This window comes from Triticum aestivum, chromosome 7D (assembly GCF_018294505.1).
Source record: "Triticum aestivum cultivar Chinese Spring chromosome 7D, IWGSC CS RefSeq v2.1, whole genome shotgun sequence".
In the NCBI taxonomy this organism is placed as follows: domain Eukaryota; kingdom Viridiplantae; phylum Streptophyta; class Magnoliopsida; order Poales; family Poaceae; genus Triticum; species Triticum aestivum.
In genome coordinates, this window is record NC_057814.1 from 326,230,722 (window position 1) to 326,302,810 (window position 72,089).

The 72,089-nt window shown below is 48.0% G+C and overlaps 1 long non-coding RNA gene across 6 annotated transcripts; it reads right to left on the reverse strand.

Annotated features, from left to right (window-relative positions):
* Positions 1–11,880: 11,880 nt before the first annotated feature.
* Positions 11,881–45,340, reverse strand: LOC123168563 (uncharacterized). 6 transcript variants are annotated; one of them, XR_006484407.1, is made up of 7 exons: positions 44,941–45,337; positions 44,737–44,770; positions 43,545–43,705; positions 43,355–43,447; positions 43,045–43,257; positions 42,772–42,949; positions 11,881–12,155 (listed from the first exon to the last, which is right to left on the reverse strand). It is a non-coding gene; the product is annotated as an uncharacterized lncRNA (long non-coding RNA). The 6 variants fall into 6 exon arrangements; XR_006484406.1 differs by lacking the exon at positions 11,881–12,155 and adding an exon at positions 13,335–13,433; XR_006484405.1 differs by lacking the exon at positions 11,881–12,155 and having other exon boundaries at positions 42,673–42,949; positions 43,045–43,230; positions 43,359–43,447; positions 44,941–45,340.
* Between the last annotated feature and the right edge of the window lie 26,749 nt (positions 45,341–72,089).

The window sequence follows — 72,089 nt, forward strand, 5'->3', positions numbered from 1 at the left end:
TACAACATGGAATCACAACAAAACTCTACAACTCAAAGTATTTATTCGTTAGGCTCCGAGGAGCCAAGTATTACAAACATGGGTCTCATGACCCAACATACAGAGCATACAAGCAACAAGTGGAAGCATAACATGTCTGAGTACAGACACCTACAAATGAAAAAGGCCGAGAAGCCTGACTATCTACAAGACCCTGCCGAGGGCACAAGATCGTAGCTGAGGTAACCAGCTAAACGTTAAAGTCCACGCGGAACTACTAGCAAGACTGAAGTCTCTCTGCAAAAACATAAATTAAGCAAATGTGAGTACAAATGTACCCATCAAGACTTACATCAGAACAAACTACATATGCATCGGTATCAACAACGGGGGTGGTGGAGTTTAACTGCAGCAAGCCAGCTTTGACTCGGTGGCTATCCTAAACTACGACTGCAAGTAACTCTTTTGAGGTGGCGCACACGAGTCCACATATTCACCATATCAATACACCACTATGGATCCGCTCCTGTCTCCCTACGAGAATGCCATCCATAGCACTCACGCTTATCTTGCGCATTTTAGAGTATCCACTTTCACTTGTCTATGAACTGTATAGGCAACCCAGAGGTCCTTTACCGCGGACGCGGCTATTCGAATAGATGATGTTAACCCTGCAGGGGTGTACTTCTTCACACATGCTCTCACCACTTATCGCCGTTTACACGACATGTACTCGGCAACCTTCAAGCGGAAGCCCAGCGAGGGTGTCGGCCACGACTTGACTAACCACACAAGTCCCTAGTCCAGGTTTATCGCCTATTCAGGTTACATCCGTAGGGAGTCCGGCCGAGGTTTCCACATACGGCCCCGAACGATGTGTGCAGGTTCCCGAGACACCAAACGGGCGCTCGGTACACCATGCACGAGCCTACCGCGTCACAGCCCAGCCCTCGGGTCAGCGCTGCGCACGGCCTCCAGCATAGTACAAACACTAGAAACTACTTGCAACTCCCGGACAGAGGACAGGGGCGGTTAATAAGTCGAGAGGGTCCATTGGTTTCGGGCCCAACGCGTGGTAGTAGATGTTCATGGATCACAAACACAGAACTCAGTTCCTGAGGACGGTTTCAATGAGACAACCCACCATGTACTCCTACATGGCCGCCCACCGCTACCTTTACCAAATCGTGTTCACAAACTTAGCTCACACACAGTAAGACATGTTCATCACCATTTCAATTCATCCCCGATTAATTAGACCTGACTCAACTCTAAGCAGTAGCAGGCATGAAAAACAAGCATGAATGAGTAGGCACATCAGGGCTCAAACAACTCCTACTCATGCTAGTGGGTTTCATCTATTTACTGTGGCAATGACAGGTCATGCAGAGGAAAGGGGTTCAACTACCGCATCATGTAACAGTTGAATCGTTGTTGTCCTAATGCAGTAAAAGAGAGCAGGAGCGAGAGAGTGGGATTGTATCGGAATGAACAAGGGTGTTTTGCTTGCCTGGCACTTCTGAAGATAGTATAGCTCTTCATCGGTGTCATCGAACTCATCGTCAGAACACGTCTTCTCGAGAGGGAACAACCACCAGCAACAGAGAAGGAACACAATCAATGCAATGCCACAATATGATGCATGAATGTGACATGGCAAAATGCTGTTATTTGAGCTAATGTAGTTAGCAACGATTTAAATGGAGGTGGTTTGAACACTAGATTCAAATTCAAACTGTCTTATACAAATTGTCTTATACAGCAACTTTAAGTTGTTCAAACATGCATGAAAATGGTACATATGGATAGATTGGGTTTTTCTGATCATTTTTCATATATGATTTATTTCATTTGGAGTTACAGATTATTTTCTATGATTTTTAGAAGTTTTGGATATTTTCTGAAATAAATAAATCATTTCTGATTTATTATAAATCCCAGAGAATATCTACTGCGTCAGCTTGACGTCACTGTGATGTCAGCAGGTGAACGGGGCGGTCCAGGTCAAACTGACCAGTGGGTCCCGTGTGTCAGATTCTAACTAAACTAACCTAATTTAGTTAGCAGGGCGGCCCCACCTGTCACTGACCCAGGGGAGGTCAAACCCCTGGTCAACCGAGGCTAAATGGCCGGCGGCTCGACGCCGGTGAAGCCAGACGCGGCGGCGAGGTGCGGGATTCCTCCTACGATGACCAAATGGCCGGCGGAGGGCATCTACGTGACGCGGGCACTCGTCCGCGTCGAGTGGTGGCGGTAGTTGGGCCTGGGGTGGCCGGAGTCGTCGCCGGCGTCGACCTTGGCGGTCGCCGGAGCTCGGGTGAGCTCGGGGTCGACGCTACGGCGGCCGGGGCAGCTCGTGCGGGGCACCTACGTGCTCTACGTGGCGCGGGGAGGAAGCTGAGCACGGCGGCGGCGAGCACAGGCGGCGGCGCATGCGGGCGAGCAAGATGCGGTGGCTATGGCGCACGAGAGCGAGAACGGAGAGGGGGAGAAGGGTCAGTGGCTCATGGCGAGTGCAGGGGAGCGAACGGCGAGCTCGGGGACGGGCTGGAGACATGGTGAGGTCGCAGGCGATCTCGGCGGCCGAGCGGGGAAGAAGTCGACGGGGCGGCGATGCAGGACGAACGAGCGCTCGGGGCTCGGTCGAGGCGAAGCGGCAGACGACGGCGGAGATCGTGGTAACACGGGGAGGCGAGGGGAGCATGGTAGGCGCGGGTTCGATGGCAGCGAGCGAACGGCGGCTTCGGCCATGGCGGGGAGAGGGCGAGGGAGAAAGCAGGGGAGGAAAAGAGAGGGCCGGATCGATCGGGACGGCACCGAGGAGAGGATCCACGGCGTCGCGCTGTCCCGGGGCTGCAGGCAGGCAGCTCACGTGGCGCGCTGTGCGTGCGCGCGCGCCGGGCACGCGCTCGGTGTCACATCCTAGCTAGTTCATGCATTAGAGTGTTGCATCATGTCTCTTTTCCAGAAACTTGAAATGGGGAAGACAGAAACCCCCAGCACCCCCTCTGAAAACAACTAGGGTTTAGTAAAATTATCTGAAATGCCCTTCTAAAAAGTCCACCCTTTTTGTCTTGGGTTAGGACCTCTGACAAAATGGGTTCACAATTTTCTAGGACACATAAGGTCACTGGATTAATTCTTTATCTATTTGCATTTGGGCATTTAAATGCTATAAAATAATTCAAATGCCCAAATAATTCTGGATTTAAGTGAGGGCTGTTAGGAATAATCCCAACAGAGCCCACAATTATTTGCAGGATTTTTGGAAACGTTTTAGTATTTTTAATAAAGCCTCGCAGTTACAGAAAAAAATAGGAAAAACAAAACAGAATAAAGAGAGGGAGAGAATCTTACCTGGCAGCCCACTGGCCGGCCCAGCACTGTGCTGGCCCGCGCCAGTCAGCTGCTTCCTCTCGCCAGAGCAGGCAGAGAGGTGACGCCGGTGTGCGCGAGCTCGCCATGGCGCCACCTGCTTGCCGCCCACGCCGCTGGACGCGCTGGTCGACCTCCACGTCGCCCGCTCGACCGCCCCGACACCCCCATTCGCCCGCTGCACCTCTCCCTCGCTCTCTCTCGCCATGGCCGAAGCAGCCGCCGTCGTCCCGCCGACGTAGCCGCGCCCACCGTCGTCCTCGCGCCGCTCCACCGTGTCCACAAGCTCCGCCTTCGTCCGCTGCGCCGAGCCAGCCGAGCCCCGAGCGCTTGCACGCTCTGCACCGCCTCCACCGACCCCGTCTTCGTCGATCACCGCCGGAGATCCATCTCGCCGTCGCCGCCGCAGCAGCTCGTCCCCGACCTCGCCGTCTGCTCCGTCGCAACCACTGTGAGCCTGGCCACCTCCCTATCCTCTCCATTCTCCCTCTCGAGCCCCGTAGCAACTGCACGTAGCTCACCCGCACGCGCCGCCGCCGAGCTCGTCGCCGACGAGGCTCCGGCCATCCAACGGTCGCACCACTATGGCCGTTAGCTTCACCGCATCGCCAGGAGCCCGTAGCACCATCGCACGCCCCTCGCCGCGCTCTCTAGCTACGGGTTCGACTACACCCGTACCCCGGCAGCCGCACAGCTCGTCGCCGGCGTCGATTCCGGCTACCCCGAGCTCCACCACCACCACCAATCGATGCGGCTCGTTCCCAGCTGCGTATAGATGCTCTCCGCCGCCCATTTGGTCGCCGGAGCACGGATCCCGCACCCCACTGCCGCGTCTGGCCTCGCCGGCGGCTAAACGCCGGCGAGTTGACCCCGTTTGACCCAGGCTGACCCCCTCCCCTGAGTCAATGACAAGTGGGGCCCGCCTGCTAACTAACCTGGATTAACTTTTAATTAATTCTAAATTAGTTAGTTAACTAATAGTGACACTGACGTGTGGACCCCACACGTCAGGTTTGACCTGGACGACCCCGCTGACCAGCTGACGTCACCCTGACGCAATGCTGACGCATTAATTTAATCACTGGAATTATTTTTATACAGGAAATTCCAGAAAATACCACAAACTTCAAAAAATCATAGAAAATAATCTATAGCTCAGAATGAAAATATTTATATATGAAATATGATCAGAAAAATCCAATCTATCCATCTGCACTGGTTTCATGCATGCTTAAGCAAATTAACCTGCTGTTTAGTGCAGAACAAGATAAAGCACTATTAAGGGCCATTTACGAGCTTGGAATTTGAATCTTTGATTCAAAATGGTTCAAACCCATCTGGTCTTAGTTGCATTAGCCCAATACATTCATTTTTCCATGTCTCATGCATGCATCATATTGTTGCACTTTGGTTGGTGTTGATTGTGTTTCGATGTGCTCTTCGTGGTAGGTTCTGCCTCCGAGGATATTCGTGAGTATCCAACTGAAGGGCAGTATTCCACTACCACTCCGTCAGGCAAGCAACCCACTGATCATTTTGATACAAACCCAACTTCTCGCTTCTGCTCTCGTTTACTGCATTAAGACAACGCGTTTCAAACTGCTGTGTGTTGCGGTAGTTGAACCCACTTCCTCTGCATGACCTATCATTGCCACAGTAACTAGATGAAACCCACTAGCATGTGTAGGAGTTGATTGAGCCATGTTTGTCTTTCCTACCATGCTATGCTTGCTATGCTTAGAGTCGTGTCAGGTCTGGCTCATCGGGGTGATGAACTAGAGTGAAAGGTTGTGTCGGCAATGAGAGTGAAGTGTTGAATACAATTTGGTAAAGGTATCGATGAGAGGCCATGTAGGAGTACATGGTGGGTTGTTTCATTGACCGTCCTTAAGAACTGAGATCTGTATGTGTGATTTAAGATCAGCTACTACCACGCATTGGGCCCGAAACCAATGGACCCTCTCGGCTTCTTAATCACCCTTGTCCTCTGTCCAGGAGTTGCAAGTAGTTTCTGGTGTTTGTAGTAAGCTGGAGGCCGTGGACAGCGCTGACCCGAGGGGTGGGCTGTGATGCGGTAGGCTCGTGGCCCGGTGTACCGAGTCGCCCGTTTGGTGTCTCGGGAACCCTGCACACATCGTTCGGGGCCGTATGTGGAAACCTCGGCCGGACTCCCTGCGGGTGGAACCTGAATAGGCGATAAACCTGGACTAGAGACTTGAGTGTTTAGGTAGGCTATGGCCGACACCCTCGCTGGGCTTCCGCTTGAAGGTTGCCGAGTACATGTCGTATAAACGACGGTAAGTGGTGAGAGCGTGTGTGACGAAGTACACCCCTGCAGGGTATTGAACTATTCAAATAGTCGCGTCCGCGGTAAAGGACTACTTGGTCGCTTATGCAGTTCATAGACAAGTTAATGGTTACTACTAAAAGACTCAAGATAAGTGTGAGTACCGCGGATGGCCCTCTCGTGGGATGACGAGGGAGGATCCACGGTGGGGTATTGAGATGGTGATTAGTGGACTCGTGTGCGAAAACTATTTTACAAGTGGTGTCTCGTAGGATAGCTTAGCCAAGAGTCAAAGCTGGCTTGCTGCAATAACTCCACTACCTTCTTGAGAATGTGCATGTATAATAGGATATGTTGTAAGACTTGCTGAGTACCTTTGTACTCATGTTGCTTTAATTACTGTTTTCGGACGACAACACCGCCCCCTCCGATGGGTTCTATGTAGATCTCGACGTTGACGAGTGATTTGCCACCCAGGTGGTGATCTGAGCTTGTGAAGGGCCTATGTAGATAGACAGGCTTCGTCAAGCCTTCTTTCTTTCTAGTTGTCTGTACTCAAACAAGTTTGCTTCCGCATGTGCTTGTATGTTTGTATGACTTGAGTGTTGGGTCATGTGACCCCTATCTGTATGAACATGTTATGTATGGCTCTCCGGAGCCTTTAAATAAAGTACTTTGAGTTGTAGAGTTTTGTTGTGATGCCATGTTGTATTTACACATATCGAGCATATTGTGTGTATGATTGAAATGCTTGGTATGTGTGGGATCCGACAATCTAGTTGTTTATCCTTGGCAGCCTCTCTTATGGGGAAATGTAGTCTATGGCTTCCATGAGCCATAGTAGTCCGCTACAGCCCGGTTCACCGGAGTCCTGCTAGCCCAGCACTACTGCTCCGGACACTTGACTGGCCGGCATGTGTTTCACTTCGTTCCTGTGTCTGTCCCTTCGGGGAAATGTCACGCGGTGACATCCGGAGTCCTGCCTAGCCTGCTACAGCCCAGTTCACCGGAGTCCTGTTAGCCCAGTGCTACAGCCCGGATTCACACGCTGCTGACCGACATGTTCGATGTTGATTCATGTATGCCTGTCCCCATACGTTAGTGCCGCTTTGGGTTCACGACTAGCCATGTCGGCCCGGGTTCTCTGTCATATGGATGCTAGCGACACTGTCATATACGTGAGCCAAAAGGCGCAAACGGTCCCGGGCCATGGTAAGGCGACACCCGTGGGAGTACCGTGCGTGAGGCCGCAAAGTGATATGAGGTGTTACAGGCTAGATCGGTGTGACTTAGAATCGGGGTCCTGACACTCGGCGTCCGACTGGCGCTGGGTTGAAGATGACTGGCAAGTCGCCAGGTGGGCTGGGCCTCTTCTGCCAGGTAAGGCCCAGGTGAGGTTTCTCTTCTCTCTTCCTTTTTTGTTTTTGTTTTTGTTTTCTTTTTCTACTGTTGTTTTTTATTAGCATAAATGCCAAACCATTTTATAAAATGCTGGAAATATTTATGGGCACCTCTGAAATTAATTCCAACAGCCCAAAAATACTTTCAAAATTATTTGGACATTTAAAAAATATTTATAGCATTTAAATGTCCAAATGCAAATACTTTATGATTTAATTCAAAGATCCAAAGTGTCCTAGAAAAGTGAGCACCATTTTTGGAAGAGGTTCTGGACCAAGGCAAAGATGATGAGCATTTTAGAAGGGCATTTCAGGTTCATTGAAAAGATTTAATTTTAAACCTAGTTGAATTCATTTGCTGCTAGGGTTTAACAGTACCCATTTCAAATTCATTTGAATTTTAAACATGATGACATGATGATCAAGTAAAGACAACAGGGGCTGAGCTAGGGCTGTGACAACTCACCCCCCACTAAACAAGAATCTCGTCCCGAGATTCAAGACATGACGTAAGAAGACAGAGGGAATACGGAACTGACACATTCTTCACGATCCATTGCATTTCTCGAAGATGTTGATTCATTGCTTCAAATTGATCTTGACATCTTTGCTTTTGCGAACTTCATCCAACATGATGACGACAGAAAGAAAATCTACAGGAATCGATCTCCTCGAAGGTGGAGCACTCAGGATCAACTCATGGAGTTAGACGTTGAAACATCTCTTGAGCTGAGAAAGAAAACACACATCTAGGGCAATGGCAAGAGGTATATGACAACGGTTCGATTGGGTAGGCAAAAATACCATGCTTAAGATGATGGTGCATGGTTTCAAGATAGCGAGGAAATAATTGCCATGATTCCATAACGGGACACCTTGGGGGAGGTGACTCGTAGAAATATTCCCTTGAGTGGCAAAAGAATTACTTTTGATATAGAAATCATTGAAATTCTCTAAACCATCCCAAGGAAAATCACCAACGATCGTTTGAAGGAGTTCGGAGAAATGGCATACTCAGTTTGGAAAGAAAACTAGAGTTATAAGACAACCTAGCAAACGGAAAGCACATTCCAGATGGTGCCGAGGATATAACCTAGTGACTGAGCGGGCTCTCAACAAATTGAGCATTTCCTTACTCATCAAGGTCTTACCAACATTCGTGCCAAGATGTTGGTGACACCTCGTACTACCATGATGGGTGGAGGATGCAGATGCAAAGGAAGATAACACCTTCTCAGATTTCACCTTAGCGAGGCCAAGGAAACAAAATCTAGATGATCGACCGAGAGACATTTAGCACTCTGCTTCTAATGTTCTCCTTGATGTGCTAGCGTAACCCATTTATAGATATGGTTTTGTATCTAGAACATCAAGTAAACGGTCGGACTTCGGGAGCACAAGAATCCATAAGGAACAACTACTAGAGTAAATCCTACGAAATCCTTATGGGGAGGTGGCCAACTTCCTCAATCAAGATACTACAATAGTAGGTCTTCCGGCTGGGTGTGTTGGCCACGACATCCACTTTACCGGTTACAGAGAGACCAATATTATAATTCTTGGAATATGTTCCAATCATTACATCTGCCTGAGATTCAGATCTGGTTGGCGTCAGGATATTCCAGACTCATCAAGTCTAGAAAGAAAAATGTAAGTTTGCAACACAAATCGACGAGATGGCGTTGCGAGATTCTCAGGGAGTGAACTACGATATCAAGCTCCAAAACATGAGCTGGTTCTGCTACATACATGTGAACACGTTGTCCAAGACAAGCATGACCACATAGTAGTCTTACAACGAAACACTACCGAGTTCTGATTGAGAACCATCATTGCGGAGAGCGAAGTCCTGCGCATGTACCTTTGGGTCCTTAAGGATTAGCACTTAAGAAGTTCTTTTCCTTGAACAAATCAATCAGTGGCTTGGTGTGCTAGGGATTCATATAGAATGAAGGTTGCAAGTCTCCAGACCACATAATACTTCGCACGTATGCATGACTGACTTGGGATGTTTCCAGAGGAAGCAAAACAGACTTTTCAAATTCACGGCGTCAACTTGCATCATATGCATGTGAATTAGAGGAAGTCACCTCTTCCATCAAAACATAAACTTCATGAGCTAGCACGAAGAAAATGCTTTCAAAAGTTTCCAACGCTAACTTAGATGTTCAACACGAATCATGGACAAGATGAAATGTTGTCAATGGGCTCAACAACAAACCATCCAGGCTTCCATATAGATGGAATTCCACAATTAAGTGAAGACGGTGATAGCATTGGTCAGACCAAAGGATGTAATGGTGTATGCCTGATGGATCAACCACGAGTAAGACAACATTACGAACATCGTTGGTTCTGATTTGATTTGAGGATAGCCCACACTCAAATCAAAGTTTGGACAAGACAATAAATCCAATAACTGATCACGAGGACCAATTGATGAAGATATCATCTTTCTTCAACACACACACACACAAAGATATCCCTTAACATGAACTAAGTCAGAGAAGCTTTTATCTTCCAACTCTCCAAGTTGTTGTTTAGCTTAACCAACTAGCTCAGGGATATCCAACACAGATTCTTGGAGGATGGGTGGTTTAGAGGAAAACTAACTTCATGAGCTCAACATAACGGCCAGGGAACAACCTGGTGATACTTCCGTGAAGATATCCGGAAAATCACGAACCACCGATATGTTACTAAGCTCGAGAACAATCTTGCCTTTCAAGGCAAGACGATATGATCAAATGAGCGAGAGATTGGCACAATCCCAACTCATTGATCGAAGTGTGCAACTGGAATAAGGACTAGGTAGCACGATCAATCTTAGAATGATGGTTTAGTAACCAACACGCTATGAATGAATTTATCTTCCATTAACTACCAAGCAACGGGGTTGCTAGGAGTATTAATTTCACACATCATAGTTCACTTATCGGCATTCCGGTTACAATAACACAAAGACCGAGGAATGAATGATAATGGTGAGAAGTATCACAATATCAAGAGTTCATAGGACGTTGTGCAATTCCTATGATATTCTTGACATGAAGAGGGTAATACTCCAAGGTAGAACACAACAAAAGCTGGATTGGCATTTTGGTCTACGGAATACATCAACTTTGACCCAATCCTAGATATGGATGAGGCACTGGAGTTTGTTTCTCCTTGTCATTCCAAAATAGAATGGCTTGACGGACCACAAGAATATGAGGTATCGATGAGCATGAATGCATGACATGCTCTTGACTATCAAATGATAGATGGAGGTCAGAATACCACTGAAGAGGGACAAATCAAAGGAACATATAGTTTTCTAAGTTGTGGATGCATAGATTAGCATGTCGAACGAGTTCAACATATTTCTTTCGGATAACCCATGCAGAAAGGTAGAACTGGCAGAGTCACAACATAGAATCGAGAACCCATCAAGAGCACTCTGGTTGTGATCTTTCGGTTCAACGAGGAACTTCTGCCATAAGTAGTTAATTCATGGTATTTGGAAGAGGGAAATACCACGGACCTCGAGGACTATCCCAAAGGTTACTAATATCCTAAGGGAACTAGCAAACACTATCAACATGAAGTAAGTAGGGTGAATCTCGGGTTCAAGAACCCAGGAATAGAATGCCTACTAATTAAATGGCATCACAGGATGCTTTCGAGAATGGCGGCCAGAATCATCGCACAGGGAATATAGAGCATTGCTAGATTAGTGGGTGGTTCTCTAGGATGCCTAGGGTCATAATAATGGCTTCAACATATATGTCGAGGCAATGAAGTACCTCAACTCGACGATTAGTGTGGTTAATCTGGCCCAAAGGAACATCGAGAACGGAAAGAAGGGATTTGCAAATGCATCAGACTATTTAGAAACCTGGGATGACTCAGACAGCAAAACGGCTGTAAATGCTCAAAATTATTTGAGACATCCTGCAAAATGGTGGCATAACCACTCAACATCACTGTATCAAGGTTCTGAGACCAACTATTAACACACAGAAGTACTAGTAACTGAACTGAGGCTTGAATCCATCAATCCTATAAGTCTACAGATTAGTAACACGTTCTCCTGATAGAAAGATGAGAAGCCTAGTTCTTAATCCCCGTAGAAGAGAAGAGGGCGACCCGGATCAGAAGCGCATAAGGTAAAGGAGTAAAAAGAGCCTTACGTTCCCATCCACAAAAAATTCCCTTATATAACTAAAGCATTTCTAGACTCAACTTCGACCAGTTTGGCTTGGTAATCCTACAGGCAGTCAGGCTCTGATACAAAAGTTGTCAGTACCCTGATCCTAAGCCACACCGATCTAGCATGTAACACATCATATCAGTTTGCGGCCTCACGCACGGTATTCCCACGGGTGCCACCTTACCTGGCCCGGGACCGTTTGCGCCTTTTGGCTCACGTATATGATAGTGTCGCTAGCACATATGACAAAGAACCCGGGTCGACATGACTAGTCGTAAACCCAAAGTGGCACTAACTTATAGGGACAGGCATACATGACCCAGCAACGAACGTGTCGGTCATCAACGAGTGAATCCGGGCTGTAGCAGCTGGGCTAACAGGACTCCGGAGAATCCGGGCTGTAGCAGGCTAACAGGACTCCGGTAGACACCGCGTGACATTTCCCCAAAGGGACAGACACAGGAACGAAGGACACATGCCGGCCAGCCTAGGTGTTCCGGAGGAGTAGCAAGTTACCATGGCTCAGTGGAAGCACTAGGAGACATTTCCCGGTAAGAGAGGCTACCAAGGATAAACAACTAGGTTGTCGGATCCCACACATACCAAGCATTTCAAATCGTACACTCAATATGCTCGATATGTGCAAATACAACATGGCATCACAACAAAACTCTACAACTCAATGTATTTATTCGTTAGGCTGCGAGGAGCCAAGTATTACAACATGGGTCTCATGACCCAACATACAGAGCATACAAGCAACAAGCGGAAGCATAACATGTCTGAGTACAGACAGCTACAATTGAAAAAGACCGAGAAGCCTGACTATCTACAAGACCCTGCCGAGGGCACAAGATCGTAGCTGAGGTAACCAGCTAAACGTCGAAGTCCACGCGGAACTACTAGCAAGACTGGAGTCTCTCTGCAAAAACATAAATTAAGCAAACGTGAGTACAAATGTACCCAGCAAGACTTACATCAGAACTAACTACATATGCATCGGTATCAACAAAGGGGGTGGTGGAGTTTAACTGCAGCAAGCCAGCTTTGACTCGGTGGCTATCCTAAACTACGACTGCAAGTAACTCTTTTGAGGTGGCGCACACGAGTCCACATATTCACCATATCAATACACCACTATGGATCCACTCCCGTCTCCCTACGAGAACGCCATCCATAGCACTCACGCTTATCTTGCGCATTTTAGAGTATCCACTTTCACTTGTCTATGAACTCTATAGGCAACCCAGAGGTCCTTTACCGCGGACGCGGCTATTCAAATAGATGATGTTAACCCTGCAGGGATGTACTTCTTCACACACGCTCTCACCACTTATCGCCGTTTACACGGCATGTACTCGGCAACCTTCAAGCGGAAGCCCAGCGAGGGTGTCGGCCACGACCTGACTAACCACACAAGTCCCTAGTCCAGGTTTATCGCCTATTCAGGTCCCATCCGCAGGGAGTCCGGCCGAGGTTTCCACATACGGCCTCGAACGATGTGTGCAGGGTTCCCGAGACACCAAATGGGCGCCCGGAACACCGTGCCACGTGCCTACCGCATCACAGCCCACCCCTCGGGTCAGCGCTGCGCACGACCTCCAGCATACTACAAACACTAGAATCTACTTGCAACTCCCGGACAGAGGACAGGGGCGGTTAATAAGTTGAGAGGGTCCATTGGTTTTGGGCCCAACGCGTGGTAGTAGATTTTCATGGATCACAGACATAGAACTCATTTCCTGAGGACAGTTTCAATGAGACAACCCACCATGTACTCCTACATGGCCTCTCACCGCTACCTTTACCAAATCGTGTTCACACACTTAGCTCACACACAGTAGGACATGTTCATCACCATTCCAATTCATCCCCGATGAATTAGACCTGACTCAACTCTAAGCAGTAGCAGGCATGACAAACAAGCATGAATGAGTAGGCACATCAGGTCTCAAACAACTCCTACTCATGCTAGTGGGTTTCATCTATTTACTGTGGCAATGACAGGTCATGCAGAGGAAAGGGGTTCAACTACCGCATCATGTAACGGTTGCATCGTTGTTGTCCTAATGTAGTAAAAGAGAGCAGGAGCGAGAGAGTGGGATTGTATCGGAATGAACAAGGGGGTTTTGCTTGCCTGGCACTTCTGAAGATAGTATAGCTCTTCATCGATGTCATCGAACTCATCGTCGGAACAGGTCTTATCGAGAGGGAACAACCACCGGCAACAGAGAAGGAACACAATCAATGCAATGACACAATATGATGCATGAATGTGACATGGCAAAATGCTGTGATTTGAGCTAATGCAGTTAGCAACGATTTAAATGGAGGTGGTTTGAACACTAGATACAAATTAAAACTCCACATAAGGCATTTCAAATGCCATTAATTCAAATTGTCTTATACAGCAACTTTAAGTTGTTCAAACATGCATGAAAATGGTACAGATGGATAGATGAAATTTTTCAGCTCATTTTTCATATATGATTTATTTCATTTGGAGTTACAGATTATTTGCTATGATTTTTAGAAGTTTTGGATATTTTCTGAAATAAATAAATCATTTCTGAATTATTATAAATCCCAGAGAATATTTATTGCATCAGCTTGACGTCACTGTGATGTCAGCAGGTCAACGGGGCGGTCCAGGTCAAACTGACCAGTGGGTCCTGCGTGTCAGATTCTAACTAAACTAACATAATTTAGTTACCACTAACCTAACTTAATTAGCAGGGCGGCCCCACCTGTCACTGACCCAGTGGAGGTCAAACCCCTGGTCAACCGAGGTAAATGGTCGGCGGCTCGACGCCGGCGAAGTCAGACGTGGCAGCGAGGTGCGGGATTCCTCCTCCGGCGACCAAATGGCCGGTGGAGGGCATCTACATGATGCGGGCACTCGTCCGCGTCGAGTGGTGGCGGTGGTTGGGCCTGAGGTGGCCGGAGTCGTCGGCGGCGTCGACCTTGGCGGTCGCCGGAGCTCGGGTGAGCTCGGGGTCGACGCTACGGCGGCCGGGGCAGCTCGTGCGGGGCACCTACGTGCTCTACGCGGAGCGGGGAGGAAGCTGAGCACGACGGCCGGACCAAAGAGGAACCTTCCTCCCCGGACAGATTTTTGTGTTCGGCAGCTTTGTACTGCAGGCCAACTCGCTCAGCCATCTGGACTAGGTTGATAGCTACGGCCCTGGCCATCAGGTCAGATTTGGAAGCTTGAACTACGTCGCGGATATCCGTGGAGACTTGATCTTCAATGGATTAAAGACCGCGGTGATCGCTCCCCCTCGCTCCAATGAACACGACTTAAATTTGTCATCGGATCACATCCAGGAGATGGTTCCTGTTGCTGCAACGACCTTAAAACCAGAGCTGATCATGCCATCCCAAGTCATAGAGTCCGCGGCGTTGGAGCCGCACACGGACTCAACACCCTGCAATATTTGCGTCAACGGAACTTCGGACTCGTCCCCGGCTATAAGTTCCGGACCGTGTACGTCTGCAGACACCGAGCTTGATCAGTTATCGATCTTCAAATTCAGCGCCGCAGACGTTTTCCAGCACTCGCCTTTGGAGGACGTGCTGAACTCTTTAAAGAATTTGTCCTTGGAGAAGGACTCGCAGCCGAACTATGTTCGGTTCGAGTTAGAGGCTGATGATGGGGAATTTTGCTTCCCACCCGCCACCCACTTCATAGCTACCGTCGAGGACTTAACCGACGAGCTCGATTATGGCTCCGAAGACATCCACGGTATGGACGATGATGCCAACAAGGGGCAAGGTCAAGACCCGCCATTCACTGGACGTTGGACGGCCAACTCTTCGTACGACGTGTACATGGTTGATACATCTAAAGGACCTGGCGACGACAAAGAAGAGCCTGATGCGAATAAACCCTCTGAGACACTGTCCAAGCGCCGGCGCCCTAAACGCCGCTCTAAGCCTCGTCGCTCAAAAGATGGCAACACTGGCACTGGAGAAAATAGTACTCCGGGCGACGCCGAAAACAATGAAGGCCCTGTTGGAGCTGCATCCGAACAGGAGGAGCAAGACAACGAGCAAGTTAACCCTGATAAACAGGCCACGCCCAATGACCCGGATGACGATAGTTATCGTCCACCCTCCGAGGATGACGAGAGCCTTGGCAATGAGGACTTCATCGTGCCTGAGGCACCCCTCGAGCAGGGGCGCTTTAAGCGCCAGCTCATAGCTACTGCAAGAAGCCTAAAGAAAAAGCAGCAACAGCTCCAAGCAGATCAAGACCTACTCATCGATAGATGGACCGATGTCCTGGCAGCCGAAGAATACAGCCTCAAGCGCCCAGCCAAGAGTTACCCAAAACGCAGACTGCTACCTCAGTTCGATGAGGAGGCACCAGATTCCATACCTCCCTCGCGCAATGCGGACTGACCACCACGCGGTCGGGATAAAACGGTAACTCAGGCCGACCAACAGCCCGCTCCACCGCCTCGCAAACACAGGGACAGACCAGCTCGGGATCATACATACGACCTTCGGCAGGAATTGGACAGTAGAGCAGGACACACCAGATCAATCTACGGATCGCGAGGACGCTTCCCTACTCGGGAAGATAACTACCTATTCGGACGTGACAAACTTAATCACACCAGGGCCGATAACCGCAGACGGACTTCATCGGAGGTGCGCCGTGACGCGGCCCGCTATAGAGGCGCCGCACACCCTCTCTGCTTCACAGATGAGGTGCTGGATCACGAATCCCTGAGGGGTTCAAGCCCGTCAATATTGAATCATACGACGGAACAACCGATCCCGCAGTGTGGATTGAAGATTTTATTCTCCACATCCACATGGCCCGAGGAGACGACCTCCACGCTATCAAATACCTCCCATTAAAGCTGAAAGGACCAGCTCGACACTGGCTAAATAGTCTGCCTGAGAACTCCATCAGCAGCTGGGAGGACTTGGAAGAGGCTTTCCTTGATAACTTCCAAGGAACTTATGTCCGGCCAGCGGATGCCGACGACTTAAGCCACATATTTCAACAACCTAGAGAATCAGCCAGAAAATTCTAGACTAGGTTCCTAACTAAAAAGAACCAGATCGTTGACTGTTCGGATGCCGAGGCCCTAGCAGCCTTAAAACACAGCATCCGTAACGAATGGCTAGCGCGCCACCTCGGCCAAGAAAAGCCGAGGTCTATGGCAGCCCTTACGGCACTCATGATCCACTTTTGCGCGGGTGAGGACAGCTGGATGGCTCGTAGCAAAAACACAGCCAGCGAGGCAGGCCCCTCCGAGGCCAAGAACAGCACCCGCAAGCTCCGGCGCAATAGACACAAACGCCAAAGCAATGGCGACAACACCGATGACACCACAGTTAACGCCGGATTCAGCGGCTCCAAGTCCGGCCAACGGAAGAAGCCCTACAAAAGAAACAATGAAGGACCTTCCAGCCTGGACCGCATACTCAACCGTCCGTGCCAGATACATGGCACCCCAGACAAACAAGCCAATCATACCAACAGGGATTGTTGGGTTTTCAAACAGGCTGGCAAGTTAAATGTCGAAAACAAGGAAAAGGGATCACAAAGTAAGGACGAGGACGAAGAGCCCCGGCAGCCAAACACTGGGGGGCAGAAGAAATTTCCCCCTCAAGTCAAAACGGTGAACATTATATATGCTACACACATCCCCAAAAGGGAGCGTAAGCGAGCACTTCGGGACGTCTACGCGGCAGAGCCAGTCGCCCCAAAATTCAATCCGTGGTCGTCATTCCCGATCACCTTCGATCATCGAGATCACCCAACTAGTATCCGGCATGGCGATTCAGCGGCACTGGTCCTCGACCCAATCATCGACGGATTTCACCTAACACGAGTCCTAATGGACGGTGGTAGCAGCCTCAACCTGCTCTATCAGGATATAGTGCGGAAGATGGGCATTAATCCCTCATGAATCAAACCCACAAAAACTACCTTTTAAGGAGTCATACCAGGCGTAGAGGCCCGCTGTACTCAATCACGCTGGAGGTAGTCTTCGGTTCTCCGGACAACTTCCGAAGCGAAGAGTTAATCTTCGATATCGTCCCCTTCCGCAGCGGCTACCATGCACTGCTCGGACGAACCGCGTTTGCCAGATTCAACGCGGTGCCACACTATGCTTATCTCAAGCTCAAGATGCCCGGTCCACGCGGCGTCATAACAGTCAATGGCAATACTGAACGCTCCCTCCGAACAGAAGAGCATACCGCCGCCCTAGCAGCAGAGGTACAGAGCGGCCTTCTCAAGCAGCACCACAATACGGCTGCCGAGCCCCTGGACATCATTAAGAGGTTCCGGACTACACTGCAACAGGACAGCGCGGCTCGTCAAAAGCTCGATTAGCAATCCAGCCTCCATCCCAGTCCTGATGAAGTAGTGGCATTCGTACCACGCATACATAATTACGCACTCAAAATCGCATGGACATCGACGGAGGCACAAGCAAGCCCGGAATCTACAGTTTGGCTAGACCGATCCCGGACACACATATAACTTTACTATTTCCCTTTTCCCTTTTTCGCAGGTTTGTCTTAGGCGGGCCTCTTTTGACGGCCTGAGTTATGATCCTGTCAAAGGACAAATACACCGGATCGACATGGAGCACGGGCGTACAGGGGCTGCCCTAGAGGCCCACCCAACGATTACTCTATTTGTTTTCAGGACCCACGCGCAGCTCGCCCTTAGTTGAGGCATGTGAAATAGCGGGTTGCTTATGGCATTACTTTGTACCAATGCCCTTTGATGCATTAATCCAACTATAATGGAAACAGTTCATGGTCCAAGTTCCAGGGCCCCAGATACCATCTCTATTGTCCTTCTGTTTTCCTTTCAATTACTTATTTCCTAGCAACCATACACTCTGGTACGTTTTATATTTGCCAGGGGCTCCTGATCGCCCCATAACACGACAACAAAGTCCGAACACTTCTTATAGAGAAGTTCGGCACCCCGAATTTAGCATTATATGCATTGGCTCCGAATCATGTCTTTGGTCAATAGTTGGGTTGCCCGGCTCCTGTGCTTGCTACCCTACGTTCCGCTAAATCGGCTAGGGTAGTAAAGGGAGAACTACTGCGATTGTGCCCTGGCCTTGACCAGATGAGCGCCTCAGTAGAGAAAGCTGAAAATTGACTGTCATGATACGGCAAGAGCCGGTCAGCTGTTCGAGGGTTCCAAATCGTTGGAGATTTTTTCCGCATTATGCGAAAGATCGGCACTTTCCGATCAGTTGCTGACAACACTCGGGTTTGAACCAGGGGCTGCGCCCATGCTTTAATATAAAACTCCTATGGCTAAGTGAGGGCGTTTAAGCCGTATAGTCTGATTTCCTTGTTCGTTGCGCTAAACAACTCCTTCAAGGACCATACTATTGGATCAAGATTGTTTAGATTCCATCCTGAACACCTCCGTACTACCTACGTGAGGGCAGAAGACGACGACTGGCCAACCCTCAGATTACATACAACACGGTCGCACAGGAGGAAACAATTAAAAGCATAACAAAATTACATTAAAAAACAGGCTTTGTTCTCATAATACAAGGCAAGGGCAACAAGAATGTTTTCATTCGAAAATAATGTCCTACCCACACTCAGCTGCTGCAAGCCGAGACCCTTCTATGACATCCGCAAAATATCGCTCGGGTGTGCGATGCTCCTTGCCCTCTGGCGGCCCTCTGGCCACTTCAACGGCGTTCATCTTCGCCCACCACATCTTGCAACAGGCAAAGGCCATGCGGGCACCTTCAATACAGGCAGAGCGCTTGACGACGTCCAGCCGCGGATAGGCGTTCACCATTCGCCTCACGAGTCCGAAGTAGCTGCCGGGGATAGCTTCGACTGGCCATAGCCGGATTATCAAATCCTTCATGGCTAGTTCGGCCACCCTATGCAGCTCCACCAGTTGTTTCAGTTGATCGGTGAAGGACACAGGAGGCTCTGGCACCGCATATTGCGACCAGAATAGCTTCTCCGTAGAACCCCCTCATTCGGCTCAGTAGAACTCCACGGCGTCCGATACACTGCGTGGCAAATCCGCAAAAGCCCATGGGGAACTCCGAACCCGGGTTAGTAAAAGGTACTGCTTCTCCGCATACTTGCTTTGCATCTTAAATGCCTTACCCGCCGTGATCTTCTTGGCCTCCTGGATCTCCTGCAGGGCGGCTTGGGCCTCATTCCGTGCGGCCTCCGCGCTTTGACGAGCCTTGGCGAGTTCGGTCCCTTGAACCGACGCATCATGCTCCAAAGCCTCGCATTTCTTCACCGCATCCTGGAGCTCCTGCTGGACTTCTTTGACCCGGGCGTTGAGCTTCTTACGAGCGGCTTCCTGCTGGACAGCCTTCTCCTCGGCCTCGCCCAGGGACTTCCTCAGGGCCTCGACCTCGGTCGCGGCTCCCGCACATATTATGACACTACAGTCAATATACAGCGCCTATGCTTTTCGAGCACACAGCAAGTCGTTACTCACCTAGCTTCTCCTGGAGTCGAACCTTAACCTCGCCGAGCTCGCTCTCCGTCCGCTCCAGCCTCTGCCTCAGTTCAAAGACTTCGGCAGCATGCGAGGTTGCGGCCAACAGCGACGCCTGCTTATGCATACATATTACATTAGTCTGCTACAATAAAAGATTGATCCTCTGTCCGGTTCTTCTCGCCGAACACCGGACAGTGTCTCAGGGGCTACTGACTACATGGGGTTTTTCTCTTTCTATGTCACTTACCTCGAAACCTGTCAACAGGTTGCTACAGGCTTCGTTCAGTCCACTCTTGGTGGACTGAACCTTCTCGATCACCGCACCCGTGAGGACACGGTGCTCGTCCATAACGAAGGCGCCTCGTAGCGCCTCCATCAAGTTATCCGGCATCCCTGGATGGACAGGGGCCACCGGTGGAAGCGGCGCACCCCCTCCTTCAAAGGGGGCTGCTCGCCCGACTCCGGAGCCATATGGGTCTCCGGAATCGTATTCGGCTGAGGGCCGAACTGGATGCGGCCCTCTTCGCCAATCTCCATGGGTATCGGCTCCCCCACGTGTCCGGCAGTGGAGGTCTTGCCTTGTGGCGCCTCCCGGACAGCGTCCTGGGCTCCTCCCCGGTTTGGAGCGGCCCTCCGGGACAACACTTCGGTGTCGTCCCTGGCCCCGGGGGAATAAGCAGGCGGTGGCGACATGCTCGCAACCTCCGACAGAGCCAACGAACCTCCAGATGAGGATCGCTGGATAAGGTCGCGGGCCGGACTGCAATAGTACAGTTAACCATGTCAAGATAATAAAGAGAAAGGGCCGGTGGTGCACATGAGCAAGCCATGTCACTTACGATGCGGCCTGGGGCTTAGTGCGGAGGCGTCGTTCCGGACTGCTGTCAACGTCCCACGCGGTGTTGACCGCTGGGACGCCCTTCCCCTTCTTGGGCGTTTCCGCCTCCAGATGCGCCGAAGCTGCCCTCTTTTTCTTCTTTTCCTCGGGGGGAGGGTTGTTTTCCTCCTCCTCTTCCTCATCATTGTCCTCAGGGATAGAGGAATGGGCTTCGTCGTCCTCGGACATCACGTCCGAAGTGCCCTTGCGACGGGGGCCACTCTTGGCCCCCTTGGCCTTCTTCTTGGCCTTCTTCTCCGGCGCCTTATATGGGGCCGACACCAGCATCTTCGCTAGACGCGGGATGACCGGCTCTTTAGGCAGCGGAGCCGGACACTAGATCCGCTTCGCCCTCTCCATCCAGTCCTGGAAAAGCAATGATGAACTCAGACATCATCTTCAAAACAATTAAGTTGGGGATACGTCAGAAATAACATACCTCGCTGGCGGGGTGTTTACAATCGTGACCCCGGTCTGAGTCCGTGGCCGGTGACTTCTCGTTGCCCTTAAAGAGCAACTTCCAGGCACCTTCGTGAGTAGTCTCGAAGAGCCTTATCAAGGTTTGGTGTTTCTTCGAATTGAACTCCCACAGAGGGCGGCTTCGGTGCTGGCACGGAAGAATCCGGCGAACTAGCATCACCTGGATTACGTCAACGAGCTTGACATTCTTGGTCACCATGCTTTGAACGCGCGTCTGCAGCACTATCAGCTCGTCAGGTGAACACCAGTCCGGACTCTTCTCGACCCAGGAGGTGAGTCGCATGGGAGCACCAGAGCGGAATTCGGTAGCTGCGGCCCAGGTGGTGCTGCGAAGTTCCGTGATGTAGAACCACTGCTTCTGCCACTCCTTTACTGTCTCCACAATAGTGCCTTTGGGCCAGGAGACGTTGGATAGCTTGCTCACCATGGCTCCCCCGCACACCGCGTGTTGGCCATCCACCACCTCCAGCTTCACGTTGACTTTGAGCCACAGCCCGAAGTGGGGTTGGATGCGGAGGAAGGCCTCACACACGACGATAAACGCCGAGATGTTGAGGAAGGAATTCGGGGACAGATCATGGAAATCTATCCCGTAATAATACATCAGCCCACGGACGAAAGGGTGGAGTGGTGTAGGATCGAAAGTATGTCTAGAGGGGGGGTGATTAGACTACTTGACAAAATAAAAATGCCTTTTCCCAATTTTATTTGTTGGCAGATTTTAGTAACTTAGCACAAGTCAAGCAATCAACCTACACATGCAATTCTAAGAGTATAGCAGCGGAATGTAAAACAATTGCATATGAAGGTAAAGGGATGAGTTTGAGGGAGCAAACGCAATGTTGACACGGAGATTTTATTTCTTGATAGGTGGTGCTATCGTACATCCACGTTGATGGAGACTTCAACCCACGAAGGGTAACGGTTGCGCGAGTCCACGGAGGGCTACACCCACGAAGGGTCCACGAAGAAGCAACCTTGTCTATCCCACCATGGCCGTCGCCCTCGAAGGACTTGCCTCACTAGGGTAGATCTTCACGAAGTAGGCGATCTTCTTGCCCTTACAAACTCCTTGGTTCAACTCCACAATCTTGTCGGAGGCTCCCAAGTGACACCTAGCTAATCTAGGAGACACCACTCTCCACGAAGTAACAAATGGTGTGTTGATGATGAACTCCTTGCTCTTGTGCTTCAAATGATAGTCTCCCCAACACTCAACTCTCTCTCATAGGATTGGATTTGGTAGAAAGAAGATTTGAGTGGAAAGCAACTTGGGGAAGGCTAGAGATCAAGATTTATGTGGTTGGAATGGGATGTCTTGACCTCAACACAAGTGTAGGTGGTTCTCTCTCAGAAAATATGTATTGGAAGTGTAGGCATGTTCTGATGGCTCTCTCCACGAATGAAGAGTGGATGGAGGGGTATATATAGCCTCCACACAAAATCTAACCGTTACACACAAATCACCAAACTCGGTGGGACCGATTCAGAGAACTCGGTCAGACCGATTTGGTTCATAATGTGACCCTTAGGTGTTTCGGTGGGACCGACACGTCAACTCGGCGGGACCGATATCACTAGGGTTAGGGCATAACGTAATCTCGATGAGACCGATTACACAGACTCGGTGGGACCGATTTTGGTAATAGTCAAACAGAGAGTTGGTCAGGCAAACTCGGTGGGACCGATTCGCTCATCTCGGTTGGACCGAAACATTACGAAAAGGAAACAGAGTGTTTGCATTGCAATCTCGGTGGGACCGATCGCTCATCTCGGTTTGACCGAAACGTTAAGAAGGGAAACAGAGAGATTACAATCCCATCTCGGTGAGACCGAGATCCCTATCGGTGAGACCGAAAAGACTAGGGTTTCTGGCAATGGCTATGTCAACTGAACTCGGTGGCGCCGGATAGAAAGAATCGGTGGGGCCGAGTTAGACTTGTGGTTTGGGACATATGTGGATATGAGAAAGTAGTGGAGGGTTTTGGAGCATATCACTAAGAATTTTGAGCAAGCACCTCATTAAGCAACACCTCATCTCTTCTTAATAGTATTGGCTTTTCCTATAGACTCAATGTGATCTTGGATCACTAAAATAGAAAAAAGTAGTCTTGTGCTTTGAGCTTGAGCCAATCTTTTGTCCTTAGCATTTTGAAGGGTCCACTTTCTAATCCATGCCATGCCAATCATTGAGCTTTCTTGAAATATTTATCTTGAAATAGCATTAGCTCAATGAGCTATATGTTGTTAGGAATTACCAAAACCACCCAGGGATAGTTGCACTTTCAAGTGGAAACCCTAGCCCGTGGAAGAAATGGGGGGATGAACACTACCCTCTCGCTGGGCTTCGGCATGGGGACGACTTGTCCCTCGGTCGGCAGACGGTGGGCGATCTCCTTCGCCAAATATCCGGCCGCCCGAAGCTCAGTAATGTCCTCCTCCTTGACGGAGGAGACCATTGATACGTCTCCAACGTATCTATAATTTATGAAGTATTCATGCTATTATATTATCCATCTTGGATGTTTTATGGGCTTTACTATGCACTTTTATATTATTTTTGGGACTAACCTATTGACCCAGAGCCCAGTGCCAGTTCCTGTTTTTTCCTTGTTTCAGTGTTTCGAAGAAAAGGAATATCAAACGGAGTCGAAACAGAATGAAACCTTCTGGAGAAGTTATTTTTGGAAGAAAAGCAACCCGGGAGACTTGGAGTCCACGTCAAGAAAGCAACGAGGAAGGCACGAGGCAGGGGGCACGCCCACCCCCTGGGCGCGCCCTCCACCCTCGTGGGCCCCTCGTGGCTCCCCTGACGTACTTCTTTCACCTATATATACCCATATACCCTAAAACGATCGGGGAACAGAATAGATCTGGAGTTCCGCCGCCGTAAGCCTCTGTAGCCACCAAAAACCAATCGGGACCCTATTCCGGCACCCTGCCGGAGGGGGGAACCCTCACCGGTGGCCATCTTCATCATCCCGGCGCTCTCCATGACGAGGAGGGGGTAGTTCACCCTCGGGGCTGAGGGTATGTACCAGTAGCTATGTGTTTGATCTCTCTCTCTCGTGTTCTTGATTTGGCACGATCTTGATGTATCGCGAGCTTTGCTATTATAGTTGGATCTTATGTTGCTTCTCCCCCTCTACTCTCTTGTAATGGATTGAGGTTTCCCTTTGAAGTAATCTTATCGGATTGAGTCTTTAATGATTTGAGAACACTTGATGTATGTCTTGCCGTGCGTATCTGTGGTGATAATGGGATATCACATGATTCACTTGATGTATGTTTTGGTGATCAACTTGCGGGTTCCGCCCATGAACCTATGCATAGGGGTTGGCACACGTTTTCGTCTTGATTCTCCGGTAGAAACTTTGGGGCACTCTTTGAGGTTCTATGTGTTGGTTGAATAGATGAATCTGAGATTGTGTGATGCATATCTTATAATCATACCCGCGGATACTTGAGGTGGCATTGGAGTATCTAGGTGACATTAGGGTTTTGGTTGATTTGTGTCTTAAGGTGTTATTCTAGTACGAACTCTAGGGTTGTTTGTGACACTTATAGGAATAGCCCAACGGATTGATTGGAAAGAATAACTTTGAGGTGGTTTCATACCCTACCATAATCTCTTCGTTTGTTCTCCACTGTTAGTGACTTTGGAGTGAATCTTTGTTGCATGTTGAGGGATAGTTATATGATCCAATTATGTTATTATTGTTGAGAGAACTTGCAGTAGTGAAAGTATGAACCCTAGGCCTTGTTTCCTAGCATTGCAATACCGTTTACGCTCACTTTTACCACTTGTTACCTTGCTGTTTTTATATTTTCAGATTACAAAAACCTATATCTACCATCCATATTGCACTTGTATCACCATCTCTTCGCCGAACTAGTGCGCCTATACAATTTACCATTGTATTGGATGTGTTGGGGACACAAGAGACTCTTTGTTATTTGGTTGCAGGGTTGCTTGAGAGAGACCATCTTCATCCTACGCCTCCCACGGATTGATAAACCTTAGGTCATCCACTTGAGGGAAATTTGCTACTGTCCTATAAACCTCTGCACTTGGAGTCCCAACAACGTCTACAAGAACAAGGTTGCGTAGTAGACATCAAGCAGTTTCTGGCGCCGTTGCCGGGGAGGTTAGTGCTTGAAGGTATATCTTTAGATCTTGCAATCGAATCTTTTAGTTTCTTGTTTTATCACTAGTTTAGTCTATAAAAGAAAACTACCAAAAAATGGAATTGAGTTTGTCTCATACGCTTCATCTTTTTAATATCTTTCGTGAGAATGATAGGAAGGAAAATTATGCCAAAGTGTTAGAAGAAGAATGCATTAAAATGTTTGGCACTAAATCTTTGAATGATGAGCATGATTGCAATTTTGTTAGTATGAACTCTTTGAATATCCATAGTACTAATGATGATTGCACTAGTCATGATGAAAATGTTTCCTATAAGCATGTCAATTTTTGTGGAGTGCATTGGGTTTGCAAGTACACATCAAATAGAGAAGATAGATATTGCAAGAGGCATAAGCATTTAGAAACTAAATTGTTGCAAGAAAGGCTAGATGTTTGTGCTGAAAATTTAAATTTTCTTGGCTGTACTTGTGAACTTTGCAATGAACGGGGTCATTTAACTATCCGATGCAAATTGCTTCATGATCTAATCGTGTCCAAAAATTGTGATGACTTGATTTCCCTTGCACATTATAATGAACTTAGTTTGCTTATGGGCTACGAAGAAATGAAACGTATGAGTAATTATCTTCCAGAATTTGCCCGTTATAAACTTCTTGAATTTGATCTAGAGGAAATTTATATGTATTGTGCGGTGAATTGCATTGAAAATCCTTATATTGCCAATTACATAAAAAAACAAATAGAAGATGAAGAGAATACTAATGAAAGGGAAGAGACTTCCCAATATCATCCTATTATTTCTTATGATGAATCAGGTAACGAGGAGGAGCCTTCTATTCAACCAATCTCATTAATAAGGAGCTCCAGAAAGAGGATTGAACCCACACATGATGAGGTGAAGAAGAAGAAAAGAAAAAGGAAGAGAGGTAAAAAGATATCTCTCCCAAATAAAGTTGCTCCTATTATTGTTGTGCCTCATGAAAATGAATCAAAAATAATCATGGAAGATGATGCACTTGATGATGATCTCGTTATGCCTATTGCTTGTTGTGATGATTATGATTGGGAAGATAATGATACTTCTTATGATCTTGAAAATCTTTTTGGCACTTGCTTGGAAGAATATGATAATTGCTATATTATTGGTGCTATCCATACTATTAATGATGAGAGTGATTATGCTTATGATATGAAAAGGCCCAAGCTTGGGGATGCTATGTTTGATGAAGATGATGTTTTTGAGAATATATTTGCTGCAATTAATGTTTGTCCCAAGCTTAGGGATGCTACGTTTAATGAAGATGACATTTTTAGTCTCCCAAGTTTTGATATGCAAAGTTGTTATGATGATAGCATGCCTTCTACCTATGATAATTATATTGATGAAAGTGTGTTTGGAAGAGTGTCAACTTTAGGAAGTAATGATCCCACTATTTTGGAGGATTTTGAATCTTATAATATTTATGAAAGTGGATTTGGAGAGGTCATGACTTTATTTAGTGATGTGTCCACTATCTTGGAAGAGGTTTCAATCGATTATGATGAGAACAAAGTTGCTACTTATGATGATTATTGTGATGAAACTTATGCTACAAAAAGTAGTGATGATTATATTTATAAAACTTTTCATGATTATGATTACCCTTTTCTGAACATTACTCTTTTAATGTGGAAGCAATTTATAGTATTCAAGTCTCTTATGATACTCCCACTATTCCGAATGAGAAGAATTTTGCTTATGTGGAGAGTAGTAAATTTTCTATGCAAGTAGATCATGAAAAGAATGCTTTAGGTGCTGGCTATATTGTTGAATTCATTCATGATGCTACTGAAAATTATTATGAGGGAGGAATATATGCTTGTAGGAATTGCAATAATGTCAAGTTTCCTCTCTATGTGTTGAAAATCTTGAAGATTTGCTTGTTTTACCTTCCTATGCTAGTCGTTTCATGTTCCCATAAGTTATTTGCTCACAAAATCCCTATGCATAGGAAGTGGGTTAGACTTAAATGTGCTAGTCATATTCTTCATGATGCTCTCTTTATGTTTCAATTCTTATCTTTTATGTGAGCATCATTGAAATCATCATGCCTAGCTAGGGGCGTTAAACGATAGCGCTTGTTGGGAGGCAACCCAATTTTATTTTAGTTTCTTGCTTTTTGGTTCTGTTTAGGAATAAATAATCCATTTAGCTTCTGTTTAGATGTGGTTTTGTGTTTTAATTAGTGTTTGTGCCAAGTAGAACCTTTGGGAAGACTTGGGTGAAGTCTTTATAATCATGCTGTAAAAAAAACAGAAACTTTAGCGCTCACGAGATTAGCTAAAAAATTTTACTGGAGAGTGCTATTTAGTTGATTCTTTTTTAAGATGATTACTAGACAAATTCCTCAGGTCCACCAATTTAGTTTAGAATTTTTGGAGTTTCATAGGTTTGCGTTAGTTACAGATTACTACAGACTGTTTTATTTTTGACAGATTCTGTTTTTCGTGTGTTGTTTGCTTATTTTGATGACTCTATGGCTAGTAAATAGTTTATAAACCATAGAGAAGTTGGAATACAGTAGGTTAAACACCAATATAAATAAAGAATGATTTCATTACAGTACCATGAAGTGGTGTTTTGTTTTCTTTCGCTAACGGAGCTCACGAGATTTTCTGTTAAATTTTGTGTTGTGAAGTTTTCAAGTTTTGGGTAAAGATTCGATGGACTATGGAATAAGGAGTGGCAAGAGCCTAAGCTTGGGGATGCCCAAGTCACCCCAAGGTAATATTCAATGACAAACAAGAGCCTAAGCTTGGGGATGCGCCGGATGGCATCCCCTCTTTCGTCTTCATGCATCGGTAACTTTACTTGGAGCTATATTTTTATTCACCACATGATATGTGTTTTGCTTGGAGCATCATTTTATTTCTTTAGCTTTGCTTGCTGTTTGAATAAAATACCAAGATCTGAAATTATTAAATGAGAGAGATTCTTCACATAGCTACATAATTATTTAACTACTCATTGATCTTCACTTATATCTTTTTGGAGTAGTTTGTCATTTGCTCGTGTGCTTCACTCATATCTTATGAGTAAATGGTTGAATGATTTGAATGTCATAAATCTGAAATTATATATGTTTCATATGCCTTTCCTATGGGGAGTAATACCTTCACATATAATAAGTAGAGGTGGTAAATTTATTGAAGGTTAGCAAACATTGTATTGGTCACTTGAACAATTCATGAAAGAATATTGAAGGAAAAGAGATTTCACATATAATACTATCTTGGACATCTTCTATGATTGTGAGTCCCATTAATTATTTTTAAACCTGAGCAAATTAGTTGAAGTTGGACAAGGAAGACAACATAATGAGTTATGCTTGGGTATATTTGTATAAGTTATATTGTTTTGGATCTTCTAACATGTGGTGCTTGCTATTTAGAATCCTTTGCTAGCCAAGATATCTGTACTAAACGGGAATACTGCTTGTGCATCCAAATTCCTTGAATCAAGTTTCTTCCATGAGTGTCCACCATATCTACCTATATGCGGTATTTACCTGCCGTTCCAAGTAAATTTGCATGTGCCAAACTCTAAACCTTCAAATAATAATCTGTTTTGTATGCCCGAATCGCTCATGTAGCGACTACGGGTTAGCAGTATCTTCCATGCTAGGTGGGTTATTCTCACGATGAGTGGACTCCGCTCATCATTCACGAGAAAATGGCTGGTAACTGGGATGCCCAGTCCCATGATCAAAAGATCGAAATCAAATCAAAAATAATTGCAAACAAAACTCCCCCAGGTTTGATGTTAGTTGGAGGCACCCGTTGTTTCGGGCAAGCCATGGATTGATGATTGTTGGTGGAGGCGAGTAAAAATCTTTACCTTTCTATTTGGGAACCACCTATAATGTATGTAGTATGGAAGATATTGGGGACTCTTGATCGTTATGTTGACAATGAAACCATACCTCTCAAAATTATTTTCATCTCTGTTTTTGCTTCGAGCTCTGGCACCCCTGCAAATCCCTGCTTCCCTCTGCGAAGGGCCTATCTTTTACTTTTATGCAAGAGTCAGTAGTATTCCTTCTCATTCCAACCTACTCTTTAGTTGGCAAGCATCATGTGATGGAAAGATCTAAGCATATATGGCCATTCAAATATATTTGATCATGAATTATTATTGTTGACAATTATCTATATGATAAATAAGTTGGGAGGCGAAACAATAAGCCTCTATCTTTCTCTGTGTTCGATGAATACTATTTGTTCTAAAAATATGCTTTGAGTGATAGCAATCATGAAAGACTATATGATAGTTGAGTATGTGGGATTTGCTAAATCAAAGCTCTGACATAGACTCTTCCTGAAAATAAGATGAATTGTAATTGTTTGATGACTAATAACACAGTTTGTTAGTTTTTAAGGAAGTTTATGATATATACTTTAACATGTGAATAGCTTGTTACTTGATCATGAAAAGTTCTATGAGTTGAGCTACTGTTATGACAAATGATGATGCTAGAAAAGGTGATTGAAATTATTATTAATCAAACTTGTGCACCTGCTAGCATTCACACTTCATAAATTCTTTCTTTTATCATTTACCTACTCGAGGACGAGCAGGAATTAAGCTTGGGGATGCTGATACGTCTCCAGCGTATCTATAATTTATGAAGTATTCATGCTATTATATTATCCATCTTGATGTTTTATGGGCTTTACTATGCACTTTTATATTATTTTTGGGACTAATCTATTGACCCAGAGCCCAGTGCGAGTTCCTGTTTTTTCCCTTGTTTCAGTTTCGAAGAAAATTAATATCAAACGGAGTCGAAACGGAATGAAACCTTCTGGAGAAGTTATTTTTGGAAGAAAAGCAACCCGGGAGACTTGGAGTCCACGTCAAGAAAGCAACGAGGAAGGCACGAGGCAGGGGAGCACGCCCACCCCCCCTGGGCGCGCCCTCCACCCTCGTGGGCCCCTCGTGGCTCCCCTGACGTACTTCTTTCACCTATATATACCCATATACCCTAAAATGATCGGGGAACAGAATAGATCTGGAGTTCCGCCGCCGTAAGCCTCTGTAGCCACCAAAAACCAATCGGGACCCTATTCCGGCACCCTGCCGGAGGGGGGAACCCTCACCGGTGGCCATCTTCATCATCCCGGCGCTCTCCATGACGAGGAGGGAGTAGTTCACCCTCGGGGCTGAGGGTATGTACCAGTAGCTATGTGTTTGATCTCTCTCTCTCTCTCGTGTTCTTGGTTTGGCACGATCTTGATGTATCGCGAGCTTTGCTATTATAGTTGGATCTTATGTTGCTTCTCCCCCTCTACTCTCTTGTAATGGATTGAGGTTTCCCTTTGAAGTAATCTTATCGGATTGAGTCTTTAATGATTTGAGAACACTTGATGTATGTCTTGTCATGCGTATCTGTGGTGACAATGGAATATCACGTGATTCACTTGATGTATGTTTTGGTGATCAACTTGCGGGTTCCGCCCATGAACCTATGCATAGGGGTTGGCACACGTTTTCGTCTTGATTCTCCGGTAGAAACTTTGGGGCACTCTTTGAGGTTCTATGTGTTGGTTGAATAGATGAATCTGAGATTGTGTGATGCATATCGTATAATCATACCCGCGGATACTTGAGGTGACATTGGAGTATCTAGGTGACATTAGGGTTTTGGTTGATTTGTGTCTTAAGGTGTTATTCTAATATGAACTTTAGGGCTGTTTGTGACACTTATAGGAATAGCCCAATGGATTGATTGGAAAGAATAACTTTGAGGTGATTTCATACCCTACCATAATCTCTTCGTTTGTTCTCCACTATTAGTGACTTTGGAGTGACTCTTTGTTGCATGTTGAGGGATAGTTATATGATCCAATTATGTTATTATTGTTGAGAGAACTTGCACTAGTGAAAGTATGAACCCTAGGCCCCTAGGCCTTGTTTCCTAGCATTGCAATACCGTTTACGCTCACTTTTACCCCTTGTTACCTTGTTGTTTTTATATTTTTCAGATTACAAAACCCTACATCTACCATCCATATTGCACTTGTATCACCATCTCTTTGCCGCACTAGTGTACCTATACAATTTACCATTGTATTGGGTGTGCTCGGGACACAAGAGACTCTTTGTTATTTGGTTGCAGGGTTGCTTGAGAGAGACCATCTTCATCCTACGCCTCCCACGGATTGATAAACCTTAGGTCATCCACTTCACGAAAATTTGCTACTGTCCTACAAACCTCTGTACTTGGAGGCCCAACAACGTCTACAAGAAGAAGGTTGCGTAGTAGACATCAACCATCCACTTGCCCTGACCTCTGGATCCGGACATGGTTGCTTTAGTGGAAAGGAGATGAGTACTTGGGCGCTGGAGCTTGAGATTGGAAAGGCGGAGATAGAGAGAGGGCGTGAGAGAGGAAGAGGGAGTCCTTATCCCCTTATAAAGGCAGCGAATATTAAACGCCTCCTCACTCGCCTTAAGACTCGCCTATTCCCAAGGGTTGTATAAACGGCACGGTTGGGTTACCCATGCCCGCATTGATGAGACTCCCGCGATAAGGGGACACGATCTCTGCTTTGACAAGACGTGCCAATGGCAACCGCGCCTCGAGACGTGGGGCGTTGAACACAAAGGCGGTTTGAAATTATGTCCGGTCAGACGTAATGTCGTGCTGCAAGAAAGCTGTCAGCGGATAGAACTCGTGTAAAAATATATATTCTCTCTGCGGTTATGTATGGTGTGTGTGTGACAGGTCCGGATACTATCATCGCATCCAAAGACTATCTTGGAGTTCGGAAAGGGGAACCTGCATTGCAATGGCGAAGACAATCGGCGCGCCGGACTCCTCGTCATTGAAGCCAGGTTCAGGGGCTAGTGAGGGAGTCCTGGACTAAGGGATCCTCGGGCGTCCGGCCTGTTATCCATGGGCCGGACTGATGGGTTGTGAAGACATGAAGGCCGAATATTGTACCCGTGTCCGGATTGGACTCTACTTGGCGTGGAAGGAAAGCTTGACGACCAATTATGAAGATTCCTTTTTATGTAACCGACTCTATGTAAACCCTAGATTCCCCCCGGTGTCTATATAAACCGGAGGGGTTAGTCCGGAAAGGATATACACATTACCATAGTCATACAGGCTAGACTTCTAAGGTTTAGCCATTACGATCTCATGGTAGATCAACTCTTGTAACAATCATATTCATCAAGATCAATCAAGCAGGAAGTAGGGTGTTACCTCCATAAAGAGGGCCCGAACCTGGGTAAACATCGTGTCCCCCGTCTCCTGTTACCATCGATCCTAGACGCACAGTTCAGGACCCCCTACCTGAGATCCACCGGTTTTGACACCGACATTGGTGCTTTCATTGAGAGTTCCACTGTGCCGTCGACAAAAGGTTCGATGGCCCCTTCAATCGTCGATAATGATGATGTCCAAAGAGGAATCTTTCTTCCCGGACAGATTTTTGCGTTCGGCGGCTTCGTACTGCGGGCCAACTCGGTCGGCCATCTGGAGCAGGTCGATAGCTACGCCCCTGGCCATCAGGTCAGATTTGGAAGCTTGAACTACGTCACGGATATCCGTGGAGACTTGATCTTCAATGGATTAGAGACTGCGGCGATCGCTCCGATGAACACGACTTAAATCTGTCATCGGATCACATCCAGGAGATGGTTCCTGTTGCTGCAACGGCCTTAGAACCAAAGCAGATCGTGCCATCCAAACCATAGAGTCCGCGGCGTTGGAGCCGCACACGGACTCAACACCCTGCAATATTTGTGTCAACGGAACTTCGGACTCGTCTCCGGCTATAAGTTCCGGACCGTGTACGCCTGCAGACACCGAGCTAGATTGGTTATCGATCTTCGAATTCAGCGCCACAGACGTTTTCCAGCACTCACCTTTGGGCGACGTGCTGAACTCTTTAAAGAATTTGTCCTTGGAGAAGTACTCGTAGCCGAACTATGTTCGGTTCGAGTTAGAGGCTGATGATGGGGAATTTTGCTTCCCACCCGCCACCCACTTCATAGCTACCGTCGAGGACTTAACCGACGAGCTCGATTATGGCTCCGAAGACATCGACGGTATGGACGATGATGCCAACAAGGAGCAAGGCCAAGACCCGCCATTCACTGGACGTTGGACGGCCACCTCTTCGTACAACGTGTACATGGTTGATACACCTAAAGGACCTGGCGACGACAAAGAAGAGCCTGATGCGAATAAACCCTCTGAGACACTGTCCAAGCGCCGGCGCCCTAAACGCCGCTCTAAGCCTCGTCGCTCAAAAGATGGCAACACTGGCACTGGAGAAAATAGTACTCCGGGCGACGCCGAAAACAATGAAGGCCCTGTTGGAGCTGCATCCGAACAGGAGGAGCAAGACAACGAGCAAGTTAACCCTGATAAACAGGCCACGCCCAATGACCCGGATGACGATAGTTATCGTCCACCCTCCGAGGATGACGAGAGCCTTGGCAATGAGGACTTCATCGTGCCTGAGGCACCCCTCGAGCAGGGGCGCTTTAAGCGCCAGCTCATAGCTACTGCAAGAAGCCTAAAGAAAAAGCAGCAACAGCTCCAAGCAGATCAAGACCTACTCATCGATAGATGGACCGATGTCCTGGCAGCCGAAGAATACAGCCTCAAGCGCCCAGCCAAGAGTTACCCAAAACGCAGACTGCTACCTCAGTTCGATGAGGAGGCACCAGATCCCATACCTCCCTCGCGCAATGCGGACCGACCACCACGTGGTCGGGATAGTGCGGCAGACCGACCACCCCGCGGTCGGGATAAAACGGCAACTCAGGCCGAACAACAGCCCGCCCCACCGCCTCGCAAACACAGGGACAGACCAGCTCGGGACCATACATACGACCTTCGGCAGGAATTGAACAGTAGAGCAGGACACACCAGATCAATCTACGGATCGCAAGGACGCTTCCCTACTCGGGATGACAGCTACCTATTCGGACGTGACAAACTTAATCACACCAGGGCCGATAACCGCAGACGGACTTCATCGGAGGTGCGCCGTGACGCGGCCCGCTATAGAGGCACCGCACACCCTCCCTGCTTCACAGATGAGGTGCTGGATCACGAATTCCCCGAGGGGTTCAAGCCCGTCAATATTGAATCATACGACGGAACAATCGATCCCGCGGTGTGGATTGAAGATTTTATTCTCCACATCCACATGGCCCGAGGAGACGACCTCCACGCTATCAAATACCTCCCATTAAAGCTCAAAAGACCAGCTCAACACTGGCTAAATAGTCTGCCTGAGAACTCCATCGGCAGCTGGGAGGACTTGGAAGAGGCTTTCCTTGATAACTTCCAAGGAACTTATGTCCGGCCAGCGGATGCCGACGACTTAAGCCACATAGTTCAACAACCTGGAGAATCAGCCAGAAAATTCTGGACTAGGTTCCTAACTAAAACAATTAGATCGTTGACTGTCCGGATGCCGAGGCCCTAGCAGCCTTCAAACACAGCATCCGTGACGAATGGCTAGCGCGCCACCTCGACACAGAAGAGCCAAGGTCTATGGCAGCCCTTACGGCACTCTTGACCCACTTTTGCGTGGGTGAGGACAGCTGGCTGGCTCGTAGCAACAACACAGCCAGCGAGGCAGGCCCCTCCGAGGCCAAGAACAGCACCGGCAAGCTCCGGCGCAATAGACACAAACGCCGAAGCAATGGCGACAACACCGATGACACCACAGTTAACGCCGGATTCAGCGGCTCCAAGTCCGGCCAACGGAAGAAGCCCTACAAAAGAAACAATGAAGGACCTTCCAGCCTGGACCGCATACTCGACCGTCCGTGCGAGATACACGGCACCCCAGACAAACAAGCCAATCATACCAACAGGGATTGTTGGGTTTTCAAACAGGCTGGCAAGTTAAATATCGAAAACAAGGAAAAAGGATCACAAAGTGAGGACGAGGACGAAGAGCCCCGACAGTCGAACACTGGGGGGCAGAAGAAATTTCCCCCTCAAGTCAAAATGGTGAACATGATATACGCTACGCACATCCCCAAAAGGGAGCGTAAGCGAGCACTTCGGGACGTCTACGCGGTAGAGCCAGTCGCCCCAAAATTCGATCTGTGGTCGTCATTCCCGATCACCTTCGATCGTCGAGATCACCCAACTAGTATCCGGCATGATGGTTCAGCCGCACTGGTCCTCGACCCAATCATCGACGGATTTCACCTAACACGAGTCCTAATGGACGGTGGTAGCAGCCTCAACCTGCTCTATCAGGTTACAGTGCGGAAGATGGGCATTAATCCCTCACGAATCAAACCCACAAAGACTACCTTTAAAGGAGTCATACCAGGCGTAGAGGCCCGCTGTACGGGCTCAATCACGCTGGAGGTAGTCTTCGGTTCTCCGGACAACTTCCGAAGCGAAGAGTTAATCTTCGATATCGTCCCCTTCCGCAGCGGCTACCATGCACTACTCGGACGAACCGCGTTTGCTAGATTCAACGCGGTGCCACACTATGCTTATCTCAAGCTCAAGATGCCCGGTCCACGCGGCGTCATAACATTCAATGGAAATACTGAACGCTCCCTCCGAACAGAGGAGCATACCGCCGCCCTAGCAGCAGAGGTACAGAGCGGCCTTCTCAAGCAGCACCATAATACGGCTGCCGAGCCCCTGGACATCATTAAGAGGTTCTGGACTACACTGCAACAGGATATCGCGGCTCGTCAAGAGCTCGATTAGCAATCCAGCCTCCGTCCCAGTCCCGATGAAGTAGTGGCATTCGTACCACGCGTAGATAATTACGTAGTCAAAATCCCATGGACATCGATGGAGGCACAAGCAAGCCCGGGATCTACAGTTCGGCTAGACCGATCCCGGACACACATATAACTTTACTATTTCCCTTTTCCCTTTTCCGCAGGTTTCTTAGGCGGGTCTCTTTTGACGGCCTGAGTTATGATCCTGTCAAAGGACAAATACACCGGATCAACATGGAGCACGGGCGTACAAGGGCAGCCCTAGAGGCCCACCCAACGATTACTCTATCTGTTTTCAGGACCCACGCGAAGCTCGCCCTTAGTTGAGGCATGTCAAATAGCCGGTTGCTTATGGCATTACTTTGTACTGATGCGCTTTGACGCATTAATCCAACTATAATGGAAACAGTTCATGGTCCAAGTTCCAGGGCCCCAGATACCATCTCTATTGTCCTTCTGTTTTCCTTTCAATTACTTATTTCCTAGCAACCGTACACTCTGGTACGTTTTATATTTGCCAGGGGCTCCTGATCGCCCCATAACACGGCAACAAAGTCCGAACACTTCTTATAGAGAAGTTCGGCACCCCCAAATTTAGCATTATATGCATTGGCTCTGAATCATGTCTTTGGTCAATAGTTGGGTTGCCCGGCTCCTGTGCTTGCTACCCTACGTTCCGCTAAATCGGCTAGGGTAGTAAAGGGATAACTACTGCGATTGTGCCCTGGCCTTGACCAGATGAGCGCCTCAGTAGAGAAAGCCGAAAACTGACTGTCATGATACGGCGAGAGCCGGTCAGCTGTTCGAGGGTTCCAAATCGTTGGAGATTTTTTCCGCATTATGCGAAAGATCGGCACTTCCCGATCAGTTGTTGACAGCACTCTGGTTTGAACCAGGGGCTGCGCCCATGCTTTATTACAAAACTCCTATGGCTAAGTGAAGGCGTTTAAGCCGTATAGTCTGATTGCCTTGTTCGTTGCGCTAAACAACTCCTTCAAGGACCATGCAATTGGATCAAAATTGTTTAGATTCCATCCCGAACACCTCCGTACTACCTACGTGAGGGCAGAAGCCGACGACTGGCCAACCCTCAGATTACATACAACACGGCCGCACAAGAGGAAACAATTAAAAGCATAACAAAATTACATTACAAAACAGGCTTTGTTCTCATAATACAAGGCAAGGGCAACAAGAATGTTTTCATTCGAAAATAATGTCCTGCCCGCACTCAGCTGCTGCAAGCCGAGACCCTTCTATGACATCCGCAAAATATCGCTCGGGTGTGCGATGCTCCTTGCCCTCTGGCGGCCCTCTGGCCACTTCAACGGCGTTCATCTTCGCCCACCACATCTTGCAACGGGCAAAGGCCATGCGGGCACCTTCAATACAGGCAGAGCGCTTGACGACGTCCAGCCGAGGACAGGCGTTCACCATTCGCCTCACGAGTCCGAAGTAGCTGCCAGGGATAGCTTCGGCAGGCCATAGCCGGATTATCAAATCCTTCATGGCTAGTTCGGCCACCCTATGCAGCTCCACCAGCTGTTTCAGCTGATCTGTGAAGGACATGGGAGGCTCTGGCACCGCATATTGCAACCAGAATAGCTTCTCCGTAGAACCCCCTCCTTCGTCTCGGTAGAACTCCACAGCGTCCGATACGCTGCGTGGTGAATCCGCAAAAGCCCCTGGGAACTCCGAACCCGGGTTAGTAAAAGGTACTGCTTCTCCGCATACTTGCTTTGCATCTTAAATTCCTTACCCGCCGCGATCTTCTTGGCCTCCTGGATCTCCTGGAGGGCGGCCTGGGCCTCATTCTGTGCGGCCTCCGCGCTCTGACGAGCCTTGGCGAGTTCGGTCCCTTGAACCGACACATCATGCTCCAAGGCCTTGCATTTCTTCACCGCATCCTGGAGCTCCTGCTGGACTTCTTTGACCCGGGCCTTGAGCTTCTTACGATCGGCTTGCTCCTGGACAACCTTCTCCTCGGCCTCGCCCAGGGACTTCCTCAGGGCCTTGACCTCGGTCGCGGCTCCTGCACATATTACGACACTACAGTCAATATACAGCGCCTATGCTTTCCGAGCACATAGCAAGTCGTTACTCACCTTGCTTCTCCTGGAGCCGAACCTTAACCTCGCCGAGCTCGCTCTCGGTCCGCTCCAGCCTCTGCCTCAGTTCAGAGACTTTGGCAGCATGCGAGGTTGCGGCCAACAACAACGCCTGCTTATGCATACATATTATGTTAGTCTCCTACAATAAAAGATTGATCCTCTGTCCGGTTCTTCTCGCCGAACACCAGACAGTGTCTCAGGGGCTACTGACTACATGGGGTTTTTCTCTTTCTATGTCACTTACCTCGAAACCTTTCAACAGGTTGCTGCAGGCTTCGTTCAGTCCACTCTTGGCGGACTGAACCTTCTCGATCACCGCACCCATAAGGACACGGTGCTCGTCCATAACGGAGGCGCCTCGTAGCGCCTCCATCAGGTTATCTCGCGTCCCTGGATGGATAGGGGCCACCGATGGAAGCGGCGCACCCCCCTCCTTCAAAGGGGGCTGCTCGCCCGACTCCGGAGCTATATGGGTCTCCGAAATCATATTCGGCTGAGGGCCGAACTGGATGCGGCCCTCTTCGCCAATCTCCATGGGGATCGGATCCCCCATGTGTCTGGCAATGGAGGTCTTGCATTGTGGCGCCTCCCGAACAGCGTCCTGGGCTCCTCCCCGGTTTGGAGCGGCCCTCCGGGACAACACTTCCGTGTCGTCCCTGGCCCCGGAGGAATAAGCAGGCGGTGGCGACATGCTCGCCATCTCCGACGGAGCCAACGAACCTCCAGATGAGGATCACTGGATAAGGTCGCGGGCTAGACTGCAATAGTACAGTTAACCATGTCAAGATAATAAAGAGAAAGGGCCGGATGTGCACATGAGCCAGCCATGTCACTTACGATGCGGCCTGGGGCTTAGTGCGGGGGCGTCGTTCCGGACTGTTGTCAACATCCCACGCGATGTTGACCGCTGGGACCCCCTTCCCCTTCTTGGGCATTTCCGCCTCTAGATGCGCTGAAGCCGCCCTCTTTTTCTTCTTTTCCTCGGGGGGAGGGTTGTTTTCCTCCTCCTCCTCCGCTTCCTCATCATTGTCCTCAGGGACAGAGGAATGGGCTTCGTCGTCTTCGGACGTCACGTCCGAAGTGCCCTGGCGACGGGGCCACTCTTGGCCCCCTTGGCCTTCTTCTCCGGTGCCTTATATGGCGCTGGCACCAGCATCTTCGCTAGACGCGGGATGACCGATCTTCAGGCAGCGGAGCCGGACACTGGATCCGCTTCGCCCTCTCCATCCAGTCCTGGAAAAGCAATGATGAACTCAGACGTCATCTTCAAAACAATTAAGTTGGGGATATGTCAGAAATAACATACCTCGCTGGCGGGGTGTTTACAATCGTGACCACGGTCTGAGTCCGTGGCCGGTGGCTTCTCGTTGCCCTTAAAGAGCAACTTCCAGGCACCTTCGTGAGCAGTCTCGAAGAGCCTTATCAAGGTCTGGTGTTTCTTCGAATTGAACTCCCACAGAGGGCGGCTTCGGCGCTGGCATGGAAGAATCCGGTGAACTAGCATCACCTGGATTATGTCAACGAGCTTGACATTCTTGGTCACCATGCTTTGAACGCACGTCTGCAGCGCTATCAGCTCGTCAGGTGAACACCAGTCCGGACTCTTCTCGACCCAGGAGGTGAGTCGCATGGGAGCACCGAAGCGGAATTCGGCAGCTGCGGCCCAAGTGGTGCCGCGAGTTCCGTGATGTAGAACCACTGCTTCTGCCACTCCTTTACTGTCTCCACAAAAGTGCCTTTGGGCCAGGAGACGTTGGATAGCTTGCTCACCATGGCTCCCCCGCACTCCACGTGCTGGCCATCCACCACCTGCGGCTTCACGTAGAAGACTTTGAGCCATAGCCCGAAGTGGTGTTGGATGCGGAGGAAGGCCTCACACACGACGATAAACGCCGAGATGTTGAGGAAGGAATTCGGGGACAGATCATGGAAATTTTACCCGTAATAATACATCAGCCCGCGGACGAAAGGGTGGAGTGGAAACCCTAGCCCGCGGACGAAATGGGGGATGAATACTACCCTCTCTATGGGCTTCGGCGTGGGGACGACTTGTCCCTCGGCCGACAGACGGTGGGCGATCTCCTTCGCCAAATATCCTGCCGCCCAAAGCTCAGTAATGTCATCCTCCTTGACGGAGGAGACCATCCACTTGCCTTGACCTCTGGATCTGGACATGGTTGCTTGAGTGAAAAGGAGACGAGTACTTGGGCGCTGGAGCTCGAGATTGGAAAGGCGGAGACAGAGAGAGGGCGTGAGAGAGGAAGAGGGAGTCCTTATCCCCTTATAAAGGCAGCGAATATTAAACGCCTCCTCACTCGCCTTAAGACTCGCCTATTCCCAAGGGCTATATAAACGGCACGGTTGGGTTACCCATGCCCGCATTGATGAGAATCTCACGATAAGGGGACACGATCTCTGCTTTGACAAGATGTGCCAATGGCAACCGCGCCTCGTGACGTGGGGCATTGAACACAAAGGCGGTTTGGAATTATGACCGGTCAGACGTAATGTCGTGCTGCAATAAAGCTGTCAGCGGATAGAACTCGTGTAAAAATATATATATTCTCTCTGCGGTTATGTATGGTGTGTGTGTGACAGGTCCGGATACTATCATCGCATCCTAAGACTATCTTGGAGTTCGGAAAGGGGAACCTGCCTTGCAATGCCGAAGACAATCTGCGCGCCGGACTCCTCGTCATTGAAGCCAGGTTGAGGGGCTACTGAGGGAGTCCTGGACTAAGGGGTCCTCGGCGTGGAAGGCAAGCTTGACGACCAATTATGAAGATTCCTTCTTATGTAACCGACTCTATGTAAACCCTAGATTCCCCCCGGTGTCTATATAAACCGGAGGGGTTAGTCCGAAAAGGATATACACATTACCATAGTCAGACAGGCTAGACTTCTAGGGTTTAGCCAATACGATCTCGTGGTAGATCAACTCTTGTAACACTCATATTCATCAAGATCAATCAAGCAGGAAGTAGGGTATTACCTCCATAAAGAGGGCCCGAACCTGGGTAAACATCGTGTCCTCCGTCTCCTGTTACCATCGATCCTAGACGCACAGTTCAGGACCCCCTACCCGAGATCCACCAGTTTTGACACCGACAGCCCCACCTGTCATTGACCCAGGGGAGGTCAAACCCTGGTCAACCGAGGCTAAATGGCCGGCGGCTCGACGCCGGCGAAGCCAGACGCGGCGGCGAGGTGCGGGATTCCTCCTCCGGCGACCAAATGGCCGGTGGAGGGCATCTACATGACACGGGCACTCGTCCGCGTCGAGTGGTGGCGGTGGTTGGGCCTGGGGTGGCCGGAGTCATCGCCGGCGTCGACCTTGGCGGTCGCTGGAGCTCGGTTGAGCTCTGGGTCGACGCTAAGGCAGTTGGGGCAGCTCGTGCGGGGCACCTACGTGCTCTACGCGGCGCGGGGAGGAAGCTGAGCACGACGGCCGGACCGTTAGGTGGCCGGGGACACGTCGGCGGCGAGCACAGGCGGCTGCGCGTGCTGGCGAGCAAGGTGCGGTGGCTACAATGCACGAGAGCGAGAACAGAGAGGGCAGAAGGGTCAGTGGCTCACGACGAGTGCAGGGGAGCGAACGGCGAGCTCGGGGACGGGCTGGAGACGTCGTGAGGTCGCCGGCGATCTCGACGGCCGAGCAGGGAAGAAGTCGACGGGGTGGCGATGCAGGGCAAACGAGCGCTCGGGGCTCGGTCGAGGCAAAGCGGAAGACGGCGGCGGAGATCGTGGCAGCACGGGGAGGCGAGGGGAGCACGGTAGGCGCGGGTTCGACGCCGGTGACCTAATGTCGGCTTCGGCCATGGCGGGGAGAGGGCGAGGGAGAAAGTAGGGGAGGAAAAGAGTGGGCCGGATCGATCGGGACGACACCGAGGAGAGGATCCGCGACGTCACGTTGTCCCGGGGACGCAGGCAGGCAGCTCACGTGGCGCGCTGTGCGTGCGCGTCCGACTGGCGCTGGGTTGAAGATGACTGGCAAGTCGCCAGGTGGGTTGGGCCTCTTCTGCCAGGTAAGGCCCAGGTGAGGTTTCTCTCCTCTCTGCCTTTTCTGTTTTTGTTTTTGTTTTCTTTTTCTGCTGTTGTTTTTTATTTAGCATAAATGCCAAACCATTTTATAAAATGCTGAAAATATTTATGGGCACCTCTGAAATTAATTCCAACAGCCCAAAAATACTTTCAAGATTATTTGGACATTTAAAAAATATTTATAGCATTTAAATTTCCAAATGCAAATACTTTATGATTTAATTCAAAGATCCAAAGTGTCCTAGAAAAGTGAGCACCATTTTTAGCAGAGGTTCTCGACCAAGGCAAAGATGATGGGCATTTTAGAAGGGCATTTCAAGTTCATTGAAAAGATTTAATTTTGACCCTAGTTGAATTCATTTGCTGCTAGGGTTTAACAGTCCCCATTTCAAATTCATTTGAATTTTAAACATGATGGCATGATGACCAAGCAAAGACAACAGGGGCTGAGCTAGGGTTGTGATAGAAATAGTAGGAAATGCTTTTGACAGTTCACACCAACAGGGATTCATGTACACCATGGTTGCTTATAAACTGATTCATACCATAGTCCACCCAATTGCAGATATAGAAAAAATCTTGGAATTGTTGTAACTCGAGTGACAGTTCAACTGACATAGACATACCTTGCCTGGACACCGAGACTGTCGGGATAGATGAGAAGAGGGCAGTGACAAATGTCAAGGATGTGAACAATTGCTGCTTGCAAGGCACATGGATGGTGGGCGTCGAGATTGTAGGCCATGCTTGTGTTCAACTCACATCACAGTGTTGCACCTTCCTTGATCAACCTGTATGACACATCTGCAATGCAACACAAATTGATATGACATGAGATAGCGGAAAAACAATCAATCGCTAGTTCAAAAATCCTAGAAGAATTCAAGCACGGCACCTACATCTTTCTTGCCGATCTTCATGGTCTTCTCCTGCAACACGCTGAGGTCATTGACGCTCCACCGCATAAACTGTGGGATGGCGAATAGCGACATCATCATGAAAAAAGACTCCAGGCAACAACATGGTCGTGGTCGTTCCATCGGGGGCATTGCTGAGGACATGATATCACAGCAACTGGTACTACACTGTTCGTAAAAAAGTTTGGTAGCACACTTTGTTGAGAATCATGTATCAACACAAATCTTATCAGTATAGGAGCCGAGGTGGAAGATCATATATGTATCTATGATTGTGTATATCTAACATTACCTACAATGGAAGTGCATCCAATGAGGCATAGACGAAAACCTGGGTGTCGTGCCTGTCGAGAAAGGCGGTGGGGGCTGGAAGTTGCCGAGCTAACTACAGAAAATTTGGATGGTATTAACTGGCAGACATCATCAAATGGTTGATTTATTGAAGAAAAGAAGTTCACAAAAATCATATTAGTGGTGGTTACCTGTCTAGGCTCCGGGGTCCTCAACAGCGGGCAGTGCTGTGCGGCTGCACTCTGACAGGGCACTCGGCGTAGCACAGCTCATCGGACCAGGCAACATGCATGGTAGGCGAGCTCTTTCTCCAGTTCTGAAAATAGACACCCTCATGGAACCTTTTTCTTCTCTGAAATAAATGGTGCATCAATATTATACTCTCTCTGGAAACATTGTAAAACTGAATCTATGGTCTACGCCGTCAGTCAAAAAATGTTGTAAATTGTGTCAGCCGTGCGCATCAATCCAAGCAAACAAAGACCTTCCCTAAAAAAGGCAAACAAAGACCTTAAGAGCAATGAAACTCTTCATTGTCTAAAATCGAAAGACTGAAGCTGCCCTGCATCGTGATTTATTTTGAACTGTACTAAAGAATCATACAGAGGACTTGTCCTTGCAACATGGCTTTTAAAGTTGGAATCCTTGCAGCACATCTAATTAATCCCAGACTAGAGTGAACAACAGTACAAATTGGTGAGACCTAATAACATCTAGAAATTTTATCTCTCCTGCAATGTCTACGGCGCTTTCATTCGCTATCAATTCCAGGAGTACACACTGCAGTGGTCAATGGGCTGTAACATGAGAGACCTTTGCGTTGAAATGATCCTTGTCTAGTTGAACCAAGTCACTGAATTCTCTGAAACACGTCATCCCAGAGTTCCCATGCATACTACCAAAATTAAGAACAACTGGGAAATATAAAGTATTGAGAGCTGCAAATTTCTTTACCCAGCAAAAATCTAGATACTGTATATTTTATAACAGACAACCATGCTAGCGTTACAAAGTACAGCCACCATACAAATGAAATATGGACAATGAACAGTATCATCTCCAAGAAAAATCTACAGTCAGCTACTTCACCATGTTTTTGTTTCAGTGGGTTATGTTTACTCATTACTTTCATATTGCCGAGAAACCAAAGTAAGAAATGTTCTCTTGGTAGAATAACGATTTTCCAGATACCATACTTGAGTTGATAACAATATGTGACAAGTGAGACGCCTTGAGGCCAAAACAGAGTCAAGCAGAGCAAGTTTGCATCAACAAGAGAGAAACATAAGCAATCAGGCCAAGGCGAATCAGCAAGGACAAATTTCAATCTAGGCCAATAATGGTAGACGAGGCGGCGGAGAGGGAGCGAATCGAGGCTCTCACCATGGCCCAACAGTTTGATGCAGATTGGTAGCACCTGCGTGACAGGACAAGTTTCTGGTGAATCCGACGACACAGGCGGGCACAGAAAAACAAAGGCAGCCAATTCAGTGAGGCCGCCCACCCAGCAAAACGCACCAAAGAACCAATCTTTCTTAACCAGAAAGAAGAAGGCGAGACCCAATCTCAGCCGCCATCCGTCCTTACCTGCCTATGGCCCTCCCGGGAGATAAGCAGTCGTCCACGCTGTGCAGGCCATCCATCAAGCGTCGCACCACGGGCCCCGCCGCTCGGTCCCCAGCCCTCACGGCTGCACGGGACTCCCGCACCGGCGGCAGCCCCAAGTGGCCTCCAAGTCGATGCTCGACCCGACACGGAGGATGGGCTGGCCCCGAGGAGCGGGGAGCCAGCGAATCCGTCGGCCAGGAGTTGGGCGGCGCCCTCAACCATCGCTGTCGTTTGGGGAGGGACGCGGTCCCGATCGAGGCGGTGTGGGGCGGGCGGCGCGGGGCAGGAGGTGGCGGCGGGAAGGAGCTGGAGATGGGATCAAGGGGCAGGGTCATGCGAGGTGTTGGTGGCTTTTTTTCTTCTTTTCTCTCCTCTGTTCGGGTCTGACTTATGAGGGGACTGCGGGTGCAATTTCTAAAATATAGGAGGGCCTATTTGCAAAAAGGGTGCAACGGTGAACCCGACAAAGTCAATCGTGCTTTATTATTATTATTATTATTATTATTAGGGAAAGATTTGAATTTTCTCTGAATTCTTTTATGCATGATTTGATATCTTCGTATTTCTCTTCGAATTATCGGTTTGGTTTGGCCAACTAGATTGGTTTTTCTTGCAATGGGAGAGGTGCTTAGTTTTGGGTTCAATTTTGCGTGATTTCACCCAGTGACAAAGTACGGGTAGCGAGACACGTATTGTATTGTTGCCATCAAGGGTAAAAAGATGGGGTTTTCATCATATTGCTTGAGTTTATCCCTCTACATCATGTCATCTTGCTTAAGGCGTTACTCCGTTCTTTATGAACTTAATACTCTAAATGCATGCTGGATAGCGGTTGATGTGTGGAGTAATTGTAGTAGATGCAGGCAAGAGTCGGTCTACTTGACACGGACGTGATGCCTATATTCATAATCACTGCCTTGGATATCGTCATAACTTTGCGCTTTTCTATCAATTGCTCGACAGTAATTTGTTCAACCACCGTATTATTTGCCTTCAAGAGACCAGCCTCTAGTGAAACCTATGACCCCGGGTCTATTTTCCTTCATATATTTTCAGATCTATATACCAAAAATACCTTGCTGCAATTTATTTACTTTATTTATTTTTACATTTTAGTAATCTTTTATATCTATATCAGATCTCACATTTGCGAGTGACCGTGAAGGGATTGACAACCCGTTTTTCGCGTTGGGCGCAAGTGTTTGATTGTTTGTGTAGGTGCATATATTGGCGACTTGCGTGTTTCTCCTACTGGATTGATACCTTGGTTCATAACTGAGGGAAATACTTATCTCTACTTTTGTGCATCACCCTTTCCTCTTCAAGGGAAAAACCAACGCAAGCTCAAGAAGTAGCAGGAAGAATTTCTGGCGCCGTTGCCGGGGAGATCTACTTCAAACCTACCAAGTACCCATCATAAACTCTCATCTCTTGCATTACATTATTTTCCATTTGCCTCTCGTTTTCCTCTCCCCCACTTCTAAAATGTTTTCAAAAAAATACAAGAATATTTGCCTTTTTATTCGACCTTCTTTCGTTCGTCTTTTCGATTGCTTTTTGTTTGCTTGTGTGTTAGTTTGTTTGCTTGCCTTTATGGCTCAGCCCAAGAACTTTGATCCTTACTATAGGAAGTTGGAACAAATTGAAAATAATGCTAGGAGGTTCATGTCCTTACAATTTGAGCATAATAGTTTCTTTAGGAACGAGCTCAAGGAGCAGAAAACTTTGATGGAGTATATGAATAAAGAGCTCGATGATATGTCTAAAGAATTTTATGGTCCAAAATCTCAATTTTCTCATCTTGAAAATCTAGTAGGCCAAATATCCGATAAACAAACCACTTTGGTAAATAAGATGGCCGCTAAACCGGAGTTTTGCAAAAATAACGATGAAGATCTTAAAGTGATTGACGTGACTCCTATCGAATCTTTGTTTTCTAATATAAATCTTGATAAAAGTGGGATTGGAGATGTCAAAACTTGAAGTAGCGATGAACCCACTCTTTTGGATTTCAAGGATTATAATTATGATAATTGTCCTTTGATTGATTGTATTTTCTTGTTGCAATCCATGTTAAATTCTCCTCATACTTATAATCAAAATAAAGCTTTTACTAAACATATCGTTGATGCTATGATGAAATCTTTTGAAGAAAAGCTAGAATTGGAAGTTTTTATCCCTAGAAAGCATTATGATGAGTGGGAACCTACTATTAAGATTAAGATTAAAGATTATGAGTGCCATGTTTTGTGTGATTTGGGTGCTATCATTTCCACGATTCCAAAAACTTTATGTCATGTGTTAGGTTTCCGTGAATTTGATGATTTTTCTTTAAATTTGCATATAGCGGATTCCACTATTAAGAAACCTACGGGAAGAATTAATGATGTTCTTATTGTTGCAAATAGGAATTATGTGCTCGTAGATTTCATTGTTCTTGATATAGATTGCAATCCTACATGTCTTATTCTTGATAGACCTTTCCTTAGAACGATTGATGCAATTATTGATATGAAAGAAGGAAACGTTAGATTTCAATTTCCGTTAAGGAAGGGCATGGAACACTTTCCTAGAAAGAAAATTAGGTTACCATATGAATCTATTATGAGAGCTACTTATGGATTGCATACCAAAGATGACAATACCTAGATCTATATTTTATGCCTATCTAGGGGCGTTAAACAATAGCGCTTGTTGGGAGGCAACCCAATTTATTTTGTGTTCTTGCTTTTTTGGTTCTTTTTTCAATAATATTGTCATCTAGCCTTTTGTTAGATGTGTTTTTATATTTTAATTAGTGTTTGAGCCAAGTAAGACCTTTGGGATGGCTTACGATGATAGTTGATTTGATCTTGCTGAAAAACAGAAACTTTTCGCTAGTAAATGTTTTTTTACAAATCACAGAGGCGTGGAAAAAATCTGAATTTTTTACACAAGATTGATTTACAAATTTCCCAAGTTGTCCTAATTTTTCAGAATTTTTGGAGTTACAAAAGTATTTGAAGTTTTCAGATTGCTACAGACTGTTCTGTTTTATGTAGATTCTATTTTCTATGTGTTGTTTGCTTATTTTGATGAATCTATGGGTAGTATCGGGGGGGGGGGGTATGAACCATGGAGAAGTTGGAATATAGTAGATATTACACCAATATAAATAAACAATAAGTTGACAACAGTACCAAAAAGTGGTGATTTATTTTCTTATACTAACGGATCTCATGAGTTTTCTGTTGAGTTTTGTGTTGTGAAGTTTTCAAGTTTTGGGTAAAGATTTGATGGACTATGGAATAAGGAGTGGAAAGAGCCTAAGCTTGGGTATGCCCAAGGAAGGTAATATTCAAGGACAACCAAGCATCTAAGCTTGGGGATACCCCAGATGGCATCCCCTCTTTCGTCTTCGTCTATCGGTAAATTTACTTGAGGCTATATTTTTATTCACCACATGATATGTGTTTTGCTTGGAGCGTCTTGTATGATATGAGTCTTTGCACTTTAGTTTTCCACAATCATCCTTGTTTTACACACCTTTTGAGAGGGACACACATGGATCGTGAATTTATTAGAATGCTCTATGTGCTTCACTTATATCTTTTGAGTTAGGCAATTTTGCTCTAGTGCTTCACTTATATCTTTTTAGAGCACGGCGGCGGCTTTATTTTACATAAATTGATGAACTCTCATGCTTCACTTTATTATTTTGAGACTCTCTCTAAAAAGCATGGTAATTTGCTTTGGTTATGAATTTAGTCCTAATATGATAGGCATCCAAGAGGGATATAATAATATTTTTTCATATAAAGTGCATTGAATACTATCTGAAGTTTGATTCATTTTGATTGTTTTGAGATATAAAGATGGTGATATTAGAGTCATGCTAATGAGTAATTGTGGATTGGTAGAAATACTTGTGTTAAAGTTTGTGATTCCCGTAGCATGCACGTATGGTGAACCGTTATGTGATGAAGTCGAAGCATGATTTATTTATTCATTGTCTTCCTTATGAGTGGCGGTCGGGGACGAGCGATGGTCTTTTCCTACCAATCTATCCCCCTAGGAGCATGCGCGTAGTACTTTGTTTCAATGACTAATAGACTTTTGCAGCAAGTATGTGAGTTCTTTATGACTAATGTTGAGTCCATGGATTATACACACTCTCACCCTTCCACCATTGCGAGCCTCTCTATTACCACGCAACTTTCACCGGTGCCTTACACCCACCATATACCTTCCTCAAAACAGCCACCATACCTACCTATTATGGCATTTCCATAGCCACTCCGAGATATATTGCCATGCAACTTCCACCGTTCCATTTTATTATGACACGCTCCATCATTGTTGATGCGGAGCATCCCAAGGCCATCCCCATGGACCTACCTACATCTCCCACGACACCACTTGGACCAATGACAAGAGCCCGTGCGAGAGCCATCGAGAACGAGGTTAACTCTCTCCTTGTTGAACTTCCCTTTGACCCACGTGAGACATGGCTACTAACTCAAACGGAGATGCTTTGTGTGCTTAGGTACCATGTAAGCAACCAAGGAGAAGGAATGGTGCAAGATGGACACCAAGAGCATGGACAGGGATTTTCCCAGCGCAGATATAGAGGTACTATCGGTCAACTACCGCCCAACTACCGGTCGGCCGGTACAACCGCCCAACTACCGGTCAAGCTTCTGTGATGAGACCGGTGCAAGGCCGGAATAGCACCGGAACAACCGCTATATCCGCTAAAACCGGTACTACCGGCCCCATGACCGGTACTACCGCCCTGCCTGCGTGCAGTTGAAGGGGTTTCACCCCATGTATCCCCCCAACTTACCCCTTGGACTATATATACTTGTCCCTTAGCTCCGTACTAGGGTTAGCATTGGTTTAGCTCATATGTGAGATAGAGCGTTGCTCATCCATTACGGATCTACTCCACGAGAGAGACCGCGGCCCCTCTACGGAGAAGATCCCCTTGGACTCAAGACCCCCTCTCGGGTGGCCCCATCAAGACCTCCTCACGGAGAAGAACCGGTTACCTATGTATCGTCCCTTGTTGGATTTGGACCGTGTGATCTCTATGTGTTCTTGGATCTAGCATATGTGTGACTATCTCTTGTTGGTTTGAGAGTTCCTCTTGTGTTTTCCCTCGTGATTCCCCTCGTGTTCTTCGTGTTCTTAGTTGGGATCCGCTCCTTTCGTGAAAGATTGGCCGTTTAGGGTTCCACCCCGTATCAATTGTCATATTGCTTTGCATGATCGTAAGATAGCTAGCATGATGTTTTCATGGCTTGTCCATTTTTTGATGTCATTTGCTATGCTAGACCATTGCACATCCCAGTACACCGCCAGAGGCATTCATATAGATTCATATTTTGTTCTAAGTATCGAGTTGTAATTCTTGAATTGTAAGTAAATAAAAGTGTGATGATCATCATCATTAGAGCATTGTCCCATGTGAGGAAAGGATGATGGACGCTATGATTCCCTCACAAGTTGGGATGAGTCTCCTAACTTTATAAAAAATAAAAGAGGCCAAAGAAGCCCACAAAAGAATAAAAGAGGCCAAAGAAGCCCACAAAAAATGAGAGAAAAGAGAGAAGGGACAATGTTACTATCCTTTTTCCACACTTGTGCTTCAAAGTAGCACCATGATCTTCATGATAGAGAGTCTCCTATGTTGTCACTTTCATATACTAGTGGGAATTTTTCGTTATATAACTTGGCTTGTATATTCCATTGATGGGCTTCCTCAAATTGCCCTAGGTCTTCGTGAGCAAGCGAGTTGGATGCACACCCACTTGGTTTCTTTTTGAGCTTTCATAAACTTATAGCTCTAGTGCATCCGTTGCATGGCAATCCCTACTCACTCACATTGATATCTATTGATGGGCATCTCCATAGCCCGTTGATACGCCTAGTTTATGTGAGACTATCTCCTTCTTTCTCGTCTTCTTCACAACCACCATATTCTATTCCACCTATAGTGCTATATCCATGGCTCACGCTCATGTATTGCGTGGAAGTTGAAAAAGTTTGAGAACATCAAAAGTATGAAACAATTGCTTGGCTTGTCATCGGGCTTGTGCATGATTTAATACTTTGTGTGATGAAGATGGAGCATAGCCAGACTATATGATTTTGTAGGGATAACTTTCTTTGGCCATGTTATTTTGAGAAGACATGATTGCTTCATTAGTATGCTTGAAGTATTATTGTTTTTATGTGATATTAAATTTTTGTTTTGAATCTTATGGATCTGAACATTCATGCCACAATAAGAAAATTACATGGATAAATATGTTAGGTAGCATTCCACATCAAAAATTCTGTTTTTATCATTTACCTACTCGAGGACGAGTAGGAATTAAGTTTGGGGGTGCTTGATACGTCTCTAGCATATCTATAATTTTTTATTGTTCCATGCTATTATATTATCTGTTTTGGATGTTTTATATGCATTAATATGCTATTTTATATTATTTTTGGGACTAACTTATTAACCTAGATCCCAATGCCAGTTTCCGTTTTTTCCTTGTTTTTGAGTTTTACAGAAAAGGAATATCAAACGAAGTCCAAACGGAATTAAACTTTATGATGATTTTTTCTTGGACCAGAAGACATCCACGAAGCTTGGAGGCCAAGTCAGAAGAGTCCCGAAGACTCCACAAGCCTCCAGGGCGCGCCCTAGGGGGAGCGCCCGTGGCTTGTGGGCCCCTTGGGTGTCCACCGACCTCCCTCTGAGTTCTATAAATCCCCAAATATTCCATTATCAATAGAAGTGTCCACCAAAATACTTTTTTGCCGCCGTAACCTTCTGTTCCCGTGAGATCCCATCTTGGGGCCTTTTTCGGCATCCTGCCGGAGGGGGATTCGTTCACGGAGGGCATCTACATCAACCCTATTGCCCTTCCGATGAAGAGTGAGTAGTTTACCACAGAACTACGGGTCCAGAGCTAGTAGCTAGATGGCTTCTTCTTTCTCTTTGATTCTCAATACCATGTTCTCTTCGATGTTCTTGGAGATCTATCCGATGTAATCTTCTTTTGAGGTGTGTTTGTCGAGATCGATGAATTGTGGATTTATGATCAGCTTATCTATGAATATGTCGGTGCAACAAACCCTGGGTCCGTTGCCCAGACTGTGCACAGGCACAAGAACAAGATCACAGCACCAAGATTAGATTAGAGCACAAGGGATCAGTTCTTCGAAGGACCAACGTGCAGATCAAGAGGACCAAGACTAGCTAGAGAGTCAAGATATCGCTAAGGGAAAAGACCTCCCTTGTCGGGCAAGCGAGCCTGGCAAGGATGGAGTGACCCCCGGAAGCAAGCCTTTGGATCGTCCCGGAAGGCCTGCCGGGGCTTACGGAGGCAAGCCACTCCACCGCACCACCTCATCACGACGCACGTCGTCGATCAGTGCGGTGTCAAACTCCAAAGTGACTAAATGGCTGCCATTTGCCACATGGCGGCCACTTCCTACAGAAGATATCTCCAGGCGACACCCATTCTGAGACGTGTCAAGCAAGCAGGTGCGAAGCTGGCAAAACAGCCCGGCAGGGCCTGCCGGGCGAGCTGTGATGTGACGTTGAGCGGCGCATTTAATGCGCCCTGCCAGCCTGCAGAGTTAGGTATGATAGCACTGTTTGCTGTCTAATCAGTGCGTAATGACTGATTTGCCACTGTGGTGACCCCTTGATCTATAAAAGGAGGCCCAAGGCAACCATAGAAAGGGTTGGCTGATCCACACCCTCACACACTCGCACATGCATAGCCGTTCTCGCCCCAAGGCAACCCTGGCGGGCAAACGTGCTGCGCTCACCACCATATTTTCCACCATCAATCCACCAAAGCAGGAGTAGGGTTTTACGCCTCACGGCGGCCCGAACCTGGTTAAATACTGCCCATGTGATCTTTGTCGTGTTGTTCCACGCTCTTCCGCTCTTTGTGCAACGTGCCATCCCCCTGCCGAACCAGAAAGGGGCTCTTGGTCCCATAGGTGGCCATGGTTTCCCACGACATCTCTAGCACGCCAGGTAGGGGGAGCACTTGCGCGAACCCGAAAGCGTGAGCAGCGCATCATCTTGATCGCTATTTTCATCATCCACGGCTCCATCGACTATGGCGCCCAAGAAGAAGTCCGGTGCCGCAGCTCACCCGTTCACTTCGAAGGCCCCGCCGCCCGCGGCCGCCGTCGCCGCGGGGAATGCGGGGGCGCACGAGGATGTGGGCGATGCAGGGGACGTGGTCGGTGCAGGTGGCGTTGTTACCACCTCCCCCATGGCCGAAGCAGGAGTGGGAGGCACTGGAGAAGAGCAGCATCAGCAACATCCCAGCGGTCATACTCCACGAGGTATGAACGAAGGGGTTATTCCGTCTGTACCTCTTCCCCTCACCGAAGGGCATAGCCGCAGTGGTGGCACCCGGTCTGGGGCGAATCGCCACCATCCATCCGCCCCCGCCACGGGCGCGACCGCAGGGCGCGCGCCTCCCCCCGAGCGGGCTGACCCATCCACTGTGCCCAATGGAGCCGCTGGCCCTCAAGCGCCTCCACCGCGTCACCATGCCATCCAAGCGGTTGGTTCGCAACAGCGAAAGCACGCTGCGGTCACCGCCGACACCATTAGAAGCCGGGCGATGACGCGGTCTACATCGTCATCACCAATGCCAAGCACCGCTACAGAGGCCATGGCGCGGGCCCAGCTGCTGTTGAGGTTCCACCGGTAGCTGATCAGATGGATGAGTGGAGAGCCACCATTCAGAGTCTGATTGGTTTCGCCAAGGTTCGGGGCTCGCAGCGAGTTGGCCCACTGCGGCCTCACCAGACGACGACGGTGGCTCGTGCTGCTGGCCGTATGGAAGAGGCCACCCTCACAGTGCAGTCCCCACCACGGCAGTCAGCGCGGGAGCCGCGAAATCAAGAACCCGACGACGGCTCGATGGCCTCTCCCCACCCTCGAGCACGTCAAGGCCAACAGCGAGCCCGGGAGGTCAGGCGGAGGGAAGGCGCGCGCGTTATCGTCGAGCGATGCTGCTACGACCACCGCCGGACTAACGGGTGCGATGGCCCCGATGTTGATGAGCCCGCGCTCGAGGATGGCGGGCGCCTGCCTTTCTGGTTGGGTGCCCTGCCTTTACTCGTGAGCTGCAGAAAGTCCGTTGGTCGTCCGCTCGCACGTTCAAGCCAGAGATGCCTGAGAAGTATGATGGGAGGCTGAACCCAGCAGAGTTCTTGAGCATCTACACCATCGTTGTTCAAGATGCCGGGGGAAGAGATGAGAAGGTGTTCACCAACTACTTCCCTTTGGCACTCAAGTCCAATGTGAGGTCTTGGCTGATGCACCTGCCGGAGAACTCTATTTCAACATGGGCTGACCTGTGCCATGAGTTCATTGGCGCCTTCACGGGCGGCCATCAAGAACCAGGACGGCCCAACGACTTGCAGCTTCTCCAGCAGAAAGAAGTAGAGACTCTATGGAAGTATTTGCATAGATTCAACAGAGTCCACAGAAATATCCCAGATATCCACCCGGCAGCTGTGATAGCTGCCTTCCAATCCAATGTCCGCAACCATAGGATACGTTCCAAGATGAACGCTCGGTTTCCCAAGACTGTGAAGGAGCTTTACACCTTAGTGGACAAATGCACTCGGGTGGAGGAGGGGAGGAAACTCCTTGGAGAGGAAGATTGCGTCAACATCGACTCAGAGGTTGACGACGAGACCACCGGTCAGAAGAAGAAGAGCAAGAAGCGTAACAAGAGGCACAAGGATAAGGCAGTGATGACCGTCGAAGGATCGGGCACGCCTAGTACCGGGAAGAAGGCAAAGGCCGAAGCCCCCGGCAAGGAAGCTGCCGCGTGCGCTGACTGCCGGGAGGCTGTGGCTACCAAGAAGGCTGGGAAAGGTGATGGGCCGTATTGCAAGATTCATCGGACCAAAGGCCATGATCTTCCAGAGTGTCATCAGGTTGAACAGCTCATCAAGAGGCAGAGGGCTGAATATGAGAAGCGTGATAAGGAAAAAGGTCAGAATGGCGCTGGCGGGAAGGGCCGAGGTGGTGAAGAAAATCGCCCCAGCAAGGCTCTTCGGAACCAAGGAAAACCCGCCAGGGGCTGAGACAAGGAGAATTGCAATGATGAGAGTGATGGAGGGGATGAAGAGGAAACCAGTGAGCAGGAATTCCAGAAGGCTACTGACGCCCTGTGCATTGACGGGGGTGCATCTCTGCACTCCTCTCACCACCAACTTAAATGGTGGGCGCGTGAGGTCAATGCCGTGGAGCCAGTGGCAGAGTCTAGGAAGCCGCTCAAAATGGTCACGCGCGCCCATCATCTTTGACAAAGAGGACCATCCTGACTGCACCACCGCGGTAGGATGCTTGCCGTTGTTGGTCTCGCCAACAATCCGCAACCTCAAGGTCACAAAGCTGTTGGTAGTCGGCGGGGCCGGGTTGAATCTGATTTCCCTAAAGGTTATCAACAAGCTTCAGATACCAGGGGAAGAACTGAAGGTCACGGGCACGTTTCAAGGAGTCAATCCCGCCAGGAGTCATCCCAAGGGAAAGATCACGTTGCAAGTGACATTTGGGGGAGAATTTAACTACCGGACTGAGAAGGTTGTGTTTGATGTGGTCAACCTCCCCCTGCCGTACAATGGAATCCTTGGACGCCCGGCACTGGAAAAATTCATGGCGGCATCACACTATGCCTACAACACTTTGAAGATGCCAGGGCCGGTAGGAGTCATTTCCATTCCGTCAGACGAGAAAGACGCAATTATTTGCGTGGATAAGATGTATCGGGACGTAGACGCGGCAGAGGCCGCGACAGCAGCAGTCCCCCGCCAAGGACAACAAAGGAGAGAAGAAGGATAGCTGGGACATCGCCAAGGAATCTGGGAAGCGCACATCTTTGGAGTGCACTACGCCTGTTGATGACTTGCCGAAAAGCTCCAACAGCAAGAGATCCAAGGCTGCTGCACCACATGTGAAAAAGATCCTCACAGGGCTGGCTGGCGTTGATGGTGCCTTTACTATCAGCGCCACCCTTGATGACAAATAGGAAAGCGCACTCATTGCCTTCCTATGTGTGAATATCGATGTGTTTGCCTGGCAACCATCTGATATCCCCGGTGTTCCCAGGGAGGTAATCGAGCACCACCTTGCTGTCTGCCCACATGCCCGACCCATCAAGCAGAAGGTTCGAAAGCAAGCCTTGGAGAGGCAGCAGTTGATTGCCGAGGAGATTAAGAAGCTTGAGGCAGCTGGTCTGGTCAGAGGATTACTGCATCCAGCATGGTTAGCAAATCCAGTAGTCGTTCGCAAGGCTAACATGAAATGGAGGCTTTGCACGGATTCCATAGATCTCAACAAGGCTTGCCCGAAGGACCCATTTTCCTTGCCGCGCGTCGACTAGATTGTGGACTCCCCTTCAGGTTGTGATTTGCTCTCTTTTCTGGATGCATACTATGGATATCATCATATCTTCATGTCCAAGGAAGATGAAGAGAAGACCTCATTCATCACCCCATGTGGTATGTACTGCTTTGTGCGCATGCCTTTCGGGTTAAAGAGTGTCGGGTCCACTTTTGCAAGAGCAGTCCAGATTGGTTTTGAACCATAGTTGCACAGAAACATTAAGGCTTATATGGATGATATTGTGGTCAAGACCAATGACAGATCAACCCTCATCCAGGATTTGGAGGAGACATTTGCTAATCTGCGCAAGATCAACTTATAGCTAAATCCGGAGAAGTGTATGTTTGGCGTTCCCTCCGGCAAGCTACTTGGGTTCTTCGTATCCCATCATGGGATCGAAGCCAACCCCAATAAGATCAAGGCCATCGAGCAGATCCAGGCACCCAGGACAGTTAAAGATGTGAGGCGTCTGGCAGGGTGCGTTGCCGCACTTAGCAGATTCATCTCCAAGTCTGCCAGCGCGCCTTGCCGTTCTTCAAAATTTTGAAGAAGGCATGGCCCATGAAGTGGACCCTGGAAGTAGACGCTGCATTACAAGACTTGAAGGCCTACTTGTCCTCTGTGCCCACTTTGATTGCTCCCAAACCACAAGAGCCATTGTTGTTATACTTAGTGGCAACTAATCAAGTGGTTAGTGCAGCCCTAGTGGCACAGCGGGAAGTAGAAGAAGCAGAAAGTGAGCAAAGCCCGGCAGGGCCAGATGAAGATCAGGACAAAGAGGAGCACGACAACAGGGGCAACCCCAAGGACGCGGCAAGGAAGAAAGTGGTGCAGCGCCCAGTATACTTTGTCAACTCCCTGTTACAGGGGGCTAGATCGAGGTACTCTGGTGTGCGAAAGTTGATTTTTGGCCTCATCATGGCCTCAAGGAAACTGCGCCACTACTTCCAAGCCCATGAGATCACGATTATAACCCGCTTTCCATTGCAAAGGATACTCCGAAATCCTGAGGCTACCGGCAAAATAGTGGAGTGGGCGTTGGAGTTATCCAGCTTTGGCCTGAAATTTGAGAGCACATCAACAATTCAGAGCAGGGCATTGGCAGAGTTTATTGCAGAATGGACGCCAACCCCTGATGAAGAAGTGCTGGAAACAGTTATCCCCGGCAAGGAAGCACCCCAAGAATGGATTTCGATGGTGCATTCTCCCTACAAGGTGCAGGGGCTGGCGTACTTCTCGTTGCTCCCATTGGAGAGCACCTGAAGTACATCGTCGAGATGCATTTTCCCCGGGAGGAGGCAACCAACAATAGAACAGAGTATGAAGGGCTCCTTGCCGGGCTCAGGATTACCACAGAATTGGGAATCAAGAAACTGATCATTTGAGGAGGTTCACAACTTGTGGTGAGACAAGTCAACAAATATTACCAAAGTCCATTGATGGAGGCATACGTTGAGGAAGTGAGAAGACTGGAGGAACGCTTTGACGGATTGCAAACAGATCACGTACCTCGTGCGGAAAACAACATAGCTGATCATCTGTCAAAGTGTGCCGCGCAAAAACTTCCTGTGGAACAAGGAACTTTTGTTCTCCATCTTACTCAGCCATCCGTATCCCCAGCAACAATGGCCAGAAAGAGGAGGAAATTGGACTCCAGTAAGCCTCTCCCGGTAGAGCCTCTCGGGCTCCTGGCAGGGACCCCTGCCGGAAACAACTCCCTATCGCTTGCCGGGCTGCGCCCTCCTGCCGGGCCACTGGTCCCCGCAGTCGAGGAACGCGCTCCCGCAGATGAGGAGGTGCCGCTAGTCCTTGTTGCCGAACCCCAGGCTCCAGCGTGGGTAATTGCCTAGCAGTAGCGCGGGTGTCTGCGCTACTGCTAGGGCGCTACAACTAACTTTTAGTAGTAGCGCGGGTGGTACCCGCGCTATTGCTACTTCTAGTAGTAGTAGCGCGATTGCCACCCGCGCTACTACTACTTAGTTGTAGCGCGGGTCAGGGCCCCGCACTACTACTAACCAATTGAGAATTAAAAAAATAAATTCCATCCATGGTGGCTGCTTCTGCTAGGTGTCATCGTCCTCTCCATCCATGGCTGCTACTGGTCCTGGAGGGGATGAAGTTGTCCATGGTGATGGTGCTTCCCCACCCAACTTGTGCCCGTACCTCTCTTCTACTGCTGCTACAAAAGAAGAGAAAATTATTAGAAAGAGGAAGAGAGAGATAGAGAGCAGTAGGAGGACGAACTCATCGGTGGCCGCCGGAGTTGGAGCCGACGCCCGAAACCCTAGCTGAAGCCCGGTGACCTGCTGCTGTTTGTCATGGGACCCTTGACCCGGCGAGGAGGTGCAAGTGGCTGCGTCCATGGCGGATCTGGCCACCGCCATGGACGACGCTCTGCTAGTTTCCCTCTCCTTCCAACAGCGGAGAAGGAGGATGGAGGGGAGGGGAGGGGTCTGCAGTGCGAGAGGAGGTCGCCGGATTTGTGAGTGGCACCGAGGTGTGAGGCCGGCAGTGGCGATGGGTGAGGAAGGGAATCGCGGCTGGGAGGAGAAAGGTAATCAAAAGAGTGTGGCGGGTTTGGATTTGGGCCTCCGCATGCTATGTGTACACATTTCTTGGTGGGTCGATAGTAGTAGCGCAGGTTTATACCCCTCACTACTACTATGGCATGTCCCGAGTGGTGCACGGTAGAGACCACTTAGTAGTAGCGAGGGTTATAAACCCGCGCTACTACTATCAACTTAGTAGTAGCGAGGGTTTTTAGCCCTCGCTACTACTATGGCATGTCCCAGGGGGGCACGGCAGAGACCACTTAGTAGTAGCGGGGGTTATAAACCTGCGCTACTACTATCAACTTTGTAGTAGCGGGGGTTAAAAACCTGCGCTACTAGTAAGTAGCAGTAGCGAGGGGTATAAACCCGCGCTACTAGTAAGCATCTGCCTATAAGCTTTTCCCTAGTAGTGAAGGACACAGTCCATTTCCTCCAAACTGGAGAACTTCCCGATGAGCAAGAGGAAGCTGAAAGAGTAGCCCGGAGGGCCAGTATGTATCAGTTTGTCGATGACACTCTGTACAGAAGGAGGCCCAACGGTGTGAAATTGAAGTGCATTTGCCAGGAAGAAGGAAAGGAACTGCTGGCAGAAATACACAAAGGCATTTGCGGCTCCCACATTGGATCAAGGGCATTAGTTGGGAAAGCATTCCGGCAAGGATTCTATTGGCCCACAGACCTACAAGATGCGGTCGAGCTAGTCACCAAGTGTGAAGCCTGCCAGTTCCATTCCAAGAACATCCATCTGCCTGCACAAGCTCTTCAGACAATCCCTTTGTCATGGCCGTTTTTGGTGTGGGAGCTCGATATCCTCGGCCCTTTCCCCCGAACTGTCGGGGGCTTTGAATTCTTGTTCATTGCCATCGACAAGTTTACAAAGTGGTCGGAAGTAGATGCCGTGAGAAAGGTGACTGCTCAGTCAGCTATGAAGTTCTTGAAAGGATTAGCGTGCCGCTTCGGGGTCCCTGCCAGGATCATCACCGACAACGGCACCTAGTTCACGAGCCGCGCCTTCATGCAATACGTTCATGCCCTCGGAAGCAAGATCTCATTTTCCTCTGTTGCACATCTGATAAGCAATGGGCAAGCTAAGAGGGCAAACGCTGAAGTGTTGTGAGGACTCAAGACAAGAACATTTGATACGCTGCAGAAGTGCACCAGGCGATGGATCGATGAGATGCCAGTAGTTCTCTGGTCCCTTAGAATGACACCAAATCGAGCTACCGGGCAGACTCCCTTCTCCCTACTTTACGGGGCAGAAGCAGTTATCCCCACGAAACACATTTACGGGTTGCCTCGAGTGCTTGCCTACAATGAAGTAGCGCAAGATCAGCACCGGCGTGAAGACGCTGTGCTACTCGAGGAGAACCGTCTCCGGGCTGCTACGCGTGCTGCACGCTACCAGCAAGCCTTGCGTTGCTATCACAGCCTCAGGGTTCATGCCCTGTGTTTTGAGGAAGGCGACCTTGTCCTTAGGCGCATTCAGTCTGCCAAGGGTGCAAACAAGTTGACGCCAAAGTGGGAAGGCCCTACCGGGTAGTACGATTCACCAGAACTGGCGCAGTCTGTGTGGAGATCATAGATGCCATTCAATTGCAAAACTCATGGAATATTGAGCATCTCAGCAAGTTCTACCCGTAAGGCGTGGCTATCGGGCCCTGCCCGACAGCCACCCTTTTGTACAGGCTTTGCCTCAGTTGCATGTAACCCCTTGTGCAAAGCCAGGCGCAGACCCTGAGCAACAGAGAAATTAATGAAGCGCTGGGGGCCCTCGACAAGTTGCATGCATGCATAAGCATTTCATGAACATCGCATGTTCATGTAGATAAGGTCGCATCTGGCATCATTTTCATCTCCATGAACTGCAGGCCCTTGTCGAAGACTTGGCCTCCAAGAAGAGATGGAAAGACGAGCCAACGTTGCGATCTCCGGCAAGCCAAATAGATAAGTTCTATCTCTTATCCATACATGTTCTGTAAGTAAAGACTTGTGCATAAGAAAAAATCGCCACTTTTTGAAACTTAGGTGCTCCCATCCATTGACTCAAACATTGCTTCGGTCAGGATGGTCGCAGTGGCCTTTGATGAAAAAAGGATTGGCGGGGGGGCTGGTCCCTCGTCACAGTTTGTGCTCGATAGGCCTAACTCCCCGGCAACAAAATAGAGGGTACCGGCAGGATAGCCTGCCGGGGAAAACTCGTTTATTTAAAAATATAGAGGCATTCCACCTCTGCATGGACATATACATGCACGAGTCCCCGAGAAGGTTCATCTTTTTCATTAATGTGTTGATCAAACAAGTACTAACCTTACAGGACACAAACATGGATTCAAGAGACTACATTATTTGAACTAAAATTTGGCAAGTGCCTACAGATTTAAGATCGAAAAAAGATAAGTGCCCCGTAATGCACTTTCTTGTCCCTCTCCTCCTAGGCACCACGGCGGGATGGCAAGAGGGCAAAAGGAGCGCCTGGCCAGAAGCCCAGCCTGACCCTGTCGGGCTCCAGGACAGGTAGCCTGACGGGGGTGGGAGGGCACCGACAAAGGCGACGATGAAGAGCTTGGCGGAGGCAACCCGTCAACCGCCAACACCAGGGCCAGCAGGATGCAATAGGGCTAACAGAGCTGCAGCCCGTGAGGAAGCCTGCCGGGGTCCAGCTGGAAGGCTACTGGAGGAGCCGGGGGCACCACCCTCACCTCTGCTCCCAACTCCCCGGCAAATCACCTTGCCGGAGAGGTGCAGATGCAGATGGTGCCGCCGTCGCCTGACGGTGACGGTCCGGCTGATTCTCAGCCGGAGTCAGAGGCATCGCCCTCCCGATCGGTGCCGTCGTCATCACCGTCACTGTCCTCCTCGTCGCTATCACTCGAGGAGGAGCTTTCGTCGTCGGTCGAGCTCTCCGCGCAACACCCTAAGCGAGCACCCGATCTCCCAAAAACATTGATGGAAAGGAGACCGTCCTCCATTAACTTAAAATGGAGGACATGCCCTTCCGACAAGCTATGGCACAAGCAAAAGTCTTCCAGCCTCGACGGAAGTAAATGACACGAGGGGCGAGGAAATCTACATCCACCTGTATGCTGCCATTTCCGCACCCCCTCATGTGCAGCCTCAACGCTCGTGGTTGTTCGAGCTCCATCACCCTTGCGAATGGAGTAGGAAGGCGGAGACGGCCGTGCGGAGGCTTGTATTGCCGAATGAAGAAGTCCCGAGGCTGGTCTCCAACATGACCTTCCAGCGGAAGAGGAGCATCCGGCGGGGGCGCAATCAGAGCACTGCCCCGTCCTCTTCCTCCTCGGGCGCCAGGACGACCACGACCTCGTCCCCTCCCTCCTCCTCCCATGGCGGGTTCCACCTCCACGCTGTCCGGAGGAGGAGGGATACGCTGTCGAGCAGAAGCTCTCGTCGCCGCCACTGGAGCGCCACCGCGTCCACGCCCTCTCGCCATAGCGAGCGGGAGAAGTTGGAAAGGGGAGAAGGGAAGTGTGTGAGCAAACACACCGTCCCTGCCCCCCTTTTATAGAGGGACGATGTAGGGGGCAGGCCTCTCTCCTAAGAAGCAACCGCCCTGCTCCTCCAATAGGGCCTGCCTGCGCCTTCAACGGCTCAGGGAGTCAGAGCCGACCCTCTATGCCAACCAACGACGCCTGGTTTTTCTGCCATGGCGCCCGTCCCCGCGCACTCCGCATCCACCACCTACCATACCCAACGCATGAAGCGCACGTGGCGGATGCGCCCGGGGCGGAAGACAAGTGGGATGGCAGTTTCCACCCCGTGATCGTGGGGCGTGGGCATTCCACGGGCCACGACCTGGTTTTTTCCGTAACACTCGGCACGACACGCGGGAAAACCGGAAACTCGTCCGGACTCAAGTTAATAAAGAAGCGAAGAAGATCTCAAGGGGCCAGCCACTTCTACGCCCCTGCCTATGCACTGGTTAGGGCCTACCCTGACGACGCCCGACAGCGTGTTTGGGCCAAGCCCGGGGGCTCCTGTCGGTGCAACAAACCCTGGTTCCGTTGCCCAGACTGTGCACAAGCACAAGAACAAGATCACAACACCAAGATCAGATTAGAGCACAAGTGATCAGTTCTGCGAAGGACCAACATGGAGATCACGAGGACCAAGACTAGCCAGAGAGGCAAGATATCGCTAAGGGAAAAGACCTCCCTTGTCGGGCAGGCGAGCCTTGCAAGGAGGGAGTTGCCCCCGAAAGCAAGCCTTTGGATCGTCCCGACAGGCCTGCTAGGGCTTACGGAGGCAAGCCGCTCCACCACACCAGCTCATCACGATGCACGTCGTCGATCAGTGCGGTGTCAAACTCCAAAGTGACTAAATGGCTGCCATTTGCCACATGGCGGCCACTTCCTACAGAAGATACCTCCAGGCGACACCCATCCTGAGACGTGTCAAGCAAGCAGGTGCGAAGCTGGCAAAACAGCCCAGCAGGGCCTACCGGGCGAGCTGTGATGTGACGTTGAGCGGCGCATTTAATGCGCCATGTTAGCCTGCAGAGTTAGGTATGATAGCACTATTTGCTGTCTAATTACTGCGTAATGACTGATTTGCCACTATGGTGACCCCTTGATCTATAAAAGGAGGCCTAAGGCAACCATAGAAAGGGTTGGCTGATCCACACCCTCACACACTCGTACGCGCATAGCCGTTCTCGCCCCGAGGCAACCCTGCCGGGCAAACGTGCTGCGCTCACCACCATATTTTCCACCATCAATCCACCAAAGCAGGAGTAGGGTTTTACGCCTCGCGGTGGCCCAAACCTGGGTAAATACTGCCCGTGTGATCTCTGTCGTGTTGTTCCACACTCTTCCGCTCTTTGTGCAACTTGCCATCCCCTCGCCGAACCAGAAAGGGGCTCTTGGTCCCATAGGTGGCCGTGGTTTCCCACGACATTTATTTGAATCTTCTCTGAATTCTTTTATGCATAATTTGATATCTTTGTAATTCTCTTCAAATTATCAATTTGGTTTGGCCAACTAGATTGGTTTTTCTTGCAATGGTAGAGGTGCTTAGTTTTGGGTTCAATTTTGCGTGATTTCACCTAGTGACAAAGTAGGGGTAGCGAGACATTGTATTGTTGCCATCAAGGGTAAAAAGATGGGGTTTACATCATATTGCTTGAGTTTATCCCTCTACATCATGTCATCTTGCTTAAGGTGTTACTCCATTCTTCATGAACTTAATACCCTAGATGCATGCTGGATAGCCGTCGATGTGTGGAGTAATAGTAGTAGATGCAGGCAGGAGTCAGTCTACTTGACACGGAAGTGATGCCTATATACATAATCATTGCCTTGGATATCGTCATAATTTTGCGCTTTTCTATCAATTGCTCGACAGTAATTTGTTCACCCACCGTATTATTTGCCTTCAAGAGAGAAGCCTCTAGTGAAACCTATGGCCCCCGGGTCTATTTTCCTTCATATATTTTCAGATCTATATACCAAAAATACCTTTCTGCAATTTATTTACTTTTACTTATTTTTACATTCTAGTAATCTTTTATATCTATCTCGATCAGATCTCACCTTTGCAAGTGACCGTGAAGGGATTGACAACCCCTTTTTCGCATTGGGTGCAAGTGTTTGATTGTTTGTGTAGGTGCATATATTGGGGACTTGCGTGTTTCTCCTACTGGATTGATACCATGGTTCTTAACTGAGGGAAATATTTATCTCTACTTTGCTGCATCACCCTTTCCTCTTCAAGGGAAAAACCAACGCAAGCTGAAGAAGTTGCAGTCCCGGATGTGGAGCCCCCCTCACACATCTCAATGGCTTGAGGGTGCTTCATCACCTCCGGTAGGTAGGGGTTGATGACCTTCTCGTGGAAGTTGTCCTTGGAAGAGCTTGGTGGAGCCATGGCGATCTAGATCTGCCAGAAAAATAGCACGAAACAAGAAATATTTCCGCGATGCGGTGGTCAAAACAACCGGGAGTATATATAAAGAATTTTTATCTTGCAAAACAAGTATACCAGAAGAAAACGGTGTCTGGAAGGCTCACGAGGGCCCAATCCTTTTTGTAGCAAAGGACAGTTCGGAACAATCTCTTAAGTAAAACGTTCTCGAGGACACATGGGAATTTCATCTAGTCACTTTCATCATGTTAGTTTGATTCGCGTTCGCTACTTTGATAATTTGATATGTGGGTGGACCGATGCTTGGGTGTTGTTCTTACTTGAACAAGCCTCCCACTTATGATTAACCCCTCTCGCAAGCATCCGCAACTACGAAAGAAGAATTAAGATAATATCTAACCATAGCATTAAACACATGGATCCAAATCAGCCCCTTACGAAATAATGCATAAACTAGGGTTCAAGTTTCTGTCACTCTGGCAACCCATCATCTAATAACTAATCCACAATGCATTCCCTTAGGCCCAAAGATGGTGAAGTGTCATGTAGTCTACGTTCACATAACACCACTAAGAGAATCACAATATACTTAATTATCATCAAAATATTGAACAAATACCAAATTCACATGATTACTTATGACAAGACTTTTCCCATGTCCTCAAGAACAAAAGCAACTACTCATAAATAATATTCACGCTGAAGATCAGAGGGATATTAAATAGAATAATAGATCTGAACATATGATCTTCCACCAAATAAACCAACTAGCATCAACTACGAGATGTAATCAACACCACTAGCAACCCACAGGTACCAATCTAAGGTTTTGATACAAAGGTTGAATACAAGAGATGAACTAGGGTTGAGATGAGATGGTGCTGGTGAAGTTGTTGATGAAGATTGGTCTTCCCACGATGAGAGGGTTGTTAGTGATGACGATGGCTTCGATTTTCCCCTCCCGGAGGGAAGTTTCCATGGTGAAATTGCTCCGCCGGAGGGCAAAAGTGCTACTACCCCAGTTCCGTCTCGAGGCGGCGGCGCTCGATCCCGAAAGTCCTCTCCTTATTTTTTTCTAGGGTAAATGGCCTCATATACCAAAAGATGGGCACCGGGGGTTGGCCAGGGGCCCCACCACCCACCACGGCAGGCTTGGGGGGGTAGGCGCACCCTGGTGCCTTGTGGGCACCTGGGTGGCCCCTCTGGTGCTTCTTTGGTCCAATATTTTTTATTTACTCCAAAATAAATCTCCGTAAAATTTCATCTCATTTGGGGATGTGCAGAATAGGTATCTCTGACATAGCTTTTCCAGGTCCAGAATTTGTTGGGAAACGTTGCATGAAAAACAAAAAAAATTCTACGCACACGTAAGATCTATCTATGGAGATGCATAGCAATGAGAGGGGAGAGTGTGTCTACGTACCCTCGTAGACTGCGTTTGTTAACACAGTTGATGTAGTCGAGCTTCTTCGTGCTCCAACCGATCGAGTACCGAACGTACGACACCTCCGCGTTCAGCACACATTCAGCTCGGTGACGTCCTCCGCCTTCTTGATCCAGCAAGACAGCGAGGTAGTGGATGAGTTCTAGCAGCACGACGGCGCGGTGACAGTGATGGTGAAGCTATCTCCGTAGGGCTTCGCCTAAGCACTACGAAAATATGACCGAGGGTGTAAACGGTGGAGGGGGGCGCCGCACACGGTTAAGAAATTGTTGTGCTTGTGCTAGGCGCCCCCACATATATATAGGTGGCGGGGAGAGGGGAGAGGCCAAGGGGTGCCCCAAGTAGGGACGAATCCTACTTGGGGACTTCCCCAAACCACGTCCCCCTTTCCATATATGAGTGCGGGAGGAATGTAAGAGGAGGAGGCGCTCCCCTCTTTCCTTTCTCTCCAGAGGATGGAAAAGCAGGAGGGGCCACCCCTCCCCTTTCCTTCCCCCTAGCGCTGGATAGCCATGTAGAGGGGCGCACCAGCCCCCTAGTGGGCTGGTCTGTTCACTCCTTTGGCCCATTAAGCCCATACACTTACCGGGGGTGTCCGGAACCCCTTGCGGTGACCCGATGACTACCCGGTGCACTCCAAAACTATTCCAGTGTCCGAATACCATCGTCCTATAGATCAATCTTTACCTCTCGGCCATTTCGAGACTCCTGGTCATGCCCGTGATCTCATCCGGGACTCTGAACAACATTCGGTCACCAAATCATATAACTCATATAACATTATATCGTCAACGAACATTAAGCATGCGGACCCTACGAGTTCGAGAACTATGTAGACATGACCAAGAACCTCTCCGGTCAATAACCAATAGCAAAACCTGGATGCCCATATTGGCTCCTACATATTCTACGAAGATCTTTATCGGTCGAACATTATGAGAACATACGTAATTCCCTTTCCATTGGTATGTTACTTGCCCGAGATTCGATCGTCGGTATCTTCATACCTAGTTCAATCTCGTTAACGACAAGTCTCTTTACTCGTTCTGTAATACATCATCTTGCAACTAACTCATTAGTCACTTTGCTTGCAAGGCTTCTTATGATGTGTATTACTGAGAGAGCCCAGAGATACCTCTTCGATACTCGGAGTGACAAATCCTAATCTTGATCTATGCCAACTCAACAAACACCTTCAGAGATACCTGTAGAGCATCTTTATGATCACCCAGTTATGTTGTGACGTTTGATAGCACATAAGGTATTCCTCCGATATCCGGGAGTTGCATAATCTCATACTCGAAGGAATATGTATTTGACATTAAGAAAGCAATAGCAATAAATTGAACGATCAATATGCTAAGCTAACGGATGGGTGTTGTCCATCACATCATTCTCCTAATGATGTGATCCCGTTATCAAATGAAACACATGTCTATGGTTAGGAAACCTTAACCATCTTTGATCAACGAGCTAGTCTAGTAAAGGCTCACTAGGAATGGCAGAACCTTCAGAGGGGAAAGAGCTACGTTTAGTGCTTGGCGTTGTAATTTTGTACATGATTTAACTTTGCTTTCTCATAGGGTCAAGGCCCACATTCGACCTCATCTTTTAAAATGGTTGGAGGGGATCCCTTGAGCTTGTAATAGATAGGTACGTTTAGGTGAGTTTAGCCTTTCTAGCTTTCCTTTGTAGCTTTAGTCTTAGTTTTGTACAGTTTACTGTTCGGACCTGCTTTGCTTTTAATAAATGACTATGGGGTTGTGCCCTGCTGTAGTTTAAAAAAACAAGCACCTCAAGCTTGGTATGACACACTCAAAGAATTCCTGAAGAGCAAAGGCTTCAAACCTGGTTCTCTGGATCCCACTCTCTGCACAAAGACATATGATGAAGAACTGTTTGTATGCCAAATCTATGTGGATGACTTTATCTTCAGCTACACTAACAAAAGATATAGTGATGAGTTTAGTCACATGATGCAAGAGCAATATCAGATGTCCATGATGGGGGAGCTAAATTTCTTTCTTGGTCTTCAAATCTGTCAACAAAGTAATGGCATCTTCATATCTCAAGAAAAGTATCTCAAAGATTGTCTAAATAAGTTTGGAATGCAAGATTGCAAGGGCTACAAGACACCGATGCCAACCAATGATCAATTGGGTTCTGACGACAATGGTAAAGAGTTCGATCAAAAGGTATACCGCTCTATGATTGGTTCCTTATTGTACTTATGTGCATCTTAGCCAGATATAGTGCTTAGCGTTTGCATGTGTGTCTGATTCGAAGCGGCACCAAAGGAGTCGCATCACCTTGCGGTGAAGCGGATACTTCGATATTTGGCTCACACCCCAACGCTAGGATTATGGTATCCAAAGGGCTCAGAGTTTGATCTAGTTGGATTCTCAGATGCTAATTATGCTGGTGGCAAGGTAGATCACAAGTCTACATCAGGCACATGCCACTTTCTTGGTCGGTCACTTGTCTGTTGGTCTTCAAAGAAGCAAAACTGTGTGTCACACTCTACTGCTGAAGCTGAATACATTATTGTTGGATCTTGCTGCGCTCGGCTTCTCTCGATGAAGCAAACCCTCAAGGACTCATCGACAAGAAGATGGTGCCCCTCTACCGCGACAATGAAAGCGCCATCAAGATTGCACACAATCCCGTTCAACACTCCAAGACCAAGCACATTTAGATTCGCCATCATTTTCTCAGTAATCATGTGTTGAAGGAAGACATTGATATCATTCACGTCAACATTGAAGAGCAATTGGCAGATATCTTCACAAAGCCTTTGGATGAGAAGAGATTTTGAAAGCTGTGGTGTGAGCTAAATATCTTAGAATCCTGAATGGACACACATCCTAATGCTTATGCATGTTGATGACTTAGGTCCGCAACACACAAACTAACGTGTGTCTTCAATTAAGGAAGATATACACTCTAAGTGTGAAGACATTAATGTGGAATTTGACTTCAGAGCGTCACGACAATTTTGGGTCATGTCTGGGTCTAATACTACCTATACGGTGGGTAATGCCTGCACCAATCTTTCTTGAATATTTTCGTTTGGTGTCACATACATTGCATTATCTTCATAATTGGTTTGTCTTCAATATTAGATTTATCTTCACGTTCTATTTTGATCTCAATGCATATATATAGGGAAAATGAATCCTACCACCCGGCGATACTTACCCCACATGTCTCATACACTACCATGTGGTATTATATATATTAATTTATCATTATAAGTATGTTCATATATATATCATATATAACATAATCAAAGTGAGTTACATGAAAAATTGCAAGTTGGCCCATGGTTTTTATTATATTTGCAAAATGTGTATATATTTGTACGTAAAAAAGAGCATATCCAAAATACAATGCATACTACATAAAAAGTAGTATATATATACTAATTAAATATTCTTATATACTACATACTACGCGTACATACTCTCTGATTTGATAGATACTACATACAACATACAAAACTCAAGTGGACCATACATACGTACTCATAGTGTTTAGTATATATGTGTGTGTGTTTTTAAAATATGGACCATACATACGTACTCTTAATTGTAGTATGGAGTATATTTACAAAAATATTCTCTGAGATTGATATATCACTAGTACACGTGGGCGCTATACAAACGGTTTTTAACCCCTTCCGTGACGGCGTTCGAAACCGTCGCCAAGTGAGTGACGGCGATAGGGGTCCTTCCCACACGACCCAGAAACCGTCAGGGATATGCCCTCCTAGCACACACACGCTCAGCAAAATGAGGTCGTGTGCGACCGGCGAGCACTCAAATACGGAAATACGTACAGTAGAGCTAAAAAATACAATTATACAAGCAAAATTATTTCCGGTCGCAAGTACATCCCACATAGTCAATCCCCGCTAACCGTTTCCGTTCGTATGTACATCCCACACAGTCGCTTCAAGGAAAATTCCATTCACAGGTACATCACACACAATTTTGCCCGTTAAATCGTTTGCGTTATTGAATGCATCACACAGTCCGTAGAAGAAACTGTGTGGCAAAGGCTATCCGTCACATACAGTTTTTATGTGGTAAACATTTGCGCAAGGTAGCCTAATGCAAACACTTTTGAAGAAAAAGTCGTGTGTGATTGTTCATTGATCCAACACGGTTTATTCCTAGAAACTGTGTGCATTGCCTCAGGTCATCGCCCACGGTGTTTTTTCAATAACCGTTTGCAATAGCAAAACCCAATTAGCAGGCTAATTCACCAAAAAAAATTCTAACTCCTTTCTTTTTCATGTATTTTTCTGATCAGGAAAAATACGAAATGAGATTGGATTGTTCCTCAGTTGAAAAGAGATGTCTTGAGCAATCAAAGGTGAATCCGTTCCGGGCCTTGTACACACCGCCCGTCACACTATAGGAGCTGGCCAGGCTAATTGCCCTATTTTTTATAATCTATTTATTAATCTAATTGACATCTATCTATCTATTATATAATTAAAACAAGAGTCCAACAAGCCATCACGTTTGTCCACATATGCTAATCTTATTTACACTGTTTGATTAGAATAACAATGGCTGAGATTTAAAGTTTGTTACGTACCGTGTAAACATATATGTATTGAACTTTTATGTTGTCACGTTAGATGCATATACAGAAGCATAACATACGTGGACAAAAAGGCATGCATTGATCCGGATGTACTAAAACCAGAATTGCAATAGGAAAGAGTGTAAAAGAAAAACTATTGCAATAGGAAGACATGTTGTGACTTGGATGTGATGAGACCAGAATAAAAAGTCGTGCGTGACCACGCAGGCAAACATGCATGTATACACAAATAAACAATCCTTTCTTTATTAACCAATAAACATTTTTTTTCAGTTACAATCGGAATCAGATATGGAACCAACAATCGAAATCAGATACGGAACCGTACTAATCTTTTTTTTTTAAAGAGAACCAAACTAATCTAATTATTGGCTGAGGATGTAAACTTCCGGGCAGAAGGGAGATTCCAAAAGACTGCTTTGAAGCCCACGCCTGATTGACACATGGGTTTCACACAGGCAAAGTACAATTTGATCAATTCTTTCTACTTGATTTTCAGATGGCCTGATTGATTTCTTGCAAGCATAGGCATCTACAAACACAATTACACAAGGACGTCATAACACATGAAGAAGAGAGAAACTCCCAATGCATGCGCAGAAACATGATGGGTTCGAACACAAGCGTCGCTCGGACGCCGGGTAGATCGAAAGCAAGACTGCAGCCTATCCAATATGCTTTCTGGCATGCCGTAGGATCAAAGACATGATGCATCCAGTACGCTCCTATGACGTTTTGGCACCCAGCTAGCATCAAAAGAAGGCAGACAACAAGACATCAAATTTAATTAGGTAACCTTTGCTGACTCGATGTGTGTTTAGATATTTCCATCTAAACAAGTCTTAATTTATAATTGCTTGAGTGAGGATTAGGGGGGAACACACCACACTCTGATTAGCCTCATGGGCAGGGATTATATACAGTTTACAGCCCCGCCTGGAGATCATGGGGGAGTTCCACGACCTGGGATCGTGCGCCACTACGACAGAGGGCAGGCAGCACGATCCAACCTCAACTACCTAGCGTATGTGCTACGTACAGGAGTGGATATGAGCACATGCGATGATGAGTGCAAGTATAGTCTAACACCCCCCCGCAGTCGTGACGTCGTCACCGGCGACGCAAAGACTGGACCTGAACTCAGAGAAAACGTCCGAGGGCAAGCCTTTGGTCATGATGTCGGTGAGCTGCTGCCGAGTGGGGATGTGAAGGATGCGGAATTGGCCCA